General features: G+C 38.0%; 2 protein-coding genes and 1 long non-coding RNA gene across 8 annotated transcripts in view; 2 read left to right on the top strand and 1 right to left on the bottom strand.

Moving 5' to 3' along the window:
- Window positions 1-5226: 5226 nt before the first annotated feature.
- On the bottom strand, window positions 5227-26149 carry KCTD18 (potassium channel tetramerization domain containing 18). Of its 6 annotated transcripts, none has more exons than XM_039222070.1 (8): window positions 26060-26149; window positions 24679-24765; window positions 23444-23679; window positions 21694-21905; window positions 19221-19414; window positions 18013-18107; window positions 11927-12029; window positions 5227-6826 (listed from the first exon to the last, which is right to left on the bottom strand). In XM_039222070.1, the coding sequence occupies exons 3-8, from the start codon at window positions 23610-23612 to the stop codon at window positions 6349-6351; spliced, it is 1251 nt and encodes a 416-aa protein (XP_039078001.1). In that variant the 5' UTR covers window positions 23613-23679; window positions 24679-24765; window positions 26060-26149; the 3' UTR covers window positions 5227-6348. The 6 variants fall into 6 exon arrangements, with proteins under 6 accessions (XP_039078001.1, XP_039078003.1, XP_039078005.1 ...); XM_039222072.1 differs by having other exon boundaries at window positions 23444-23649; XM_039222074.1 differs by lacking the exon at window positions 24679-24765.
- LOC120223842 lies at window positions 20652-23524 on the top strand. Its single transcript, XR_005526383.1, has 3 exons — window positions 20652-21126; window positions 21749-21864; window positions 23463-23524. It is a non-coding gene; the product is annotated as an uncharacterized LOC120223842 (long non-coding RNA).
- Window positions 26150-46913: 20764 nt separating the features above from the next.
- Window positions 46914-65947, top strand: part of SGO2 (shugoshin 2) — a 46088-nt gene continuing 27054 nt past the window's right edge. Inside the window, exons 1-5 of the mRNA XM_039222069.1 lie at window positions 46914-46986; window positions 54067-54198; window positions 56257-56432; window positions 57248-57325; window positions 65172-65257. Of these exons, the coding sequence (XP_039078000.1) occupies window positions 54069-54198; window positions 56257-56432; window positions 57248-57325; window positions 65172-65257 (470 nt within the window). The 5' untranslated portion in view covers window positions 46914-46986; window positions 54067-54068. The remainder of the gene's footprint in view (window positions 46987-54066; window positions 54199-56256; window positions 56433-57247; window positions 57326-65171; window positions 65258-65947) is intronic.

Raw genomic sequence — 65947 nt, 5'->3', positions numbered from 1 at the left:
AGAGGGAAAAGAATTGATAACTGGCATAATCTTAGAAAGCACTAGCCAAGGATTTGATAAATAAATAATAGCTATGCAGCACACAGAAGACTAAATGGCATGCAAAAGTCCTATCCAACACGTCTTCAGAAATGGAGCGGCAAGCCCACCATAGTGCTTAAGGGCCTCTACTCCAGGAAGATAACATTCATATATGAATCCTGCCTTAGCATCCTACTAGCTGCTAGGATGCCTACCAAACCCCTCGGTGCTTCAGTTTTCTCCTCTATAAACTGAGGATGACAATAATAAGATACCTACATTCTAGGGTGGCGCACTAAGTATGTCAATATATAAAGGACTTAGGGGAGTACATCTTCGTTTTTATTAGGTGGTTGCTTGATCAGAACAGCAAATAAAAATGTTTTTAATATTATATGTCAGGGAAAAAGAATTTCCTCTGCCCTTCAAAGTCCTTCTAGCTAGACTAAGAATCCAACTGACATGAGGCAGATTAAAAGGAGAAAATAAATCTTACTTTCATACATACGGAGAATCCACACAGACATGAAATTCCCCAGTCAGGCAAAATGAGGTATATATGTCATCCTGAACTAAGGAGAAGTGGGTAGGGGTCTGGGATTTCAAAGGGAAGGAATGCAATTCACAGAAAGATGAAAAAAGTAAATGGTAAACAAATGTTTGCTGAGCCACTCAGAAATAATGGGACATAGAGGACTTTGATCAAACAGAGGTCTTGCTACATTCCTGCCTGTCTAGGGTGTCTAGTTCATATTATTGTATAGATATCTATGGTGAGTGCTCTCTTCTTGGAGCAAGTCCTCTATCTAAATTCTGGTTAGGCCCTTGATGGGGAAAACAGGAGCTTTTCCTGAATCTGCTGGGTTTTGACTGGTTTCAGCTGAAAATAATCTTCATGCCAAAGTGGTCCATCTTGAGGCAGCCTGCCCTTGGCCCCTACAATACCAAAACCAAAAATGTAAGTGGGGACTAAGGATACATTTTTTAATTGGCAGGCCTGAGACATCCTTTCTTTGGTATCATCCCATCCCTTAATTCTCATGGCTCCATTCCTGCCTGTGGTGGACAGCTGTAATGTTTCCTTGGTATTCCATGGCCCCTGGTTAGGAGAAATGATAATTTTGCTCAGATTAAGCCACTGAACTAAAGCAGTGTTCTCAACTGGGGATAATCAATCTTGGGCCCACTCCCAATCCCTAGGAGACACTTGGAAAAGTCTGGAGACATTTTGATTATAACAACTGGCACAGGGATCCCTGGCCAGGGATGCTGCTTGACATCCTACAGTACACAACAGTCACCCACAAGAAAGGATTATCCACAATGTCACATAGTGTCAATGTTGAAAAACCCTCACCTGGAGGGTAAAAGGGAGTTGGAGGAAGGAAACAGAGACAGAGCTGATGAGTAGGCACATGTTGCCTTGTTCTCCCAGCTACGCTGGGTTCTTGACTGGTTCAGCCTAGCTTATCAAATTCAGACCGTGTGACCCACAGCTAAAGTCAAAATATATAGCTTCTGAAATCCCTGGTCTGTTTCTGTCACCTGCATAGAAGTTGAGTTCCCACATCTTCCAAACCAAGAAGTTAAGGGCTGAGTTCTTGAAAGAGCAGCTATTGAAGCAGAATATCCAAAGTTTTAAGAAATCTTGGCAGACAGAAGCAATAGTTGCCTTTTCCCAACTTTAGCAAATATACTCCCTTTTTCTTTCAGTAACATGCTCTCTGTTTAAAACAAGTTTCTCCTCTAAGCTTCAGGCCCCCAGTTCATTTCCGTAGCTGAGCAAAATTTTACTAAGGTAATGAGGGCTTCAGGGTAAAGGAAGGAAACGAAAAGGAAACGAAAAGGAAACGAAAAGTATGAGAAGCAACAATACAGAATGACAAGTTGTTAAATAAACAAGTAGGGAAGAACACTGACTGGCAGTTGCTGTAAAATTCTATCTGTCTTAGCCAGAGCCTACATCAGGAACCGTCCAGCTATCAAATATAAAAATGTACACAGGATGTCCAAGGAAACACATGTGAACAAAGAAAATTTAGCTCTTCTGTAACAATGTATAAGAATGTGTAAACCATGTGTAGTTCATGAGGCTGACAGGACTGTAAGTGAAAATGGTCCCTTTGAGGCTGCACTACCAACCAAATTCCATGAATAGGAAATTCTGAAAACAGCTGGAAACTGATTTTTTTTTCTGTTAGCTGTTCATGATGTTTCCTTTTTTGGCTTGAAATCCTGCATACTAACTGCAGCCCTCAACAAAGAATCACTCATCCACTCTCCACTGAGGAGTCAGCAACTTGTTGACAGTTTTCAAGGGTGTTTCCACATATGAGAAAATGACAGTATTTTCCATCATTAGAAATTTCCTAGTTAACTTAGGAATACACATATGTAAATAATTTGAAAATACTTTCCATTTGCTACAGACGTTCTTTCCCTTCATTTTATCCAATTCATACTTTCCACTTAGTATCTAACCCACATCCTACCAAATATAGATTAAAGCTATCCAAAGGGGATTGCAGGTATAAGGCAATCCTTTTTTTTTTTTTTGTGGCTTGTTTGTTTTTTTGTAAGTAGGCTTCACACACAGCACAAGGTCAAACACCAGGCTGAACATGGTTCCCAGGGTGGTGCCTCAAACTCAAAACCCTGAGATTAAGACCTGAGCTGAGATCAAGAGTCAAAAGCCTAACCTGTGTGCCCCTACGGGGCAATCTTTTTTAAGGTACCCTTAAATTCATACAAATGTGAGCATTCCCCCTTACAATACAATTTACTACCGCAAGTCTTTGTGCACATTCAAAATGCTATTTAAATAAAAACCTTTGTATGCACAATTTCTCAGGTAAAGTCAAATATACTTGTATGTTAATTCCTTCTTTAAAAATCAAGGAATGGCTGGATAATAATTATACTCTATTTAACCACAGACTGGGAAGTGAGTCAACAATTTTTTCAGCATTAGCACTGGAATAGGACTCAGTCTGTGAATGAAAAAGAAATTGCATCAGCAATTCTAGCAGAAGCAATAAAGCAGGAGGAGAGAGGCCAGACTGCTTTTTTTCTTTTCCAGAAGTCAGATAGTATTGGCACCAACCACTCAGATCTTGTGATCCATTGCTCTGGATTACTTTAAACAACTTGACAAGTTATCTGTTTCCGTCATTACTAATGGTAATTTTGGTCATTAGCAATAATCACCCTACTAAGGAACCTCCACAACCACCTCTTTTGTTCTGACAGTGTCAGCTCTGCAAGGTTGGAAATCAGTTTCCACACCCCCTGAAGATGGCTACCAGACACATTTTTAAAAAATAATTGGGGCAGGGGTAGGGGGAGAGGAAGCTGGGGATTGCCTTAACTGTTTGGAAATTTACTGAACAACTACCACGTACGAGGCATTACACATATAGAGGCAATGGAATCCCCTCTCTAGGAGAAAACAGACATGTTATCCAATAGTTTACTACTTCCCTCCTCAAAAATTTTAAATATTAAACAAATTCAGTTTTAGTCTACTTCCTCTCTCTGGCTTTTCCTTTGGTCAGTGATGTTGTGTCATTCTGCCGATATCAGATTATAGGGCCAATATGGGTGGTTGGTATGGGGGATGTCATTAGTATACAGCTCTTATTTTGTTAAAACTCATTTTCTTGATCTTTAAAGAATTGGGAGAGACTACCTTCATTATACTGTTCTGCTGGAACTAAAAAGCAAAATGAACACAATAAAATAAAGGATATGAAAGTACTTTGTAAATATAAAATATTACAATGTATTGTATAATGCAATATTGAAGGAACAAATTTTATTTAAAAATATAAAATATAAACTGCCAGACTTAGGGCTCTCCATGATATAATAACCAGTTTTAATAAGGACAAAACAGTTTTCAACATAGATTGCATAGTCATGTATCTTTTTGATGTGAGCAGGAACTAAAGATCATACTCACCATAAGAATTTCTCGTGTCCTCTGACCCAACAACTGCACAAACCTACATTTCCAAAGTAATGACACTGAACTATTATTTATAAAGCATACTTTCTCTTTTCTTATTTTTTATCTTCCAGGAAGATCAATGGGTTATGATGAGTTACTCATTTGTGTCTACAGAATCTAGAGAAACATGATTTCATGCAAAAGTACCTAATCCCCAGGGAACCACCCAAACTAAAGTAATCTTCAAATTACTTGAGCATTCTGAATTTAGCTTTGACTTCTGCTACCCATGGTCCAAAGGGAGTATTTGTCTCTTTCCACCTAGGCTGCACCATGGCCTAGTAGTTACTCCAAAATTCTCTTCTTATAAAGACTAGATGTGCTAAATAGACTTCCTTTAAACTGTTAGAAGCAAAGAAAAGCAGGCTATTCACAGAATCACCCATGAGTACAAGCACACCTCTTTTAATTGCACTTTGCTTTATTGTGCTTCATAGATACTGCACTTTTTACAGATTGAAGGTTTGTGGCAACCCTACATCAAGCAAGTCTATTGGTACCATTGGTATAAAATATTCTTATATGAATCAGTAGTTCAAAATATCCTAGATCAAGCAATACTAGTAGTGTCTTAAAAGGAAGTTCTCAAAATTCACTATGATATTTGATTTTCAGAATGCTTAGTCTTTATAATAGTATTTTTCAAGGTGACTAAATATTTTTTTAATTTCTTTTTTAATGTTTTATTTATTTCTGAGAAAGAGAGAGAGAGACAGCGTGAGCAGGGGAGGATCAGAGAGAGAGGGAGACACAGAATCTGAAACAGGCTCCAGGCTCTGAGCTAGCTGTCAGCACATAGCCCGATGTGGGCCTCGAACCCACAAACCGTGAGATCATGACTTGAGCTGAAGTCGTACGCTCAACCGACTGAGCCACCCAGGCGCCCCTCAAGGTGACTAAATAGTTTTTTTATTCTACAGGGAAATGTCATTCATGAACCATCAGTTAAATATTCATTTTTTTTCTAGCCAGATAAAACACCTATTTTAAAAGGCTGCTGGTATTTGGATAGCTGTCCAAAACTGGTTTGATTATTTCATACATTATCTAGGGAAGAAAGCAATTTTGTAACCAGAAATAGATAACCTACAAAAACAAACAAGCTCTTAAGCTACCAATGGGCTCTAAGATTTAAAAATAAGTATAAAAGAAAATGCTACTTTTTATGGAAAAGTTTTACTTTATTTTGTAAAAAGTAATGTTTTGAGTATATTTATTCTTTCAAAGTAATGCAAGTACAATGATAAGCATTGAGTAGAGAGTACCCTGCTTTATGAATTTATTTGTAATACATTGAAGGCATACTGCATACTGAAGGTAGAAATATGGGATCCAATTATAAAACTTAACATGTAAGAGTAAACACATACAACTGAATAGTTGTGGAAAAATAGAGGATTAATCAAAATATTCTGTTTAAAAATATTAAGTTCAAGTTACATGGGAATTTTATGCATAAAAATCATATCATAGTCAGAATGACTCTTCAGTGGTCATTCCTGAGAAACAAATAGTAACTTTAGTTAAGAGTTAATGTTTAACTTCTTTTTCAAAGTACTTTCAAAACTTCACTTATTAAAATTAAAACATTTTAACAATTTATTCTCAAGACATGTTTTATGGTTCTCATTCCAAGACATCTTGTGATGTATAAATAAATCTGCTACCAGAAAAGACTAAGGGAAAAAAAAAACCAATCTAGGAAAGAAAATAGTTCAAGTCAAAGTGTGATCTTTAATTACTCTTTTTTTCCTCCTCATATCTTCAGGCTTCTGAGACTGAAAGTAACCTGTGGGGAGTTCACCTTGGTCCACATTTTCTCTCAAATTTCTCTTGGCTGGGACACAGCACAGGGAAGCACTAACGCCACCCTCTCTCATCCTATTTCACCAGACGAGAATACTAATCCCACTCTCATCCCTGGGCAGCAATGAGTAACATTAAAGAAGTGCCTAAAGTCTGTAATTACTCAGCAACAAAGTAGACTTCTCTAGTGGTGGTTCTGCTGTACTGTTTTACTGTACTGTACTGTTTTGTTGCCTTAATACCAATTAACCATCCAAAACAAAACAAAACCACCCTGAAATTCAAACTGTCAGTAGACAACCATGTCAAAGTTGGGAAAATGAAAAGTCAGGTCTAACAACTTAAAGTCTCCCTCCTCCATTCCTACTTGACTCACTTCATTTTTCCCATAATGATCCTAAAGACCAACATAAGCTTTCACCTCTACTGCCCGAAGAAACAGCGCCACTTACTTGCACCATATGGTCGGGCGCTCGGGGAGGTGAGCTGGCAGTCGGGAACCCACTTTTCTGTCAATCAGCCTGGCCCCGCCCATTTTCAGTCCGCGCATGCGCGTCAGGGACTTCCGGGGGCGGTGCTAGGGATCCCGCGGGCCGCGACGCTGACCCGACAGGTGGGGAAGAACCTGCGGCGCACAGTGGAGTCCGCTTCAGTTTTATCACTCGGGGTGGTGTGGCCTTCTTGTCGGAGAGCAGGACCTTGGCGGGAGGTGGGTGCGCCGCTCCGTTTTCAGCAGCGCTCCCGGCCCCACGGGAAGCCTGGGGCTGGCCTGGCAGCACGGTGCCCGCTGACAACGGGGCCTTTGGCGGCGCAGAGCGCTGCGTTACCTTTCCGCCTGAAGACTGGAGGGCGCTGGCCGGAGACACCCGGACAGACGCGGAGTTCTTGACTTTAATTTGGGTGCTGGTGGAAGGGCCCCTAAATCTCACTGGTTTAGGACCAGTCTTACAGTTCACACCGTCTTCTTCTTCATTGAAAGCTATCTGTCGCCTGTGGATACAGAAGCATGTCAATGTCAGCATTTACAGGCTTGATAACTCATGAAAACGTCCCCAAAGTGTATCTTCAGAGTGAGCAAAATCGTTTTCATCAAGAATTTGAGTCAAGAGGTTTATAGGGATCAGGTATCTCCTCTTCTCGTCCCCCACCGAGGTCAATAAGTAAATTACCAAGTTTACAAAAGATTGTTTCTACTTGAATATAAACTATTAAAATCACCATAATGTTTTCAAAAATGAAATCAAATCACCATGTTAATACCAACGACAAATTAAATTTTGTAATGTTACATTAGAATTATATAGTATATCACTTGGTTCCTAAGAATCCTCACAGTGATCCAGATGATAACCAGGTGGATACCAAGTTGGGTTCCCCCCTCCCCAGTTTTAAGAGATTTACTGAGGAAATTTACTGACAGTTTCACAAACTCTGAGCAATGCTACTGTATATTTTACTCTCCTCTTAAAACTTTACAATCGATATTAATAAAAGTTCTGAGGTCTAAAGACACCTGTTTAATTTTGTTGGATCCACATTTCCCAATATGGAAACCGTTTCTGTGAAATGCATTTTGAGAATTGCTAGAATGGTCAAACCCATGGTATAGTCAGATGCTTTTTCAATTTGAGAAGTATTGAACAAACCTTCAAAGCTTCCTGAATTGAGTTTGCCATTCATTATAAAAAGTCTAAATGGGAGACAATGTTTCATTTTTTTAATTAAAAGTCTAAATGGGAGACAATGTTTCATTTTTTTAATTAAAGAATTTAAACTTAAATTTAAAAAAAAACCTAGTTTACCTATTTCTCACCTACACCCCAACTATGGCAATCACCAATAAGTTCTCTGTATCTACCAGCTTGAATTTTTTTTAGCTTCATTTATTAGGTCACATGGTTATTTGTCTTTCTTTGGCTTATTTCACTTAGCATAATGCCCTCAAGGTCCATCAATGTTGTCACAAATGGCAAGATTTCATGCTCTATAGCTGAATAATACTCCTCTGTATATATATATGTGGTGTATACATATATACATATGTACATATGTATACCATATATATACCACATATATATGTATATATACACACACACAGACACACATCTTCTTTATCCATTCATCCATCAATTGACACTTAGGTTTTTCCATATTGTAAACAATACCACAAAGAACATGGGGTGCATAGATCTTTTCAAGTTATGCTTTGCATTTTCTTTGGATAAATGCCCAGCAATGAAATTGCTGGATCATATGGTAGTTCTACCTTTAAATTTTTGAAGAATCTCCATACTATTTTCCATAGAGGCCACACCAGTTTACATTCCCACCATAAGTGTACAAGGGTTCCCTTTTCTCCACATCCTTGCCAACATTTGTTATTTCCTGTCCTTTTGATAATAGCCATTCTAACAGGCCTAAGGTGATTATCTCATGGTGGCTTTGATTCACATTTCTTTGATGATTACTGATGTTGAGCATCTTTTCATGTACCTGTTGGCCATCTGTATGTCTTCTTTGGAATGATGTCTACTCAGATTTTCTGCCCATTTTCTAAAATTTATTTATTTATTGCTATTGAGTTGTATGAGTTCTTTATATATTTTGGATATTAGTTCCTTATCAGATATATTATTTAGAAATATTTTCTCCCACTTAGTACATAGCCTTTTGGTTTTGATGGTTTCCTGTGCTGTGCAGTCTTTCAGTTTGATGTAGTCCCACTTATTTTTGCCTTTGTTGCTTTTGCTCTTTGTGTCAGATTAAAAAATCATTACCAAGACCTATGTCAAGGAACTTACTGCCTCTGTTTTCATCCATTTTGAGTTAATTTTTGTGATTGGTGCAAGATAGGGATCCATGCAAGTTTCATTCTTTTGCATGTGGATATCCCAACATCAAAAGAGACTGTCCCTTCCCCATTATATATTCTTGGCTCCTTTTATGTACATTAGTTGGCCATATATGTGTGGGTTTATTTCTCGGCTTTTGATTCTGTTCCATTGGTCTATATATCTGTTTTTATGCCAGAACCATACTGTTTTAATTATTATAGTTTTGTAATATACAGTAGTCTCCCCCCTTATTCACAGTTTCACTTTCTGCAGTTTAAGTTACCCACAGTTGACCATCATCTGGAAGTAGATGATCCTTCTTCTATCTTCAGGTCAGTAGTAGCCTAATGCTATGTCATAATGTCTATATCATTTGCATCACTTCATCTCATCACACAGGCATTTTATCATCTCACATCATCACAGGAAGAAGGGTGAGTATAGTACAGTATTTTGAAAGACCACATTCACATAGGTTTATTATGTATATTATTATAATTGTTCTATTTTATTTAGTTACTGTTACTACTCTCTTACTGTGCCTAATTTATAAACTAAATTTTATCACAGGTATGTATGTGTTGGAAAAAACATAGTACATGTAAAGTTAAGTACTATACACAGTTTCAGGCATCCACTGGAAGTCTTGGAATGTATCCCCTGTAGATGTAGATTAGGGGGGACTATGCTATTTTGAAATCATGGACCATGAGGTTTCCAGCTCTGTTCTTTTTCAAGATTGCTTTGGCTATTCAGGATCTTTGGTGGTTCCATCCAGATTTGAGGATTGTTCTATTTCTATAAAAAATGCCATTGGAATTTTGATAGGGATTGCATTGAATCTATAGATTTCTTTGGGTAGTATGGACATTTTTACAGTATTCTCCCAGTCCATGAAGACGAAATATTTTTCCATTTATTTATGTTCTCTTCAATTTCTTTCATTAATGTCTTATAGTTTTCAATATACAGGTCTTTCACCTCTTTGGTTAAATTTATTCCTAGATATTTTATTCTTTTTCTGCAGTTGTAAATGGGATTGTTTTCTTAATTTCTCTTTCTGATAGTTCTTCATCAGTGTATAGAAATTATTTTTGTGTATTAAGTTTGTATCCTACAAACTTACTGAGTTTGTTTATTAGTTCTAGCAGTTTTATTAGTCTAGTTTTAAGGCTTTCTATATATAATATCATGCTACCTGCAAATAGTGACAGTTCTACTTCATTTTTTTTAATGTTTATTTATTTATTTTTGAGAAAGAAAGCATGAGCAAGGGAGGGGCTGAGAAAGAAAGAGAATCCCAAGCAGGCTCCACATAGTCACCTCAGAGCCATTGCGGGACTGAAGCTCACAAAACACGAGATCATGACCCGAGCCAAAATCAAGAGTTGGATGCTTAACCAACCAAGCCACCCAAGCACTCCTCTACTTCTTCCTTTCTAATTTGGATGCCATTTATTTCTTTCTCTTGCCTAAATGCTCTAGCTAGGGCTTCCAATACTATGTTGAATATAAGTGACGAAAGTGGGCATCCTTGCCTTGTTCCTGACCTTAAAGGGAAAGCTATCACCTTTGCACTGCACAGTATGATGCTAGCTGTGGACTTGTCATGTATGGCCTTTATTATGTTGAAGTATAGTCCCTCTAAACCCACTTTGTTGAGAGTTTTTATCATAAATTGTTGAATTTTGCCAAATGCTTTTTCTGCATCTATTGAGATGATCATATAATTTTTGATATATCAAAACTATATGATAGATTTGTTTCTGTTCATGATAGTGATGTAGGAAAATCTTCTATTTACCTCCTCCCACAAATACACTGAGTCTACACCTACATATGAAACAGTTTCCTCTTAAAAAAACAAAAAACTAAAGAATAGCTAAGTGACAATTACATATCATTAGTAAAAGGAAAGAAAGATTAGAGCAGGGGGGCACCTGGGTGACTTGGTTGGTTAAGCATCTGACCAGCTCAGGTCATGATCTCATGATTCGTGAGTTCGAGCCCCGCATCGGGCTCTGTGCTGACAGCTTCGGATTCTGCCTCCCTCTCTCTCTGCTCCTCCTCCACTCATGCTCTGTCTCTCTCTATCTCTCAAAAATAAATAAATGTTAAAAAATAAATAAAAGATTAGAACAGAAGTAAATGGAATACAGACTTCAAAGACAATATAAAAGATCAATGACACTAAGAGCCACTAGCTCTATTGGCATTTATGGTTGGATAGGTCTTTGTTGTAGGGGTTACTCAGTTTACTCAAGGACGGTTAGCAGCATCCCTGGCCTCTACTTACTAGAGGCAAGTAGCATCTCTCACCCCACAATGTCTCTAAACACTGTCAAATATCCTTTGTGGGACAAAACTGCCCTCAGTTGAGAACCACTGCTCTGGATGCAAACAGTATTTGCTAATTGTAAGCTCAAAAAGCAAAATAAATAATGATAATAAAATGAGGGTCTTTAAAAAAAAGATCTGTTTTAACAAGAGATAATTAACTACTAAAAACTGACTGAATAAAATTCTCTGCATTTCTGTGAAAGATCCAAAGCAATCAGAGATTCCATAGGGGCATTGAATCAAATTCTACAACAGATCCTCAAGAAATCAGAACATCTGAAAACCATGAATGATTCCCAGATAAAGAAAAATAAATATGATTTTAAATGTATTTAAAGTATAGTCAAAAGCACATATGTGGAGTGAATTAGCTAATAATTTCAGAAAATACAAGAAAATATCGTTAAATAAAAATGCTATTGGTGGTGGTAATAGGAAGAAGAAATGAATTCAGAATAAATCACAGGAAATTTCAAATATTAAGTCTAATAAATTTTTTGGCTACTACCAATAAAGCCTAGGATTTCACTTCTGTAGGGAAAAATACCACAGCAGTCTCACTATGTCCACTAGTATTCTTATAATCTTACTCTTCCAAAAAGAACATACTATAACTCAGCTTTAGAGAACTATTTCCAGTTTTTACATTGTTGCAGTAACTTTGAATTTATATTTTGTTTATATAAATCTATTTATTTATATATATAATTATATATATAAAATAATATATAATTATTCTTGTTTATATAAATCTATAAACAAGATTTATATTTTGATGGTAAGGCAGAATACTCATCTAGGTGACTAATAAACTTAGTAAGATCAAGAATCATTATTCATTTCCCCAGTAAAGGCAATAAAAATATAGGTCACAGATTAAAAAAACAAAAAACAATTTCAACAAAGTACAGATAACCTCTTTCGAACTGGGGCCATGTGACGGAGGCTTCCAAGTAAAGGCCGCTCTTCCAGAGTCCAACATTCTATCAGCTCATGAGGCACCCGCCAATAGCTAACACCTGGAAGATCAAAAGGCATAATTAAGAGAGCCACTGTCTACTGCAAAATGTTCAGCAACACTTTTGTGTAAGACTAGGCAGAAAGAGTTTGAGATTCATGCCTCCCATTTGAAGAAAGCAGGTGTATGCAGGAAGTGTTCCCATGAAGAGGCAAGGCAATAGTGGAATAACTCAACCTAGGTCTAGGGAATTTGTGGCTACCAGCCCCAGCTCCACCTCTGATCATCAGTAGATCATTATATGGATTCTGAGCAGATGAGTTAAAGGCACAGGCTCTGGAGCCAAGACTGTCCACTTCTATCACTCACTAATCATGCGACCTTAGAAAAAGTTACTTAACTTTCTGTGCCTAAATTATCTCATCTGTAAAATGACAACAACAGCAAATACTTCATAGGTTTGTTGTGATGATTAAATGAGTAAATAAGTGCAAACGCTTAATATAGGGCCTATGACAGACTAAGCACTTAACAGATGTTCGGTGCCTTTATCTTATAAATTCTAATGTTGACAGTAGTGCAAGGATTGGACAGTGTCAAGACATCACTGGATTGCAGCACTCATCAAATCAGGTAAATTTTGTGAACCACTCTAAATTTTCTGTGACCACTGTATGAATATGAATTATCACTACCCTAACGGGTATTAGGCCAAGATTGTAGTCAAACTCACTTTTAATTGTTAAATCTGAGAAGTTTCTAAATGAAAGTTTGACATGTATTTTTATGACCCTCAAAAACATTATGCTGAGTGAAAAAGCCAGACACAAAAGGTCATATATTGTATGGTTCCAATTACGTGAAATACCCAGAACAGGCTAATTCATTGAAACAGAAAGCAGACTGGTGTTTGCCAAGGGCTGAGGAGAGAAGGGAATGAGGAGTAACTGCTTAACAGGTACTGGGTTTCCTTGTGGGGTGATGAAAATGTTTTGGAACTAGATAGAGATGGTGGTTATACAACATTGTTAATGCAGTAAATGCCACTGAAGTGTATACTTTAATTCTTTGTTATGTGAATTTCACCTCAATTTTTAAAGAATCATAAAAAATTATACATGCATTTTTAAAAGGCTTAAAAATGTTGAATAAAACTTGGTTGGCATTTTTTTTAAAGTAACTTTGAAGTCCCAACGATGGATATGGTGGTGTGTGTGTGTGTGTGTGTGTGGTTTTTTGTTTTTGTTTTGTTTTGAGAGAAAGAGAATGACAGCATGAGCAAGGGAGAGCGGCAGAGAGAGAGAATCTTAAGCAGTCTCCATGCTCAACACGGAATCTGATGTGGGGCTCAATCCCGTGACCCTGGGATCATGACCTGAGCCGAAAGCAAGTTGGACGCTCAGCTGACTGAGCCACCCAGGCACCCCTGGTGTCTTGTTTTTTAATCATTAAAGGTTTAGTAATAAACATTAACCAACTTAGCAAACTGGGCATATACATTACTATATGTAACAAATATATCCAATACTCACAGAGCCTATGGACCTCATTTTAAGACAAAAATTTTCTGGAACTGCTTGATCATGCTCCCAAACATACTGATGCTACAAAAGCATTCCCAAATCCCATCAAGGTTTTTGTTTAAGTCTGGTTTATTGAGATAATTTATATAAATTAAAATTCACCTTTTAAAGTACTCAGTTTAATTTGTTTTGACAAATGTATACAGTCATATAATTATAGCCACAATCAAGATATAGAACATTTCTATCACTCCCAAATTTCCCATGTATCCCTTTGCAATCAGTGCCCTCCCCTCTATTCCCTAGTTTTGCCATTTCAGGGGTGTCATATAAATGGAATCATAACAGTATGTACCCTTTTGTGTCTGGTTTCTCTAGCTTGGTATTTTGAAGACTCATCCATGTTGATATATGCATTAATGATCATTTCTTTTTATTGCTGTGTAGTATTCCATTATATAAATAAACCACAGTTTCTTTCTGAAATTTTTATTTTTGCCTTCCTATAAAATAATGCACCTTCATTGTATAAAACTTGGGTAATATGGAAGAGTATATATTAAAAAAAATCAAGATCACTTCTAATCCTAAAACTAGGAATCATGACTCATGACACTTTGATGAGTCTGACTCCAGTCTTTTTCTCATTCATATGATATGCACATAACTGAAAACACTACATTTAATTTTGTTTCCTGCTTTTCATCATTTCTTATTTCATCATGGGCATTCACATTTGTAAAAAATTATTCAAAATAATTTTAATAGCTCTTGTTCATCTGTATCCCATAGATGTGCCAATGTGTAGTAACTCTTTATCATAGACATTTATATTGTTTTTATTTTTTCTCTATTATGAATAATGTTTAATTGAACACTCTGTTCATAAACCTTTTCTGCACTGGGTTATACCTAGAAGTAGAATTATCGGGTCAAAGAATATGAACAGTTCCTTTTTTTTTTTAATAGTTTATTGTCAAGTTGGTTTCTATATAACACCCAGTGCTCATCCCCACAAGTGCCCTCCTCCACGCCCATCACTCCCCTTCCCCTCCCTTCCACCCCATCTGCCCTCAGTTTGTTCTCGGCATTCCAGAGTCTCTCATGGTTTGCCTCCCTCCCTCTCCCCAACTATTTTTCCCCTTCTTCTCACCCATGGTCCTCCGTTAAGTTCCTCCTAATCCTCCCATACGTGCAAACATATGATATCTGTCCTTCTCTGCCTGACTTATTTTGCTCAGCATAACACCCTCAAGTTCCATCCATGTTGCTACACATGGCCAGATTTCATTCTTTCTCATTGCCATGTAGTATGCCATTGTATAGATAAACCACATCTTCTTGATCCATTCGTCCGTTGATGAACACTTAGGCTCTTTCCATGTTTTGACTATTGTTGAGAGTGCTGCTATGAATGTTGGAGTACACGTGCCCCTATGCATCAGCACTCCTGTATCCTCTGGGTAAATTCCTAGCAGTGCTATTGCTAGGTCATAGGAGAGTTGTACTGTTAATTTTTTGAGGAACCTCCACACTGTTTTTCAGAGGGGCTGTACCAGTTTACATTCCCACCAACAGTGTAGGAGGGTGCCCGTTTCTCCACATACTAGCCAGCATCTAGAGTCCTCTGATTTGCTCATTTTAGCCACTCTGACTGGCGTGAGGTGGTATCTCAGTGTGGTTTTGATTTGTATTTCCCTGATGAGGAGGGATGCTGAGCATCGTTTCATGTGTCTGTTGGCCATCTGGATGTCCTCTTTGGAGAAGTGTCTGTTCATATCTCAAAGAATATGAACAGTTCTGATGCTATTGATATGTTATGATAAATTATTTCCCAACAAAGTAGTATTAATTTTACTCCTGCCAAAAATGCATGAGATCGTTACTAATCTGGTATGTAAAAAGTAGTTCTCATTTAATACATATGTCACTGATAAATGAGTTTGAAACTCCTGCCACATGCTTATTTCCCTTCCTGAAAATTTTGTGGTCATGAACCTTATACACTTATTTATAATAAGAGTTGAGTTGATTTTCTAATCAACTTAAATAAATCCTCTCTATTTTAAGGATATTCTTTGTCCAGTTAATATACTATTTTTATACAAGTTTTCATTAGCCTTTTAATTTTATTTATACTCTTTTGTTTTAAAGCTATTAAATACTATATAATCAAATTTATTCATCTTTGTCTTTATGATTTATTTCCCTATTAAGAAATCAGTTATTTGCTTAACTTTCATTATAGTTTACTATAGCTTCATTTTTCATCCATAAATTCACCTGGTATTATTTTGATAAATGATATGAGGTTAAAGTTCTGTTTTCTCCCAAGCATATTTCTCAATTATGTATTAAATCATCTGTCTTTTTTCATTGATATTTAATACTCCTTATCACATAGCACTTTTATTCTTATAATTTCATTGGGGTTTACTCCTGATCTTTGCATCTATTATTATACCAGAACCATATGGTTCTTATTATTACAAATCTATATATAGTATTTTTACTATCATAGTTAGATTTATTCCTCTAATGTCCTCTACTTCCCAAAATGTTATTGGCTATTTCACTGGCTTATTCTTTCAAGGAATTTTAGAATCATTTCCCCCAGATTGCCAAAGAGTTCCACTGACTTGTTGGTGGGGATTCTGTTAAACATATAATTTAATCTGAGAAAAACTGATATCTTTATAATGAATATTATAAAATCTATCTGAATAGATTTCCTGTTGGGGAGCATGGTAGGTCTCACCATAATCTTCATGTCTTCTTTTTTTATAGATGGATGGATGAATTGATGAATGGATAAATATATTTTATCAGTCTTCTTCACAAAAGACTTGAGCATTTCTTGATAGGTCATTCTAGTTATTTTGTTGTTATTGCTATTGTAAATGGGATTTTCCCCTATAATTTCTAACTAATCTATCATAAGTAAGCTGATCTTTGTGTTTACTTTTATTGTATCCAGCTAGTTTGGTCTACTAAATTCATCATTTAAGATACCTTTAGTTGATTCCTTTGGGTTTTCTAAAAAGACATACTATCCACAAATAACTGTCTCCTTCCTTCCAATAATTTTTTCTCTTACTTTTGTTTCCTATCTAATGGCTTTCCATAGGCCTTCCAGAACTGTGTTAAATACCACGATACTTCATTACCTGCTTATTGAAAAGTTAAAATCAGTCTCACACTCTGTAAGTCAGTGATCCCAGCTCTTCACTTCAGCTTTCTGAGTCAGTGGAGAATGAAGCCCAGTCAGGGCTCTCCCGAAGCCTTCTGGGCAGTCTGCCAGTCCGGAGGCACAATAGGAGACACAGAGAACACCAGGGGGTTTGTTCCTCAATTTAAGCCTAAGTATCTCACAAAGTCAATTAAATCTAAGATAAAAAGCTTAAGGAGAATAGCACTTTTTTTTTTTTATCTACCTGAGGGGTGTAATCTTGAGGGGGGGGAGGAGGGAAGAAGAAAAGTGAGAGGTGCAAAGTTGAGGAAAGAAAGAAGGGCAGCACCTTACCTGAAGAGAAGCAGGTGATGAAGAATTTTAAAACCCTCCTCCTGTCCTTTTATTCAGTCTTTTGTGACTTGCAATGTCTGTCTCTATCAGCTTTTAAGACCCATGTGAGGACCAAGATGTGTCTTATTTATCTGTGGGCCCAATTTTAGGACTTCTTACAGTGTTTGCAGCTCATAGACACTCAATAAATACTTGTTAATTAAGAAGAAAATCTGAAGCATAGAACAGTTAACCCTCTGTGATCCTTACGCAAGTGGCATGGCCTGAGACTCAGTTGTCTCATCGATGAAATGGTAAACAACATCCAGAATTGTTTTAAGACTAAGAGTTACTGAATGTAAACTACTTATCACACTGAATATTAAATAGCATTATTATTATCAAATGATATAAAAAGCTTGGTAAAAATGATCAAATTTCAAAGTGGGCATTTAAAGATTATTAATTCTTTCCTAAGGGTTCTTCCAACATCTTCTCTGGCATTATTTTCATTTTCTCTTTCTTTTTTTTTTTTTTTTTTCAAGATTTCAAGCAATCTCTACACCCAACATGGCACTCCATCTCACAACCCCGAGATCAAGAGTCCCAAGCTCCACTGACTGAGCCAGCCAGGCTCCCTTCCTTTTTTCTTCTAATTATACATTGTATGCTTAATTTAAAGGTATACTTCCTAAGGACCATGCTAGGTACATAGTAGGTGCTAAATAACCTCTTGTTGAATTGAACTAAAGAAGCATAACTAACAGATGCTGAAATTATAAACTATTTTTTAGGTTACTGGATTATAAACTATTAGTAATACCTAACAACTCATGAAGTCTAAAGATTTTTAAGTAAATTGCCTCAATCAGTGATACTCATTTGTCAATGAGGTGACCAATATCTTGACCTATACAAAGAAATACTTTCTCAACAAAAGAAGTGCAGCAATTGAACTTACTTTGTTTTATTATGGAAAAGTCTACCTTCTGCCATGAAATAAAAGAATTGTACTATACCTTTTCCTTCCCAGGCATCAAAGGCATCCATCATTTTCTTCAATTCAGCTACTGAATAATAGCTCCAAATGTACTGAACATTATTTCCCGCCTCTCTAGAAATATTGCAAAAGGTGAAGAAAACATACTAAGTATTAATGTGTGTGTATGTATATATATACACATATATACAGCTAATCAATACACTACCAAATACTTGTTAATTAAGAGAAAAAATATATTGTCATTGAACAGTTGTTCTTCTGCAACTCTTAAGGACATATATAGATAAAATACTATAATATACTATGAGTATAATATTCTATACTCATATACTAACCTATATTCAACCTCTTTTTAACGTGGTAAAGTACTTGTTAATTCCACAATATAGACTGTGCAGACAAATCAACAAATCTTTAGACAATAAACTATTTGTAAAAAAAAAAAAAAAAAAAATCAACAAATCCTTAAAAATAGGTTTTCTAAAAAAATTACCTAACTGCAGGAAAATTTTAAAAGATTCAACCTTGACTAAAACCTTCATAGCATTGTTCCAGGCACTCATATATCTTATATAAACATCCTGTAAAGAATTCAGAAAATGATGACATATTGAATCACCTAAAAAGCAAACTCATGTGGTCATTCATTGGTCACTAATATGTGACCCAATCCAACCACCCAGAGAATTTAAAAAACAAAACAGAACAACAAAACTATTATGTGAATTGACTGGTGTTAAATCAGTTTACAGAAAAAATATTAAGAGAATAACCCTTAAGAATTTTACATTCAAGTCATAGAATTTTAAGGCTAATAGGGACCAAGGAAGTCTTTCATTTCTCAGAACAGGACCCCAAGGCACAGGCCAATCCTGTACCACTCAGCAGGCCTGCTGACTACTAGGCAGTGCTTCTGCTCCTGGACTATGGTCTAGGGGAAGACAGCCAGGCGTGGCCTGTCAGGGGACTCTGACGCCTACTCCCAGGTGAGAGGCAATGTAGTAGACCACCATGGATGTCCTATAGCTTACATATATGTGAAATGGTCTTCATTACAATTTCCTCAGAGCAGACTTGTCTCGACAGCTATGAGGGCTCACTGTGCATGTTGCCGGGTGTTGAAGATCTTTTCTAGTCAACCACATCCATATTCCATTCAGTAACACCTCTTACAAGAGACCAAGACTTTATTTTGTTCCCTTTCATATTTAAATATGGACATACCTTTTAAAAATGCTTTTACTGTGAATTCTTCCTCCCAGCTGCTTATCAATAGCATCCGTTCCGTCAGTTTTTGTGGAATACACACCAATAATTCTACTCTCACAGCTTGCACCAGATGTGTTAAGATAGTGGAGAACCCAAACTGTTGGCTTATTGCAAACTAAACCATATGAATCACAAAAGTCTGTTAAAGCCTGGAGCAAAAAAAGTATACAAAATTTGAATTTAGTTCTGGAGTAAAGTAGAAATAAATTTGTTCTATTAGTTTCATGTAAAGCTGCAATTTCAGTTGGTCATAAGGGAAATAAAAAATTATAAATTTCAGCCTAGTCTTTACGCCTTGAGAAACCAAACATGTTTTTGTTGAATTTGGCATGGGGGCGGGGTAAATCACAAAAAGCATTACCCAAAAACCCAACACCTTTTCATCTAGAGAATCCTTTTCCACGTGGAAGTTGTGTTTTCTTTCTTCCTCCTTTAGCCTCATTATCAACATTACTTTTAATTTTAAAATCTTCATATGACTAAAAGTCAGACCTTTTTCTTTTCCTTTTCTTTTCCTCCCTATTTCCCATTTTACTCAATATTCCTTCCACCTTCTACTGACTAGGCTCCACAGTTGATGCTTTTTTTTTTTTTACTCCACATCCAATCATGAATTAACCAGATTAACTTGTTCTTTTCCACTGAAGGATACAAATACACAAACTCAATCAAACTCTAAGAACTCATTTGGCATTTATCTACCTATTCATTCATTCTCTTGAATATTAAAAAGGTACTAACGTAGTTGAGCACTGTCGAAGGTCCTATAGATAAAATCATGCACAACTGACAGGGTCCCAGGCCTCCTAGAGTTTATAGCTAATGGAAAAGACAGTCAGGGCACCTGGGTAGCTCAGTTGGCTGGGCTTCCAACTCTTGACTTCAGCTCAGGTCATGACTCACAGTTTGTGAGATTGAGCCCCATGTCAGGCTTTGCGCTGGTAGTGCAAAGCCTGCTTAGGATTCTCTCTCTCTCCCTCCCTCTGCCCCTCCCCAGCATGTGCTCTCTTGCTCTCTCGCTCTCAAAATAAATAAACTTCTAAGAAATTTTAAAAAATAAAATAAAAGACAGCCAATAAGCCATCAGCATGTAGTATAACGGTGACCTGGTGAGCCTAGGAGGTACTAAGGGGCACAGAGCAGGCGCCCTTCACCCATTCAAGTGCCCAAGGGCCTTCCCTGAAAGAAAGCATTATTCCTGTGAGGGCCCCGAGGACAGGCACTTTTGTCTGTTTTGTGTTGTATCCCAAGTGCCTGAAATAGACAAAAAGGAGATGCTTAATATTTACTCACTTGGTGAATTAAAATAGGATTCTAACACGTCTTACATTTTCATTTAATACTGCTAACTATGTCATATTTCTTTGTGTCCCACACAGTTCCTAGAGCAGTGCTCTATATAACAAAAACATTTGAGATAAATATGTGTTGGCTGACACAGTGAATGTACACATGCTATGTCCTCTCTGCATACAAATCAGAAATCAAAAGACTACAGTTGAGACTTCAGAAGATGAATGTTAACCCACTCCAGCTTTCCAGTCAGGATTTGTTAGCCCCATTCTGCAGACATGGCAAACAGCACCCTAGAACTGTCTGACAACTCAATTTCTAAATAACTCCAGTAGCAGAACCCAAACAACCATGCAAATTCCTGAAGGCAATCTGGAACCAAATCAACGGTCTCTTCATGTTACACTCCTAATAACCACACTGACAGCTTGCTCTCTTAAACTGATATCCAAATCAAACGAATTCATGTCAGTTTTCACTACTATTAATTACCTAGGAAAAAAACTTTTCTTAGATGTCCAAAGGTGCTAAAAGCAAATATAATACTTAATCAATAAGACAAAAATAGGTAAGAAGCTTTCAAGTTCTTTCATGTAAAGATCTTTAAAATGTGATTTAAAGGAGAAATATCTTTTAAAAAGATTTACTGATCTCAAAGTGAATTAATCAAACCAATGTTCTAATTAATAACAAACTGCTACACTCGCTAAATCAGGTAGATTTTCTACAATCTTTTATTTATTGTGACCATTCTTTAAAAAGTCATTTCAGTAAACAAAATACCACTACACTCTTACATACTACAATATTGCTCTGTATTCACAAAGAACCTAAAGAGCAGAATATTTCTATTAAAAAAGCCATCAAAAAGTATTAAATCGCCAACGAGAACTAAAAACTCCATAAACCTTTGAGTGGCAATGTAATACACTTTCCTAGAACATAGAATTTGGGCCTTCAGAAAATTAGTAGTAATAAAGAAATGTGTCTTTAAAAATTAGAAAAAGTAACTTTCTTATGTTTGGTTTTCATGGCAACACAGGCTATGCAAAATAACACACATTGCTTTGTATATAAAAACATACATATATATGTATACGTATGTATTTTTTTAAACTTACGAAAATGCCAAGACCTTTTTAAGTTCTATATTTGACCTTAAAGAATATGTCTCCATTTCATTGGCCAAGTGGTCAGACAGGCTGTATGGATACGGGATGCCAAAATAATCAGCCTCTTCCTGCAGAGCAACACGGGTTTGCTCATCCGTGGGAATGTGAACTTCTCCGTGAAGATAATCCAAGAGGTACTTAAATAGATGTCCATCTCGGTCAATAACACAAGCCCCTAGAAAACATCCAGTTCAAACATGACTGCAGAGATATATACGACCACAGATAAAGTTTCAACATGTTAAACTAAAATCAGACTGCAGACTTCTATAATTAGAAATGTTTCTTTCTCACAAGAAAGTTAATAACTAGTGTTCAAATGGGTTTAGCCAAATTTGGTGATCTTCTGTATTCTCACCTACCATACAGGAAAATGTATTCTGAGCTCCATGGGGGATTTTAGATGCATATACCCGCTGTTCCCTCAAAGGCCATGCTGTTCCCTCAAAGGCCATGACTGCTTCTGAAATGTAAGCTTACCCCTAACCTCAGCCTTTCCCTGGCCAGGAAGGATGTATGGAGTTCCTCCCTAAGGAGGACATGCTCATTTATGTCATGTTTGTATACTAGTCAACTTGTAGGGTCACTGACATGTAAACCCAGGGTTCTCAGCTCCAGGCACACTGTATGTTTAGACATAATAGGTTAGTCCCTTTGTACTGTGAGAACTTAAACTTTAAAAAAGAAATGTTATGCTGGTACTACTTTATGACAAAGGCTTTCTTAAACAATTTAGCAGAATTTTTAAAAAACACTTCTGTGTGAGGCTATTCAATAATTCCTTTCTCCCTTAGAAAAGAAGGGGTTAGGAGGTGAAACTTGGGGGCAGAGGAAAAACTCAATCCCTGCTTGCCATCTTTTCACCAACAATCTTTCCTGCCCACATGGGCACCAGCCATTGGTGTTTTCCATTCTTTCAACTGCCATCCAGGCAGCAAAGCAGTCTCTCAAGACCCAGGGTTACTAACAGCCTCTCATGCTCAAGACTCCTCAATCCCTCTCTTCTGACACAGAAGCAAGAGTGGGTTCTCTGAGCCTCAGAACACCAAAGATGTGTATAAAAGCCTTACTTGCGCTGCTGAGGTTTCTTTACAACCGGTAGTAGGTTCAGCAAACACCAGAGCACTCTAAGTAAGAAGAGCAGCAGCCCCAGATCCCTACCCTTGTGTTTTACAGTTTCTTCTGGAAAACCAATTTTCAGTCCTCTACCACTAGGTGACTGCTGTTTACACTGCACTGACATTTTCACAGGTGTCCATGTCAGCCCACACAAGGTTACACAGCTAGACTGGGTGGCAAGTTTAACACTAATTGTACATTATAGTGACTGCCCTGTGAACTGTGAGGGCAGCTGCCTTCTCCAGAGAATAAATGTTTTAACTGAAGAACACAGAGAGAAGCCTCAATACCTTTACCTATGGGAGCTGCATGAATGTAACAACTTTCAAAGTATAATCAGTCCCCATATTTAGGTCATAGTATACCTTAACACACATCGATTTTTTTGTCAACTTTTAGTGACAGCATCACAGATTCTGGAAACTAGCATTTAACTTCTTCGTGTATTTAATAAAACTCCATACAGCCCTAATGATCTCAATAATTAGCATACTAGTCTAATACATTCATTGTAATTATTAAAACCAAAGGGAATTTAAACTAGATTATTTTAATGAATATCCGTGATCATGCTTACAGACTTTAGTTATTTACCTGATTCATCTGTTTTTAGAGGAAAACGCCCACTAAACATGGATGCCAGCATCGAGTCTTTAAAACGGCACAAGGACTCACGTCTGGCTGTGTAAATACAGCCACCCACATTCAGTCGAAGAATGTCTACCACTTTTTCTTCTGCCTTGTGACCTTCCATTGCTCCCATCAACACCTGAATTTTTGCTCTGAAATAGTTTCAGAAACTGCAAAATAATGGTGGCCCTGGTCAACCTCTGTAAAAACAAAGGACAATCACACTTCCAACAATATACTAAATAGATGATAAAATAAATACATCTCAATGTGATTTAAAATTAGCTCCTCAGCACTGACAATACTGGATGACTTTATATAATATGAAAGAAGTTTGAGATATGCCAAGAAGCTGGAAAACTTTGGCTCAGGGTACTTTTAAATGATAAACTATTACCAACCAAATCATAACTGTTGAAATGACTATTTAAAGAATTAAACAAGGTAATGCATTGTCTGTCACATATAAAGCAAAGGTGAGGTTTGCTTATGTTCTTCAATATTGACATAGCTTTTTAAACTATAGTAAGTCTGAGGGAGCTATCTAGACTGCAGAGAGGGTCAGCACATAGCATGGAATTAGGCTACTAGGCTCTACCACTTATTAGGGACCTTGGGCAAATACTTATCTTCTTCTGCCTATTTCGTCATCTATAAAATGGAGCCAAGGATGGTGCCTATGTCAAAGGACTATCAGAGGAGTAACTCACAGGACATATAAAAAGCACATAGAACAGTCTCTGGCACAGAGTAAGTACTCAATAAATGATATATATTATCTATAATGATATAAATTTTACTATAAGGTATATACTGAGGGATTGACATTGGCTCTGTAGATTTAAGGAAACATAAGAACAGAAATTAATAGTAATTCCTAGTTAGGTAACTAAGAAATATATAATTTATCAACAGATCAGAATTCTGTATATCCCAGTAGCCAGAATGGCCCAAAAGAGCAACAAATAACACCTCTAAATCATTTGGCATCTTAATTCCAAAATGAATGAAGCTTTAGGGAAGTTTTAAGGATTTGATTTCTTAATCTATTCTGGAGATGGATGAACCACAGGTGACTGTTGTTTCTCTGGAACCTAAAACAATACTGTGATGAAAAAGGTACTCCTGATGTAACTGTGCATTTCATTGCAAATGCAAAACGGCTGCCAAAAGACTCAACTATATCCATGGCAACTCACTTTTACTAAGCAATCAACTAGGATCCTTTTGTAGATGATCTAATTTAGCCAGCCTCCAATGAGATGGGAAAAGGAGTCCGTTGGTGCCTGATGAAAACAATATGTGTCAAATATGGTCAGTAAACAAACTTATGGATCAACAGTCCAGCCTTCAAAAACCACTTATCAGCATGACTTCTTTTGCTGCCTCAAAGTCCTAGGAGCAGCCCCGCAATGATCCATGTGAGAGAACCACCTCCGAAGCACGGGATGGAACTTGCTCATGCTGCCCCAGTTACCAGCTCCCTGGAATCCACCTATTCTTCAAAGCCACAAGCAAATCTCACAAGTTGCATGACCTTCCCAAGCACCCCTCACCCCCACCAAATATACTTTGTAACTCTCTTCACGTTTTTCTCATCTATTTAATCCCTAGTTTGGGAGACTATAGCCCTGGGAAGACAGAATCTGGATCACTCTTAATTCCCATTTGCTCAATGCTTACCATGTGACAGTTACTGCAGAAACACTTACTAGACATTACCTAATTCACACAAAAGCTCTATTGGATAGTAATTAACTGTCCCTATTGACAGATGAGGACACTGGAGAAAGAAATAGGGATGTGAGCAGGATCCACACTAGGGCTACCCTGCTGGTAAGTGGCAGAGTCCGCCCCAATCCAGGTCAGCAGGACCAGCTCCAAGTTTTCTGCTGCACCCCACACTGTCTACTTCAGCACTGTTTCATCCCTAAGGCTGCTGACCCAGGGAATTCACTCACTAAGCATCTGTCCACGTGAAGACTCCAGCTATGGCAACAGGAACACAATAGCACCCTGAGTGCAAAGATCTAAGAGACATCCCCGGTCTCAGTCAGTTTCTCCTAAGGCAGAGGACCATCCAACACCATTTCCAGGCCAGTCCATGGCCCCATCCTCAATGCACCCACTTAGACTCCCTGCTGTGTCGGAAATGCGCTGCCCTCTGAGGAAGTGCCCCCAAAGTGCGGTTCTGTGACCACCTGCATCAAAATCATCAGAGTCGCTCGCTGTAAATTCCGATTCCCGGGCCAACACACAGTCCGGTTCAGAAAGTCTGAGATGGGGTCGGGGGTCCGCCCACGGACCCCACTTTAATAAACGCTGCTCAAAGGACTCGCTCTCTTCCCACGACGCGGGACGAAAGGGGAGGGGTTGGGACACCAGAAAGCCCGCGGGTGCCCCCGCGGCCCGGGATCCCCGAATCGGCCCGAAGCCCGAGCCTGCAGCCCGGGGCGCCCATGATATCGGCGCGATCGGGCCCTTCCTCGGGGCGCCCCGCCGCCACCCGGGCCCGCGGCCCACCCGGCGCCCCAGTCCTCTTGCACGGGAGGGGCCAGGTTGGCTGTCTCCCCGACTGACCTGCGGCCAGCCGGGCCCTCTGCACCGCCGCCGGACGCCGCGGGGCCCGACGCGGAAGTGAGGGCCTCTTCGGCTGCTCGGCAACTCTTGGAGCAGCACGGCTCCAGCGGCGCCCCCGTGCGGCCCGGCCCGGCGGCTGCTGCAGCCGGAACGAGGGAGGCCCCGCCCCGGACACACCCGGCCCCGCCCCCAGCCTGGTCCCGCCCCTCCGACCGCCTTAGCCTGTGGCCGCTCAGAGCAGAAGTGAAAGGGTTTTGGTACCTGAAGGGAAAGGCAAGACCTGGAAGCGAGATGCCACCTGGGCTCTTGAGGAACATGGTGTCCGTTCCGAGGCTGCTTTTACACATGAAGAAAAGAAACGACATTGAAGTTGCGATTGTTCAGGGTCAGTCAAGTGGTAAGAGGTGGTAAGAGTTAGGAAGAGTTATGTTTGCTCACTCTCAGGTGGGGGCCCTTCGCTCCAAACTGGGCTGCTCAGTGCAAAGATTTAGTAAAATATTGCTTGCACTTGGATAAGCCCATTCGGGTTGTGTTTGTAGTTTACAAAGCTGTTTCACACTGAGCATTCTTGTTTGAGTCTGTGTATTACCCCATACTTCTATTCCCATCACCGCGAAGAAAATTGAGGCAGGAGCAAACCTTTAGTGAACACTTATGTACACAAGACATTATGCTGAGCCCTTTAGTTGGCAATTTAATTTTATCTTAACCACAACCTCAGAAGAGTCCTTCCAGATTCCAGCAGCACCCTATCTTGTGCAAAAGACTTTATTGGGTATTTCAAGATGAATAAAACACAGTCCTGTTTTCAAGGTACTTTTCTAGAGTCAATCATAATTGGTTCCCAGTTCATCTGGGTCTTAGAAGTGAATAAACCAGTAAGAGGTAAGCCTACCTACCCCCTCAGATAATAATAGTCCCTTGACAGTGGTAAGGTTGATTCATCCTATAAATTGAGCATTAGCCTGGACCACATACTAGGAGTGAAGGACTAAACAAGACCATCAATGCCCCATGGCACTTACATTCTAGTGCAGGGGTCAGAAAATTGCTTCTGGGAGCACCTGGCTAGCTCCCTCCTAAAGCATGTGACTCATGATCTCAGGGTTGGAAGTTCCAGCCCCATGTTAGGGGTAGAGATTACTTAAATAAAGAAAACTTTTTCTATAAATTAGGCTCTGTGGGCCATACACAGCTACTCAACTTTGCTGTTGTGGTGTTAAAAGCATAGTATATAAATGAGAGTGGCTGTATTCCAACTTTAGTTGTGGACACGGGAATTTGAATTTCAGGAATTTTCATGTATTCTGAAATATTCTTTAAAAAAATTTTTTCCGGGGTGCCTGAGTGGCTCAGTCGTTTAATCATCTGATTCTTGATTTCACCTCAGGCCATGATCTCACGATTTGTGTGTTAGAGTTTGAGCCTCACGTCAGGCTCTGTGCTGTTGGTACGGAACCTATTTGGGATTCTCTTTCTCTCCCTCTCTGCCCCTCCTCAGCTCATGTGCAGGCACTTCCCCTCACACAAAAAAAATTTTTTTTAACTTTTTCAAACACTTAAATATGTAAAAACCATTCTTAGATCATGGGCCATACAGAAACAATTGGCTGTCTATGGGCCATAATTTGCCTACTTCTGTTCAAGTGGGAGAAATAGATACTAAACTAAATAGTTACAGATAGTGGTAACTACTTGAGAGTAGATAGGATAATGTTCGGTGGAGATGATGGCTGGGGTGGAGAAAGCCCTGGATGCTGATGAAGGGACATTTAAGTTGAGCCCACCCTCTGAAGAGATGGAGGGGAAAGTAATTTATGAAGAAGGGAAAGCAAGCAAAAAGGCACCAAGGCAGGAAAGGATTTGACAATTTGTAAGAAGAGAAAGAACACTATTGTGGCTGGAGCGTGGTGAGCATGAAGACAAGGAGGAAGGTGATATGAGATGAAGCTAAAAAGATAGGCAGGAGCCATGTTTTAATGTACTTGTGGTGGTTGTGTGAGTTTAAGTTTTACCCTAAGCATCATGGAAAGCCATTGAAAGGTTTAAGGAAGGGAAGTGGCATGATTGGTTTACTATTTAAAAAAAAATCACTCTGGCTACTGTGATGAGAAAGGATTGGAGAGGCATAGATGACAGTAGGCAGCTCGTTGCAATAATCCAGGGGAGAAATGGCATAGCTTCTACTTAGTGATGATGGCAATAGAGAGAAGTAGATGGCTGCAAGATATATATTTAGGAAACAGAATGTAAAATTGCTGACAGTTCAACTATGGTGTGTTAGTTCAGTTTCTTTGAGAAACTGACTGTAAGATCAGATTAAACATGCAGAAGACTTATTGGGGAAGACACCTGTGAGGAGAAAACAGGGAGAGCTCTGAAGGCGCCTGGGAAAACCTTTAGACTGAATGCTGATTCAACTCTCTTGGAAGACAGGGAAAAATGAGTAGGAAAAGTTGTAGATATGATGTAATTCTAAGAATCTTTCAAGAAAGCCAGTGGGGAGTGCTCAAGCCAAGGTCCCCCATCAGAGGAGTCCTGTGTCTCCTGGGAACGGACCTGCATTAGTGACTCTCTCTCACTCAGTAACTGGCTGGGAGCAATCAACAGGATGTGCAACCTGGATCATGGTGATAGATTTCAGAGCTCAGCAACTGGAGCCATCAGCCAGTAATGCTCCCTGTAATCAGAGATCTGAGAGATGTATTTTCATGGCTGCCATATATGGGAAAGGGAAAATAGAGGGTCACTTATAAATTGTTGGCTTGATCAACTAGCTGATGGTGCCATTTAGTGAAACGGTGATTTATGGGAGCGATTGGAAACTGGACTTAAGACTTTAATGACTGGGACATTTACTAGACCAGGTAAATAGATTGCATAGCAATTGAATAAATCTGGAGGTAAGGAGTGAAGTTCTGTGCTAAATGTGTGAATTTGGAAGTCATCACCTTTAAAGCCATGGGACTGGATAAAATCACCTTCTCAAAAAACAGGTAAATAAGAAATTTGAAGGAGCACTGTCTCCAATACTTAGAGTTCAGACTTAGAAGGAAAAGTCAGAGGGGAGAAGAGTATGGAGCAGCAGGGAGGAAAATGTCACTTCTGTTAAATGCTGCTAAGAGGTCAAGAGTCCCTTAGATTTGGTAGTATACACATTCTTGGTGGCCTTGACAAACGCAGTTTCAATACTGTGATGAAGAGGGGCACCTGGGTGGCTCAGTCAGTTAAGCGTTCGACGTCAGCTCAGGTCATGATCTCACAGTTCGTGGGTTCAAGCCCCGCATCGGGCTCTGTGCTGACAGCTAGCTCGAAGCCTGGAGTCTGTTTTGGATCCTGTGTCTCCCTCTCTCTCTGACCCTCCCCTGTTCATGCTGTCTCTCTCTCTCAGAATTAAATAAAAGACTTTAAAAAAAATACTGTGATGAAGATGCAAGGCCAGATAAAAGTGGATTGATGCTGGAGTCAGGCTCCAGCAGGTCCAGGGGTCCCTGAAGGATGGACGGTGTTGGCAAGAGAGGGATGAGAGAGCCACAAGATTCTTTCTGGTCACCATGCAGGCATCTCCACACTGTCTGAGACTTAGCTTTATTTTATGATTAAGTATTTGGGAGACAGCACAGAAGTGGCATTCTGATGATAAATTTTTTGATCGGTAAAAACTCTCCAGATTATTGATATGCATAATTGTATTATTATGATTTAGATAAGGGTTCTCATGCTCATCATATGAGGAAGTAAGGTATCTTTAGCATTCAAATACAAACAGGATAATGTTTTTAGCATAGTAAAGGCAAAAGTTAGTTCTTTGTGAGCAGGGGTTTATGGCCTGTTTATCACTTACTAGGAAGTATTAAGAAAAACAGGTTTTGGGGCACCTGGGTGGCTTAGTCGGTTAAGCGTCCGACTTTCGCTTAGGTCATGATCTCGCGGTTCGTGGGTTCGAGCCCCGCGTCGGGCTCTGTGCTGACTGCCAGCTCAGAGCCTGGAGCCTGTTTCTGTTTTTGTTTCTCTCTCTCTCTCTGACCCTCCCCTGCTCACGCTGTCTCTCTCTCTCTCTCTCTCTCTCCTAGAAATAAATAAAACATTAAAAAAAAAAAAAAAGAAAAACAGGTTTTTCAGGAAACACAATGTTTGCTTCCATAACCACAAAAGAAAACATCTAAACATTAGCCACAGGGCTTATAGTTCCTATAATGTCATCCATGCCCAGGAATAGTACATCAGTCTGTACCAAAGTTATTATTTTATTAATGTAAACCCGAAGGCAATAGCTGGCCTTTTTTGTGTCATCCATTACTCAGTCCTGATCACTATTTCCAGACCACTAAGCACCAACATTTTTCCAAGCTACAACAATTCCCCTCACAAGGTGCAATCATCATACCAAGGCCAGAATAAGTCACTCCCAGATGCCAATCAGCAAGGTGCTTTGGGGGTCAGTGCTCAAGCAGACAGAATTGAGTGGGGGTGGGTATCAATCGTCATCTGACAACAAGAGCCTTGCAAATTTGCCCTAACCCTCACAAGGAGTTTTCTCAACTAGTGAGTTCAGAGTGGCTCCCAACAGGTTGAAGGGTGAATGTGCGATGGGAAACTGACTATAGAGAAGACTTGTGGTAAAGAGAATGAGAGAGAAGTGGGGCTGTCTGTAGTTAAAGTGGGATATGAGGTCAGAGAAAGAAGCTAGGATGAGTTACTATAGCAGGTTATGCTGGTGGGAGTGATTCAATGGACAGGTAGAGATTGGTGATGCAGGAGAACAAAGGGACCACTGAAGGAATAGGATACTTGAGAAGACAAAAGGATACTTGGAGCAGCACAGGTAGAGGAATTTCCTTTTTTTAAAAGTTTTTATTTTAATTCTGGTTAGTTAACATACAGTGTTATATTAGTTTCAGGTTTACAATATAGTGATTCTGCAATTCCATACAACACCTGTGCTCATCACAATAGGTGCACTCCTTAATTCCCACCCACCTCCCCTCTGGTAACCATCAGTTCTTCGCAGGTAAGAGTCTGTTTCTTGCTCTCTCTCTCTCTCTTTCCCCTTTCCTCATTTGTTTTGTTTCTTAAATTCCACACATGAGTGAAATCCCATGGTTATTTGTCTTTCTCTGACTGACTTATTTCACTTAGCATAATATTCTCTAACTCCATCCATGTCATTGCAAATGATAAGATTTCCTTCTTTTTTATGACTGAATAACATTCCACAAGTGGAGGACTTTCTATTAGACAAGAGCAGAGAGAGGAGATAAAACAGAGAAGATAGTTCCTATAAACTGGTAAATCTCACTGTGGGTAAATGAGGAGATTCTGATTGAATGGCTTCTACTTTCTCTCTTAATTCTAAAGCAAGGTCAGAAGCTGAGAATAAAGATGAGGTGTGGATGAGGCTTGAGGAAGGAGGATAAAGTATGAACTATTTATGTTGAGAAATTGAAAAATCAGACTTTCTATAGAAATATGATGGGATTTCCAAGAAGGAATGAGAGCCTATTTGAAGATTATAATCATTCTAACATAGATGATTATCCCAGCTATGTGACTTTTATCCAGCAACATTCAACAGCTTCATTTTAGAGAATGATAATGAGGCTCAGCTAGGGTTGAAATATAATACAAGGAGAGAGGGGCAAAAGAGTTGAGGATGTTTTTAAGTGATTGATCCTCCTGATGGACAATAGACTCTAAACTGCGTAAGGAGAGAAGTAACTATATAGAGGTGATGATGGATAGTGGAAAAAGTAGTGAGGTTAATGGATTGGAGAGCTCTGTGAAGTTAAGGAATTATTTAAATAGGAGTACTAGAATAAGTGAGTTGGAAAAATTGGGGGTAGTGGTCAGAGGATATCATACTTATTTTACTAAAGTTTACATACTAAACTTTATTTTATTGAAGTATAATTGACATACAGTGTTACATTTCAGGTGTACAACATATTGATTAGATAATTCTATATATTGTTGATGCTCACCAAGATAAGTATAGTCACCATCTGTCATCATACAATGTTACCACAATATTATTTACTGTATTCCCTATGCTTTACCTTCATTTCTTCAACTTTTTTGTTTTATAGTGGAAGTTTGTACTTCTTAGTGCCCTTTCTCTGATTTGCCCATCCCTCCACTCACCTTCCCCCTTGCAGCCACCAGTTTGTTCTCTGTATTTAAAAATCTGTTTGTTCATTTGTTGTTGTTTTTGTTTTTAGATTCCATCACATATAAGTGAAATCATATGGTATTTTTCCTCCTCTGACTTATTTCACCTAGCATAATACCCTCTAGATTCATCCATGTTGTCACAACTGGCAAGATTTCATTCATTTTTATGGCTGAGTAATGTTCCATTGTATGTGTATACGTGTGTGTGTGTATATACATATAAATATGTATATATGTATGTGTATATATATATATTTGTGTGTATACACATATACATACAAATATGTTAAGCATCTTTTCATTTATCTGTTGGCCATTTGTATGTCTTCTTTGGAAATATGTCTATTCAATCCTTTGCCCATTTTTTAATTGGATTGGTTTTTTTGGTGTTGAGTAGTGTCAGTTCTTTATATATTTTGGCTATCAACCCCGAATCAGACATTTCACTTGCAAATATCTTCTCCCATTAACTAGAATGCCTTTTTACTTTGTTAATGGTTTCCTTTGCAGCACAAAAGCTTTGATTTTGGGATAGTCCCAATAGTTTACTTTTACCTTTGTTTCCCTTCCCTGTGGAAACATATACATAAATATATTTTTAAGGTGGATGTCTAAGAGATTACTACCTATGTTCTTTTAGGAGTTTTATGGTTTAATGTCTCCCATTTAGCTTTTTAATCCATTTTGAGTTTATTTTTGTGTATGGTGTAAGAAGGTGGTTCAGTTTCATTCCTTTGCACGTAGCTGTACAGTTTTCCCATTTTACCATTTACTGAAGAGACTGTCTTTTCCCCCCATTGTATATTTTTGTCACCTTTGCTGAAGATTATTTGCTCATATGGGCATGGGTTTATATTTAGGTTCTCTATTCTTTCTCTTGATCTATATGTCTATTTTCGTGCCATTACCATACTGTTTGTGTTACTATAGCTTTGTAATATACCTTGAAATCTGGGATTATGATACTTCCATCTTTGTTCTTTCTCAAGAAGCCTGAGAAATAGCGTTGACTTTTCACGGCCTTTTATGGTTCCATACAAATTTTAGAATTATTCTAGTTCTGTGAAAAATGCTATTGGTATCTTGATAGGAATTGTATTGAATGTATAGATTGCTTTGGGTAGTATGGATACTATAATGATATTCTTTAAATCCATGAACATGGCATATATTTCCATTTATTTGTGTTGTCTTCAATTTCTTTTATCAATGTCTTAATAGTTTTCAGAGTATAGGTTTTTACTTCCTTGGTTAAATATATTCCTAAGTATTTTGTTCTTGTTCATGCAAGTATAAGTGGCATTGCTTTCTTAATTTCTCTTTCTGCTGCTTCATTGTTTGTGTATAGAAACACAACAGGTTTCTGTTTATTAACTTTGTATCTTACAACTTTTCTGACTTCATTTATCAATTCCAATAATTTTTTGGTGAAGTCTTTAGGGTTTTCTGTATATATGGTATCATGTCACCTGTGAATAGTGACAGTTTTGCTTCTTCCTCACCAATTTGGATGCCTTTTGGATGTCTGATTGCTGTATCTAGTACTTCCAGTACTGTGTTGAATGAAAATAGTGAGTGGACACCTCTCTCTTGCCAGAAAGTATCATACTTGATTTCAATATTTAAGATATATTATCATTACAATGACTGTAATGCCAAGGTTCCAGGCTGAGATGAGGTAGAAGAAAGGCTAATAGAAGCAAGGAGTTTAAAGAATGATTATTATTAGATGAGTTATCCCCATAAGTAGTAAAGTCAACAAGAGTGGCAAGAAAGAAGATTAAACAGAAGCTAATATCATCAATAATGAATGATTAGAAGAACCTTAGAAGACTACATTGAGGAGACAAAGACAGATAGTATATCCAGGTAGCACACAGTTCAGATTAGCTAGAACTTAGAGAAAGGATGGAAGAAAAAATGTTTTTTAACAGTAATGGGAGAAAGGAAGACCCCAATCCCACCTCCTGGCCCTGATGTATGTAGGGAGTGGAAGGAAAAGCAGTCACTACTTGAGAGGCTGCAGAGGAAGCAGTCTCTAGGAACATACAAGTTTCAGTTAAAAAAAAGAAAGAAAGAAAGAAAAACAAAGCAGGATGAGAGAAATGAAGGGAGCATTTAAAATGGGAACTCTAAGAGGCTAAGTGGAAATGTTTAAGAGGAATGAGAAGAGTCAGGTATTGGTTCAGACTAGTGGACACACTAGCAATATGGGAATGGAACTCAATTGGCTGAGACTGCTGGAGTGATTAAGGTAAACAGGGATCTGAGGCAGGATGAGAACAGTCCTAATGGTTTATTAGTGCAAGGTTCAAGCCAAAGCCCAGACATTTAGCTCAACAGCATTGGGGTGACCGCACCCCCTGGCTGTTCCCCCCTGTACGGTAGAATGAATGGAGGGGAATATCTTATAAGGAGGCCAAGCATCAGGAAAGCCCTTAGCTGACTATTCTCTTTACGACCTCTCCAAGAAGTAAGGATAATCCCAGCTCCGATGCAATGAAGCTTGAAGGGAAGGAAAAGAGAAGCACCATATAAATCAAAGCCTGAGTCACAGACCTGATCAGTCTCAACACTACCCTTCTCTTCCGCTCTCCCTGGTATGGGAAAGATAGGGACTTGTCATGGCTGAGGAGGAGCAATGACTTGATGTACATTCTTTGGAAAAAGATTCCCAAACCATAAACAATTTCCTCCCTCCAACCTAGGACGAGGTTAGAGGAAGGAGAATCAGAGGGTCTCGTTGCTCCTTTGTTTACTTAACTTCAATGAATTATAGTGTTTTTTCTTTTTATGTTACTTATTTTTTATTTTGTTAATGTTTATTTATTTTTGTGAGAGAGAGAAACAGAGATACAGAGTCTGAAGCAGGCTCCAGGCTCTGATCTATCAGCACAGAACCCAATGTGGGGCTCAAACTCACAAACTGACCTGAACCAAAGTCGAACACTTAACCAGCTGAGTCACCCAGGTGCCCCTGCAGTTCTTTCTTTTTAAAATGCCTGGTTCAGGAGTACACTTCCACCAAAATAATACTAGTGTAGAATTTTTGAGTAGCCAAGATAATAGCAGCCATAGCTGCATAAATCTGAATTTCCCAATCCCTTCTCCAAAAACATTAAATAGAACAATGAAAGAATAAATAAAACTACATGAAACTCATGCTATCTGTGAAACTAAAAGAGAACACCCAAACTTAAAATTATCCATAAATAGAAAAATAAACACTAAACTTTAGCAAACTGTGTCCCTTGGTCCTACTGCAAACTTGCACAAGAACTAAGGGCTTTAGAAAAGTTATGAATAGAAAGATAACCACTAGAATAATACTACAAACTTTCCTAAATACAGAAAGAAATTTTAAAAATTAAAAGCAAAGAAAATGTGTCATATACCAAAAGAAACCTAACAACGTTAATATCATTACTTTATATAAAATAATTTTAACATAAAATGACAGTAGGAGTAGGCAGATGTCATATCAATCAATATGAATAGGTTTAATTTATCTATTAGAAGACAAAGATTTTCAATTTGATTCACAAAGAAAGCAGCTGAAAATAAGAAACATGTCTAAATCAAAATGATTCAGGAAGTCTAAAACTAAAAGAATAGGCAGAGGTTTACTAGGTAAGTGGAAACAATGAGAAAGTGGAAGTTGTGATCTTGATATCAAAGAGTTGATATCAAAGTAGAATGTAAGTCAAAATGCATTAAGTAAGACGAAGAAGGACATGTTTTAATGTCATAATTCACAATGAATATTTAACAGTTATGAATTCTATTGACCAAACAACTCAGCAATACGTTTTTAAAGCAAAAATCATAGAACATGCAAAGAAACATTGACAGAAACACACTAATTATAGGAAACTTAAATACACCACTCCCAGTACTTATGAAGTAAACAAAAAAATAAGTAAGGAAAATAAATAGATATGTAAAAAGCATAATGAATAAGGTAGATCTTATGGATATATTTATCCTATACCCTGAAAATAGAGAATACAATAGTAACAAAGAAGATAAAATATTTCAGAATAAAGTTATCAAGAAATGTGCAAATCTTAAACAAAAAACACTTTAAAACACCCCTGAAAGATACAAAAATGGACTTGAAAAAATGGAAAGACATTCCATAATGTCATAAAGATAAGTAGTTTTCTCTAAGTTAATTTATAAATTTAACAAATACCAGCAAAATTACCAACAGGATTTTTATGGAGCTAGACAAGTTGATATTAAAATTTGCTTGGAAAAATAAATATGCAAAAACAGGCAGGAAAACACTGAAAAAGAAAAGTTTATAAGAGGAGACCGGTGCTGCCAATCATTAAAATATACTAGAAGTCTGTTTTTTTTATCTATTAATGACCCTATTGCATGAATTGACAAATAGATCAGTAAAATAAAATAGAAATTTACAGAAATAGATCCAAATACATATGGAAATTTAGTATGTGATAAACATGTTATCTCAAATCACTTGGAAAAAGGTGGACATTTTAACAAGTATTGGTGGGGCAACTGGTTTGCTATTTGGAGAAAGATAAAATTAAAAGCCAGTCTCACACTATAAGAATAAACTCCAAAAGGACCAGGGATATAAATGTCAAAGATGAAATCATATAAGTACTAGAAGAAACCATGTATGGTTTTCTCAATAACCTGCATGTAAGAAAAGAATTTCTAATTACAACTCAAAATTCAGATACAATAAATAGTAAAATTGATATATTTGACTATGTTTAAACATGTTTTGAACAAAAAATAGAGGAATTCCTAACTGTGAGACGATTTACATGCACATACCATTTTTCATATATTTCTCAAAAATATGAAAAGATACTCAAACTCATTCACATGTGAAATGAAAATTAAATCTATCCTGATGGTATACCACCAACAGTGTGAATATTCTAAGCACAAAGTTAGTGATTGGAGTATTGTACTTGCAAAATATCAGAAAAAAAATTAAATTTCTATGCATAGGAAAGTGTGTGGATGGATCTATAGAATGGAGTACTATGAAGTTATAGAAAAGAATGAGGTCATTTTCTATAAACTAATGTAGAGTGATTTCTAGGATATTTTGTTAAGCAAAAAAAGATGAAATGTAGGAATTTTCACAGTATGTCACATTTTGTGTAAAAATGGGAAATGAGAAAACCTACATGTATCTAATCATTTGTACAAATAAGAGTGTAGGAATCATAAAAAAAAAAAAACAAGCAAAAGACTATTAAGATTAGTTATGTACAGCTGGTTTAATAATAGCCACCAAAATTATCCAGGTGCTAATCCCTGGAACCTGTGAATGTTACCTTATGTGGAAAAACTGTCTTTGTAGATGTTATTAAATTAAATACCTGCAGATGGAGAGATTATCTGGGATTTTCAGGGTGGGTCCTACACGTAATCACAAGTATCCTTTTAAGAGGCAGGCAGAGGGAGATTGGACTACAGGTAGAAGAGAAGACTGTATGATGGAAACAGAGGAAAGCAGAGTCACAAGATATGATGCTACTGGTTTTGAACAAAGGAGAAAGGTCCCCTGAGTGGAGGAATGTAAGGAATGCAGCTCTGGAGGATGGAAAAGGCAAGGAAACAAATTCTTCCCAGGAGCTTCCAGAGGAAGCACGTCCTGCTGACATACTCACCTTAGCCCCATGAGGCTTGACTTCTGGCCTCCGGAACTATCAGAAAATCAATTTCTGTTGTTTTAAACTACTAAATTTGTGGTAATTTGTTATAGCTGTAGTCAGAAACTAATGCAGGCCACAAGGAAGTAGGAGTGATAAAGGGATAGAAGAAAGGAAGAGTGATTCTTTCGAATACATGTTTTCATAAAGTTCTGACTTTTGAAACTAGTTAATGTTTAACCTGCTAAAATGCATATATGAGTATAAACATGTATGCATCTAAAGATGGGGGGAAAAAACTAAAACTATATACAAATAGACATAAGTAAACCTAACCATAATTCAAATGAAAAACATAGTCACCCTGAATAGAGGGAGAAAATTAATGAATCCAAGTAACTTTAGATCACATTATTTGACCACATGGCCTTAATCAAGAGATTAAAAAAAAAAACAAACAGTAAACAAATAGTCAACTCTAGTTAGTCAAATTTTCACAGAGTTATGGGTTAGCAATTCTGAAGTTACTTTCTGTGTAGTCTAGGACTGACCAAAAAGTAACTATATTATAGATAATAGGAACCAGATTTCTCACTATTGCAGTATTTACATATATTGAAAAAGAAAATGGTGAACAAACGCTATTTTTTTTTATAATTGGAAGTATCAGTGTGAATGTGTGGTTTTTAAGACAGATAAGATGATGGATACAAACAGATAATAAAGACAGAAATACGGATGTTTATAGGCATGCATGTATGTATATATAAGGTACATAGATTTTCAAGCACTGTCCTCTGAGAGAGCCTAGAATGACACCCTAGTAGCAATGGGCCCACCATGTGCCCAAGTTTTGGTTTCTAATCCCATTCTGCCTATTCTCTACTAAAAGGAACCAAAACTTCTTGGTGAAGCTGCTGACTGAGTGATTCCCAGGGCTGGGGCTGAGAAAGTACAAAATAAGCCAGAAATATCCTGGTGTTCCAAAAAGTTGTTCAAGGAGTGATGGAGACTATCAAAGAGACATAGGAATCATCCTTAAGGGGCTATTACTTGCCAAATGTGGGACAATTGGCTCATCAAAATTTATTATGATAATAGTAGATTATAAATTATTGAATAAAATAAGAATTTATGAGTCCATACTGATAGATAGGGGTCGAGAGGAAAGCTCTCGCCAACCAATAAATGTAAAATAAAATGACAAAATTAGAAAAAAATCACCATTTGACAACTATCATAGAAATAATTGATTTAGGAAAGATACATCAATAGATGTTAAAAACTAATGACTAGAAATTTTGATTAGAGGAATATTTACATACACATATCTCCTCACAAGATTCTTATTAATTATAAAAGAAATTATAATCATTAGTTATAATTCTTATTAATTATAAAGGAAGTTTACAGTGGAGAAACCTGGCAGACATCACCTTAATCAAGTGATCAAAGTTGGTATCACCAGTTAACAGTCCAAACCCAAATTATGTGCTCCTGATGAGGAGATACTGAGTAGACCTCAACACTACTTCAACCCAAAATGAAAACCTGAATTGAATCCTGAGGAAACCTCAGACAGTCCAAACAGAGGGACATTGTAATTTAGTGTAACTATAGTATTTGAAAAAAATCTCAAGATCATGAAAAACCAAAAAAAGACTTTGTAACTTTTCTAGATTAAAGGAGTCTATAGACCCCGAAACTGTCAAAATAAAAAGTATTATAATTAATATATAAATAAATTTATTTCAAAATAAAAAGTAAAACATATAAATACAATTCCATGTTGGGGGCTAAGTGGAGTTTGTATGAGCTGTCTATAAATTACTCTAGCAAGTCCAGAAGTCTTTCTACAAACTGATCTCTCTCTATATATAGATAGATGATAGATATATAGATAGATATAGATGTAGATATAGATATATAAATATGGCTATATAGATATATTCTGCATAGCCTTAATTGTGTCCCTTTTCTACTCAAAAACTTACCTGTGTTCTCATTGCCAAGTAACTAATCCATCCCTCCTGTTCTACCTAGCCCTTTATTTACATTTTACTTGAACCGAACTATTTATCAGATAATTTACTCGCTTTAACATTTTATTGCCTTTATCCTGCCCTTCTCTCAATATAAAATGCCCCTTTCCAAACACATGAAGTTCTCATCTGGTGAAACTCTATACATCCTTCACAGCCCCTTATATATATATATATATGAACTATATATATATTGGTTTCCTGAGACTACTGCAATAGATTCCCACAAACTGGGTGGCTTAGAACAGAAATTTATTCTCTGACAATTCTGGTGGCCAGAACCCCACAATCCAAGTGTTAGCATGCCTGCACTCCCTCTGAAGTCTCTAGGGGGAGTTTGATCTTTGCCTTTTCCAGCTTCTGGTGACTGTTGATGTTCCTGAGTGTGTGACTGCATCCCTCTCTGCTCCATCCTTCTCTCTATTTTTATTTTTTATTTTTTTAATGTTTATTTATTTTTGAGAGACAGAGAGAGACAGAGCGTGAGCAGGGAGGGGCAGAGAGAGGGTTCCAGGCTCTCAGATCAGCAGAGTCAGATGCAGGCACAAACCCGCAAACAGTGAGATCATGAGCTGAGCTGAAGTCGGGCACCCAAATGACTGAGCCACCCAGGAGCCCCTCTATCCTTCTCTTGTGAGTCTATATGTCAAATTTCTCTCTGCCTTTCTCTCATGAGAACACTCGTGATGACATAGAGCCCACCTGGATAACCTGGGATAATTTCTTCATCTCAAAATCTTTAGTATTATTGAAACTTCAAAGACACTTTTCTCAAAATAAGGTAATATCCATGGTTTTGCCATATAAAGTAATTTTTACAAGTTCCAGAGATTAGGAAGTCAAATCTCTTTTCAGCCAACCACAATGCCTAGGTCACATGAACTGTCCTCTATGCTGGCCTCCTGGATCTACAGCCAGTCAGGAATCACTCTCTCTGCTACTGTTGTGGCAATCCGTGTGGACCACCTTGTATTGCTGCAATGTTGTGTCAGATATACTGGTCTCTAAAATTCTCTGACAGCACGAACCTTCTGTCAGTGTAATCCCATAGAACCCATTAGTGTTTTTCCTTTTTCTAAGTAATTTCTGCCAAACTCTGTATAATTCATTACTTACAAAAAATGGCAAATATGATCTTAAGAAAACCATTTACATCATCTATCTTAATAAAATTAAGATGATGGAGAAGCCACATGATATTTTGTGAGTTAAAAAAAATATTAGTAATTGTCCTTTTACTGAGAAAAGTACCTCATATTTGCATTTAGGGTGAACATAGCAAAGTTCTACAGCCAACTATTATGATAAATATTTAGCTACTGCCTTGGCTGAATAAAATTTGATTTGGTGAGCATATTCGTTTGGGCTTATTTATATTAATTGTCTAAATTTCCACTTTGGAAAGAACCTACAATTGTGTTTATCATTTCCGTCTTAAATTCTGTAATGCTTGTCAGTTTGAAGCCAGTGCTTTTTATTTTTCTTTTTATGACTAACTGTATCTTAACAGGCATTACCTTTGTGTAGGGGTTGATATAACAGTGGAGAGTTTTAGGCACAAACTAATTATTTTCTTTCATTCTGTTAGAGAAACTATTTATAGGAGAAAAAAATTTTAAATGTTGAGAAGTCTTTTCTAAAGGGAGCAAATGTGTTTTTTTTCAATGTTTATTTATTTTGAGAGAGCGAAAGAGCAAGAGAGAGCTGGAGAGGGGCAGAGAGAGTGAGAGAGAGAATCCCAAGCAGGTTCTGCCCTGTCAGCGTGGAGCCCATGGTGGGGCTCAGTCCCACCACCATGAGATCATAACCTGGGCTGAAATCAAGAGTTGGATCCTTAATTGAATAAGCCACCCAGGCACTCTAAGGAAGCAAATGTTTTAAATAAAACGATACCTCATAGTCCTACATTTGTATGAATTTGAAAGCTTACAAAGCACTTTTGTTTTCAAACTCATTTATGTCTACAACATCTGGTATTTAACCTCTTCTTCCTGCCTCAGAGGAAGAAGTAACCCTTCAGCCTGTGACTTAGCTCTTGTTCCAACCTCTGGATCCACAGAAGTCTGTTCCACCCCTAGCTACCTCTTTCCTGAGTCATTCACTCTCCCTCTCTACCAGCTCTTCCCCCCAACCTATAAAAAGAACACAGACCCTCCCTCCACCCTGGCTGCTTTTGTCACTTCTCTTTTTATCCACAAAGAATTGTCTGCCCTCATCTCTACTGGGAAATGAATGATTTCTTGACTGTTAACGCCCAGGGCTGTTCTTGCTCACGTCTTCCTGTGGTATCAGGCAAGGTTGCCTGTCCCCTTTTTGAAATGAGCTCTTCCCTTGGCCTGCATGAAGCTTTTGTCTCCTCCTGCCCCCCACTGCCTCTAGGGCTTTCCTTTCATCTTTCCTCCATGTTGATGATTACCAGGGTTCTGCCATCTACCCACCTTATGCTTCTACATACACTCCCCCATAACTTAATCATCTCCAGTGATTTCTATTACTGTCTATTGCTGACTCCCAAATCCAGATACCTCTTTTGAGTTCCATATTTTATATCTGTGTGCCTGCTGGACATTTCTACCTAGATATCCTGAGGGGACTTCAAACAGCTGAATTCATTATTTTCCACAACTGCGATACTTTTGCATTTGCAGTGAGGTGTAGAAGAAAGAATGGGTATGTTGAGGAAGGGTACAGGTAGAGGTCTCTTGGGTCCATCTCCAGCAGCCAAGGGAATGTCCATGTGGAAAGAACTCTGGAGATTTGGGCTTCAGGGCGCTGCACTGTTGGATGATGTGTGCTAATGTAAATCTGTTAGTAAAGCTAGTGAGCATGACAGCTGACTTTTCAAGCCCTTCTCAAATCTTCAGTGTATATGGTTTGGATTTTATCACAGGAAATCTTGAGTAAAGAAATGCTTGAACCTCTTTGGAAAATCCTGTGGAGGCACTGAATAGACATTGGGATGTAGACCCAACCCTAGTCTCAATATAGTCCAGCATGTGGACTAGGGTAGAGGTGGTGAAAGAGCCTTCTGGCTGGAGGTCATCCAGCCAGACGGCCAGTTGGACCAAGACCCCTGATTATTTTATCCCTCTCTCAGGGAAGCCTCCCCGCCACATGTACATAACTTAGGTCAGAGATAAGATTGCTTAAGTGCCCCTGTTACATATTCCCTGCCCTTGCCTAAACCAGAGGAACCATGCTGAATCATCTTAAGTCTCCACTTACAATGTATGGGAATAGATAGTTTGCTTGTCTGCCTTATCCCTTAAGGAAAGAGGATTTGCCTCATCCATTTCGCCTGTAGCCTAATGCCAGTTGCAAAAAGGACTAAAAAATAATAATAGATTGAGGCACTTGGGTGGCTCAGTCAGTTAAGCATTCAACTTTAGCTCAGATCATGATCTCACAGTTCATGGGTTCAAGCCCCACATCAGACTCCATGCTGACAGCTCAGAGCCTGGAACCTGCTTCAGATTCTGTGTTTCCCTCTCTCTCTCTGCTCCTCCCCTGCTTGTGCTCTCTCTCTGTCTCAAAAATAAACATTTAAAAAATTCAAAAAATAATAATAATAAATTGAAGAAAAAGAGGAGGCTGGCAAGTAGGTAACCTAAGTAAGTTTACATGATGAATGCCATGCCTTGAAACTGAAATGACAGATGACCAGCCATTTCTTCCACTATGTCAAAATGGCACAGGCCAGACTGCTTGGGTTCAAATTCCAGCTGTACTACATACTAAATTTTGCCGAAGTTACTTAAATTTTTTGTACCTCAGTCTCCTCAACTATAAAAAGGAAATAATAGTACCTACCACATAAGATCACTGTGAGAATTGAAAAGGCATATAAAGGGCTTGACGCAATGCCTAGGACATGGAAAACACTTGATAAATGCTATCTGCTGCTGTTATGATTATTACCTATCCCTAATGAGGCAAGCAGGAAGTCTTTTCATTGAAGAAAATAGGAATAATTATTGTAATACAGTGGCATAAAATGCTGAAAAGAACCTTTGCCATTCTTTTTGCTGCCCAGCTCAAAAGCCCTTCCTGAGACTAAATGAGAGGTAGAGAGGTGGCCTCTTACTTAGAAGCTAGAAAAGCCAGATCCAGACTGAATGTTCAGGACTCCCTTCCAGCTAGACCTTGTAACTTATGATCCAGGCTTGATGAATCAGACACACCCAACTCAGGCCTACCAACAGGAGCCTGTGGCGCCAGGCCCCAGGGATGGGGGACCTATAGCATGGTCATGCCCACTTTTTCTAAAGGTGGCAGGGGTGGAGGTCCCAGGGGTAGCATGCAGGGGCACTGCTGGCTATGTAAGATCAACGGTGTCCTCACAAGCTGTGCTGGTACCATGACCGTGCTGGCTGGGTCTTTGTTGCCAAGGCCGCCTTGTTCCTCTTTTCAAATCTACATCTCTATCCTCTCCAGGAGTGATTTAAACCACCCAATGCCCTTTCTGCTTCTGTCAGCCTGGGTTAGTTTTTCTTGGTGTAGTTCAACCTGCCCAACTGATATACATTATCAATTCAGATGGTTTAATAAAATGTAAGTACACCATTTCTATTTTGTTTTATTGGTTTATTGATTTGCAATGTGTCTTCCATTCAGCTCCTAGGCAGGGACTGTTTTTCTTAGATGATTTTGTGGTGAGGGGGTGTGGGTCGGGACAATCAAATTTTAATTGACTGGAATCTACCCTTAGGTAGAGAAAATCAGGAAATTAATGGGTGTAGGAATAAAGGGAAATGGAGGGAGAGGAGCAAAATGCATACCTTATGCAGGAGAGTATCATAATAGAACCAAGACCTCATTTAATTTAACTGGTTTATTTTACAGATAAGGAGCCCACAACAAGAACACATAGCTAATGTATGTTCAAGATAAAACTAACTGTATCTTCAGAAATGCTGATGCATAGGAGCACATGTACCCCAATGTTCATAGCAGCACTCTCCACAATAGCTAAAACATGGAAAGAGCCTAAGTGTCCATCAATGGACGAATAGATCAAGAAGATGTGGCTTATCTATACCATGGAATACTACATGGCAATGAGAAACAATGAAATCTGGCCATGTGTAGCAACATGGATGGACCTTGAGGGTGTTATGCTGAGCGAAATAAGTCAGGCAGAGAAGGACAAATATCATATGTTTGCACGTATAGGAGGATTAGGAGGAACTTAACTGAGGAACAAGGGGGAGATGAAGGAGGGAAATGGTGGGGGAAAGGGAGAGAGGCAAACCATGAGAGACTGTTAAATGCTGACAAAATCTGAGGACTGATGGATGGGGGGGAAGGGGGGATGGGCATGGAGGAGGGCACTTGTGGGGATGAGCACTGGGTGTTATGTGGAAACCAGTTTGACAATAAACTATTTGTAAAAAAAAAAAAATTAAAAAAAAAAAAAACAACTAACTGTATCTTCACACCCCTAGCTCAGGGCTCCTGCCTCTATCCATTCTACCAAGAGGCAAATAACCTAAAAGCAAGCCGAGATCAAGGTAAATTCAATTAATTATACCTATTAAGTTTATGATTGTGAATGAAAAGAATTTACATTTTCAAGAGCTTTTTGCAATTTACAAAGCATTGGTTCATTAAATTCTTTCAACTGCCCAAAAATAAGGTAATCATCACTTTTTAAAAAATAGGTTTTGGTATTCATGTCTTGAAAATGTTTTGAACATCTCTTTTACCTCTGACTACTCTCCCTTTTCTATTTGTTTTGGTTTTGAAGTAGTAGCTACAAAATAAGTCAAGAAGAAAGCAATGTAAGTGTATTTTTTTAAATATTAATGTATTTGAACACAATGATCTGCCGATTGGAACCATCATAAAAATAAATTGGATGTTGTTATTAACCTCCATATTACAAATGAAGAAACAGAAGCTCAGAGAGATTATGTGACTTGGCCAAGATTAAATAGGCACTAAATGACAGAGTCATTACATGGTTCATTTAAAAAACATGTAACATATATTGAGCATTTAATATGTCAGGCTGGGTAAACAAGATATAGTGCTAGTTAATCCCTAGGTAAACCAGAAATTTCTATAACCAGTATATTACAGTCTAAACCACTTTTATTGAAGTTTTCACTGAACTATAAACTGTAATTTTAGCAGTTGGACAATCAATAAATACTCTTCTACTTATACAAGATTCATGTAGCCAGATCTCTTCGGACACCAATCTTGAAATATATTAAACTAAAAGATCTAATTCAGAATCATGTTTAACATAATTCTTCTGGATTCTCTAAGGAATGGAACTCTGATTCTCAAATGTCCCCAGATGAACGAAAAAAAATGACAGAAATATGAAGTTGACTGCATCACTTGTATAACCAATTAGTAAAATCTAAATTTAGTGATATATTTTGTTTCAGTCTAATGACAAACAAAGAGGAAATTTTATGCTCAGTATAGTTTTCCCAAGTTTTTCTGTAGATTATGAAAAGTCACTTGTGAAAACTAAGCTGATTGATTTGGAATATAAAGTGAATAATATAGGTTTTAATATAGTGTGTGTAATGAAAATTGCCATTCTTGTATATTTAGCTAAACCAAACCCTTTGTGTAAGACCTAAATATTGAGAAACAGGATTTTCAAAGAAATTTCATTGCTACTTTTCCTTCAGCAAGTTGAAAGAAAAATACGGAGTGCTTTCAAGTGAAAACTAAACAAAGTTCCTGGCATCAAAATGCAAAGATGACTGTCAAGACTTTTAGACCTCTAATAAAGGTTTTTTTGTTAAAGGAACGTTTCCTTTTCGGTCACCGCATCAGAAGACGGTTAGCAACTCGCCCAAGAACCAAGCTGCCGCTTTCACCTTCTCCGAATAGCCCCCGGCTCGCCGGGAAACGCCCCCTTGTCCTCAGCTCGATGTCCCGCCCCTTCTACCTCCCACTTCCTGGTAACCGCGCTCCTTTGCGCAGCCTCCTAGGGACCTGATTGGCTGATGTGGCAACCGCTAACGGCTACAGCGTTTAAACCAGAGCCATAGCCGCTGGCGCCGAGCTGCTGAGGCTGGGTGGTGGTCACCCCCATGCTGGAAGGGCGGTAAGTAAGGGATCTCGGCGTGTTGCTGCCGCTCTGCCTGGGGAGATCCGTGCCTTTCCCCGCCGAACCTCTGAGCGCTGCTCTCCTGAGTCTTCTGTCCAGCCAGCCCTGCGCGGCTCGTGGTCCCGCCCACCCTCCGCCCTCGCGTAGTCCGAACTGAGGCCGCGCTGAGAGCCGCTCGCTGGGGGACTCCTGGGTTTGGATCGGAGTGGCTGCCTCTTGTCTCTTTGATTTTGCGCTCGGCTGGGTGAGGAGTGCGAGCGGCCAGTTAGGTCAGCTCCTTGAAGGAAGGGGTTTCTGTCTTTGTGACTGCACTTCTCCCTGCTTTTTTAGAGCATTATCTTGGACATTGTGAGCCCTCAATAAATACCTGCTGGATGAACGTTAGAAACACCTTACCAGGTTCTCGAAGGATCCCTCTCCTTTGGAGTGATCGTTTGGAAGGGAGGCTGGCTGAAGGCGAAGGGGTAATGGAAGACTGGGAAAACTTAGAACTTGGGCTGAGGTCTTGATATCAGGCAAGATTTCGGTAGAGAATAGGGACTATGATTTTTCTAGATGACAGTCCAGTTCAGGATAACTGGATGTGGAATTTAGTATTTCTGATTTAGAGTTAGCCGAGATGATGGCCAGACAGGAGCTACAGAATAATAATAAATAGATCATATAGTGACTGCTGACTATGTGCCAAGTCCTGTACTAGTCCCAGTACTACACTGGCTCACTTAGTTCCTACAATGAGATGCCCTTATTTTCTATGACTAGATAAGCCTAGAGATGTTAAGATAACATAGCTATGAAATGTTAGAACTGAGACTCCCAACACAGTCCCAACTGCTATTTAAAAATACCTCAATCTCTGTATCACTAGTCATCTTTGAATGGTACTCCAATGGCCTGGGCTAAGTTCCTAAAGTGTTATTACTTTGTGAAGCTGTTAATGTGGAGGGTGACAGGGCAGTGTTAAAAGGAAGACTGTGATTTCTGGCATGAGCGTTTGGATGGGTGTTTGATAATGTCAATTATTAAATTAGGAAACTAGAGACCAAGTTATTGGGAAGGAGAATTCAGCGGTGGTTTCCTAATTAGTAAAATAAGATTTGGTCTTCCTGAGTGGGTTTTTTTGGAGATCGACTAGATTCCTATGCTAGTATCTCTTCAGAAGTGTGAGATGCAACAATTTGTCTAGAGTTTCCGTATGTGCCTGTGTTCTATCAATCTAATAGATGGTATTCTTTGATTTTACTTTTTTCTCTTTTTTGACAAAACTTTTAGAAGAACTTTAAACTTCTTCCTCGTTGCAGAAAATTTTTCTAAAACCTTATTCCCATTATTTACTTGACATTACCTAACATCTGCCCGACACTTTCAAAGGAGACTCATTCTAGTGTTGGTCAGTTTTAGTATTTGACACTTCTTCCATTTTTCCATAGTTATTTCTTCAACAAATGTTTATCCAGTAGCTGCTATGTGCCAGGCACTCTTTTGGCTTCAAGGGTACAGTGGCAAACAAACTTGACAAAAATCCATGCCCTCATGAAACACGTTTTAGTAGAAGACAGACAGTAAATTAAATAAGGAAATTATGTGATCTTATATTAAACATTGATAAGTCAATGGAGGAAAACATAATAGGAAGTGAAATGGGGTCAGGTGTCTAATCTTAAATAGTTTGCTCTGGAAAGGCCAAGAAAGTGACATATGAGTAAAGACTTGAAGAAAGTGAGTGAACCCTGTGATTATTTGGAGGAAGAGTTGATACAAAGGGAAAAAGAGGATTATAAAGATTCTGCAGTGGCAGTATGCCAAGGTGGCCAGTGGCTGGAGCTTTGTGAGCAAAGGAAGAGTGATGAAGAGGTCAGAGAGGTACTCAATGTGGAATTGGGGAAGGGGAGAAGTGTCAGATTGTGTAGTACTTTAGACGCCATTGCAAGGATTTTGACTCTACTCCAGTGACATGGGAAGTCACTGGAAGGTTTTTAATGGAGGAGTCACATGAATTTACTTAAGTTTTAAAGGGATCATTTTGGTTACTAGGTTGAGAATAGATAGTAGGGAAGAAGGTGGAAACAAGGACACCGTTTAGGTAGTTGTAGCAATAATGTACATGAGAAAGAATGGCAACCTGGATCAGAGTGCTAGTGGTAGGTGGCCCATGTGGACTTGTGAAGGTTAGGCCAGCATGACTGATGACAGAGTGGATGTGGGATGTAAGAGAAAGATGTTTCTGAGCTGAGCAGGTGGAAGGATGGAGTTGCTGTTAAATGAGATGGAGGAGACCCAGTGGAGCAGGTTTAGGTGTGGTAAGTTCAAGACATGTTAAATTTGAGATATGGTGCCTGGGTGGCTCAGTCGATTAAGCATCTGACTTAGTTTCTGCCTAGGTTATGATCCCACAGTTTGTGAGTTTGAGCCCTCTATCACTCTCTGCACGAATGGTGCAGAGCCTGCTTGAGATTCTCTTTCTGCCCCTCCCATAGCTCTCTCTCTCTCTCTCAGAATAAATAAATAAACGTAAAAAAATTTTTTTGAGATACATATTAGACATCCAAGTTGGGAATGAAGAGTAGGCAGTTGGATAAAGAAGTCTGGAGTTGATTGGGAAACAAATATGTAAGCCATTGGCATTTTACATTTAAAAACTAGAACATTAAATGATACCCTCACATTAGTTTATGTACATAGAAAATAGATGTGACCTAAGGATTGAGATCTGGGGGCACTCCAATGGTTAGAAGTTAGGGAGATGAAGAATAACCAGCAGAAGAGACTTAGAAGAAGGGGTCAGTGAGGCAGGAAAAACCCAGGAGAATGTGTTTTAGAAGACTGCTAAAGAAGGTATTTCAGAGAGAATGACCTGATATGAAATATCATAGATCAACTGAGAACTAGATCTTGACTACTATATCTGATTTAGCAACATTGCACTTTAGTGACTTTAATAATCAATTTCCATATGATAGTGATGAGAACAACAACTGAGTGGAGTAGATTAAGAGGGAATTGCAGGGGATGATTTGGAGACTGCAAGTATGGACAACTCTTTTAAAGTAACTTGCCATAAAGAGAAACAGAAATAGGGTAGTAACATTCCAGCATCAAGAGATCACTTGTATCTTCTTAAGTGTTCTATTTTTATGCATTTATACTTGCCATTCCTTCTTCTGGAATACCCTTTCTAATCTTGATACCTGGCAAATTCTTTGTTTTCAAGAATGTTCTTTGTTTTTGCTCTTCATTCAACAAATATTTGTTGTGTTCATGTTATTTTCCAGGCATTGGTATGTGGGCTGGGGAATATATCATTAGTGAATAAAACAGACAAAAATCTATGACCTTCTGGAACTTAAATTCTAGTTGGGGAACACAGGCAATAAGTAAATTCTGTAGAATATTAGATAGTGATTTAAATGCTTTGGGAAAAAAGTAGAAAAAGGTAAGAGTGATCAGACATGCCAACAGAAGGAGCTACAGTTTTGAATGGCCTCAGTGAGAAGGTGATATTTGAGCAAAGAGTTGGAGGAGAGTGAATGAGCCATTTATATATCTGGAGGAAGAGCTTTCTCAGTAGAGAGAATGACCAGTACAATGGACCTGAGGCTGAAGGACGCCTACCATCTGCCAGGAGGAGTTGGAGCTTGCTAGCCAGTGTGGCCTGGAAGGAATGGACTAGGGACAGAAAGAAGAGTTCACATTGGAGAAATGGGAAGAAGAGCAGATGGTGGAGGGACTTCCTGACTATTGAAGGACTTCAGCATTTATTCTGAGAGAAATGGGACCGCTGCAGAGCTTTTAGATTGTATCGACTAAAAACTGCACTGTAGTGAGGGCAGCAGTGAGAGTGGGAGGGTAAGAGGCTCTCGCAGTAATTCGAGTGAGCTGTGTTCGTGCCTTGGTCTGGGCTGATCTAGGGGAGGTGCTGAGAAGTGGTCAGGGTCCTTGTGTACTGTGTAGGCTGATTGGGATAGAAGAGAGATTTTTTGGCCAGAGCAATTAGAAGGATGGAGTTGCCATGAACTGAAATAGAGAAGGCTCTGACTAAAGCAGGTTTGAGCAGGTTAAGTTTGATATGCCCTGTTTTAGTTATTTAAGTAGAATTGTAAATCCAGGGAAGTTCAGGAAAGAGATCCAAACTGCGAGCGTAGATTTTAGAGTTCTTGTCATTTTCTAGGTAGTAGTTTAGCCATGACTATCAATCACCAAAGGAGTGAGTATAGGGATACAGAGGAGATCCAAGGACAAAATCTGTTCGAAGTTTGGAACATGTGTAAAAGAGAAAAGAAACAGCTAGTTAGGTAGAGGGAAAGACCCAGAAGTTTGGTGTGCTGGCAGCCAAGGAAAGATAGTTTTTGAGGAGGAAAGAGAAATTAACCATATCAAATGCTGCTGCTGGATAAAGTTAGATGAGAACTGAAAATTGACCATTAGATTTAGCAGTGTGATGGTACTTCAAGACTACCAATTTTGGTGTAGTCATAGTGAAAGACTGAGTGACATAGGTTTAGGAGAGAATTGGAAACTGAGTACAAAAGGTTCTTTCAAAGAGTTTTGCTATAAAGACCTTCAGAGAAATGGAGTGGTAGTCTGAGGATAAAGTGCGAACAAGGAAAGACTTTTTTAAGATGAAGGAAATAGCAGTATGTTTGTATGTTGATGAGAATGATCCAGTGGGAAAAAATGACAGTGAAAAGGAGAGAATTAATGAAGTTATGTCTTTTTTTTTTTTTTTAATATTTTTATTTATTTCTAGGAGAGAGACAGCGTGAGCAGGGGAGGGTCAGAGAGAGAGGGAGATACAGACTCTGAAAATAGGCTCCAGGCTCTGAGCTGGCAGTCAGCACAGAGCCCGACGCGGGGCTCGAACCCACGAACCGCGAGATCATAACCTAAGCGAAAGTCGGATGCTTAACCGACTAAGCCACCCAGGCGCCCCTGAAGTTATGTCTTTGAGTAGGCAGGACAGCATGAAATCAGTGCATGGATCCTTACCTAAGCAAAGCAAGACTGGCCTTAGAAGGATAGATGATTCATCCATAATAGTGGGGAGGAGACAAAGGCACAGATAGATGATAACGGGTAGGTAATTATAATAAGAGTTTTGAGAGACTTCTCTATGGATTGCTTCAGTGTTCTCAGAGAGAGTAACAGTGAGCCAGGATATGAAAGTAGCAGCCAATAAAGAAGAGTGACCCAGAGATTGGTGATACCATCAGGATGTAAGGGGTTATAGAGTCTGATGACATTATATTCAAGGCTGGGCATCTTTAGGGAGGAGAGAGAACAAATAGTCTGCAAGCATGTATGTGGTGTTTCCTTTAGGAGGCCTGAGGGAGAAAACGGCCACCTCCTGAGGGACTACAGGGAAATCTGCATCTTCCTGGGAGAGGCAGGTTCAAGAAGATGATGGGAACATTTAGAGGAGAGATTGAAGTCAGAGGTTTTGATGGTGATGGTTTGTGAGTTACAGAGGCCTTCACCAAGTAGGGCAGGAGTGAGATAATGAAGACTCTTCATTTTCTGTGGCTGCTGTAACAAATGACCACAAACCAGGTGGCTTGAAACAGCAGAAATTTGTTTTCTCACAGTTCTGGAGGCAAAAATCCAAACTCCATATCATTATGCTGAAATTCTGGTGCTTGCAGAGCTGTAGTCCCTCTGGAGGCTCTAGAGGAGAATCTGTTCCTTACCTGTTTCAGCTTCTGGTGGCTGCCAGCAATCTCTGCCTTCTGGCCACATCCCTCAATCTCTTCCTCTCTCCTATATGGACACTAATGAGGGCATTTGGGGTCCTAACTAGGTATAATCCAGGGTAATCTCCCCATCACAAGATTCTCAACTTAATCACATTTATAAAAAGGCTTTTTCCACATATGATTTAGAATGCAAGGATTAAGAACTGATATCTTTGGGAGACCATTTTTTAGCCTACCACAGACCTAGAGGGGGATTAGAATGAGGGAGATGAGGGTGAGCTGGGAGTCCAGAGATTCTGTGATTGACATAAAGAGGATAGTGAGATTAGTTCTATGGACTTAAGTCAGGTAGTGGTGGAGAGGTTGAGTATTGGAAGTTAGGCAGGTGCATGCAGGCAACAGGGTTTCTTCTAGATCTCTGAAGAAGAGGCAAAGAAGCTTGGGGAGGGAATGGGAGCTTTGAGAGGTTGGTCTTGTCTAAGTACATAGCTCAACATCAACTGTCCCTTCTCAGTAAAACATTTTCTGAAACTTTTCCTCTGCCTAGGCAGAGTTACTTTTATGCATTGTATATTATATCAGTTTTTTTTTTTTTTAGTATAATGTGATTTTCTTCTTCTTTCCACTTTTAAACTTTAAAGTCTAATAAACCATAACTGTAATAGACAAACAAACACATTCAAGATTTCCTGCCTAGGGGTGTCTGGGTGGCTCAGTCAGTTAAGCGTCCGACTTCAGCTCAGGTCATGATCTCACAGTTCATGGGTTCGAGCCCCAGGTCGGGCTCTGTGCTGACAGCTAGCTCAGAACCCGGAGCCTGTTTCACATTCTGTATCTCCCTCTCTCTCTGCCCCTCCCCTGTTCATGCTGTCTCTCTCTCTCTCAGAAATAAAGAAAACATAAAAAAAAAAAAAAAAAAAAAAAAGATTTCCTGCCTAGTCCTCCAAACTAGCTAGCATGCCTCCTCCCCCATAAGATTAGGTATATCTGTTCCGTGCATTCTCTCAGGTTATACTTCTTACATTGTATCAAAATAGGATCTGTACCCATAGTGGATTCACCTTCCATGACTGTACATTCTTATGCAACCATATCCTGTTTTCTGTCCTCTCTGCCTCCGTGCCTAACCTAGCTCCTAGTGTGTAGACATAATAATACAGATTTGAATGAAAAAATAGTCATTTATCTTTTTTGAATACCACTTTAAACCACTCCTGGCTACATGCATACTCTCAGATTTTATATAAAGGGTTTTGCAAATACTTATATACAAATAAATTATATCATTTAAGTCATGATTATTACCTTTTAGAATGTATCACATACTCTTTTTTCTTTTATTAATCAACACTCTGATTTCTTTCTTTCTTTTTTGTTTTTACTTCAGTGATGGAGAACCCAGCAATGGAAACCAGTTCACTTTTTACTTCAGGAATTAAGAGACATGTGAAAGACAGAATTTCAAGGACTGGGAAGTTGAATGTTTCTCTTGCTTCAAAAATCAAAACAAAAATACTAAGTAAGTGCTATTAGTTTTATTTATTTATTTATTTAAAAATTTTTTAATGTTTTATTTATTTTTGAGAGAGAGACAGAGACAGCATGAGCAGGGGACAGTCAGGGAGAGAGGGAGACACAGAATCTGAAACAGGCTCCAAGCTCTGAGCTGTCAGCACAGAGCCTGATGCAGGGCACGAACCGTGAGATTATGACCTGAGCTGAAGTCAGATGCTTACCCAACTGAGCCACCCAGGCGCCCCATTGTGCTATTAGTTTTAAAGTATGCTCACATTTTTACTTTTCCCTGAAGAATTGATACAGTATTTGGCGCTTTAATTATCAAGTATAGAAAATGACTAAAATGACTATTTCTGTTAAGTGATGCGTTTTGTCCATTCAATCCTTCCTGTCTCCTTCAACTCTTATTAATTGAGTGGTTATGATGATTTACCCTCAGTGATGACAGCAGAATTTTCAGCAGTGAGGCCAGAGTAGCCTAAGGCAGCTAGCTATCTCCTACACTGCAAAGAAAATACCAATGTGACATTTCTAGAAAAGAGGTATAAAAATAAGTGACAGATTGTTCTAGGATGCTATAGAAATTGGATGATGGGTAATCTAGAGATGATTGGCCCAGAAAGAGTGTTGTGGTGGGTGATTTTATATAGCTAATGCTCATGATGGTTTTGAACATTTTGGAGATAGGTTTCATGGATTATGGAACTAAGAGTCAGAAGGGCAAAAAAAAAAAAAAAATTGGCAAAAACTGCCAATATAAATTTCTATTTCTTCTGAAAATTATCTCGGTGGTTCCTATCCATCTTAGCAGGTGTAGAAGAGGTTTCCTGCGGATATAACATGGTTGAAGGATAATTGTGTGTGCCCTCTGAAATAGCTGAACCTCCTGAGTATCTTTATATCTTAATGTTACTCCTACCCCGGTCTCTAGAATCATGTATATTAGACTACCGTGTATAGTGGCTGTTTGCTGTTCTTTTTGGCAGAACCATTGCACACTCACTAATATGAAGGAACATATGGAGTTTGAGGAGTGCAACAGGAAAATATTATTATCCTTTAACTCTGGAAGTCTTAAACTGGTCCTAGTCTGTTTTCATTTGCTGTGTCAAAGGTGGCTGTGTGAAACTACTTTATGGAAAAGATAAAGTACTTTTTTTACACCCGGTTTTTAGATGCCCGAACAATGCTTGAATATTTAAAAAATATTATTAATCTTATAAACGTATATTATAGATACTAAACTTCCATTCAGTGGTATATGTTGTTGAGTAGTGACATTTAAGTCTAAATTATAAAAATGTAAGTATGCTTTATGTGTACTAAAGGAACACATTATGTTTAAGGTGAACTTTACCAAGGAATTCACAATTAAATTTCTCTGCTAACAACACAGAAGCATTTCTGATTTAAATTCTGTTTACATAGTGCTTGTAAAGAGGAGGAGTTAAGTTTAGATAGCAGGAAATGCCTAGAAATAAGAATTGGGTATTTAGGGTAGAGAGAGAAGATTCCACAGGATTTAGATGGTCTGTCCAACCTTATATTAATTGTGGCCCCTTGCACTCAAGATTTTGAAAAATTGACTTTGGAAGCATTAATGGATTTGTTCACTTCTGGAGCCACAGCAACTGGTTTTAAGATTTTTATGACTACCATAATACCTACTGGACATCTCCAGTTAAAGCTTTGGAATCAGCTTCTCCATTCTACTTCCTAGTCAAGGTAGGAAGGAAGCTAGGGCAACAAGTATCGAGATTCAGTTTTTATGACTGGTCTAATTATCTAGGATACTGCGCCTGTCCTAGACACCTTTTATCCCTAACTCTGTTTATAACATTCTGCATTCCTTACAGTTCTTTTGTTCTTCATCTTCTGTCTGGCTTTTATTTCTGCCGATCCAAACTCTGTATCATTTTTTTAATATGTCATTCTGTTGTTTTCCAGCCTTTAGTTAAGACTTATAAAATGAAAAATATGTTGTCTAAAATAGTTTCATAAGAATATGAAAACTTATGAGGATGTAAGTTCAATATTAACTTTAAAATTTTTTTTACAGATAATTCTTCTATTTTCAAAATTTCTTTAAAGCACAACAACAGGGCATTAGCTCAAGCTCTTAGTAGAGAAAAAGAAAATTCTCGAAGGGTTACAACTGAAAAAGTGCTATTGCAAAAAGAAGTGGAGAAACTGAATTTTGAGAACGCATTTCTTCGCCTAAAACTAAATAATTTGGTATGAAAACTATACTGTGTTTGAATTCTAAATTATAACTAAAATCTTAAGTGTATTATTAAAGAAATTCTAAAAATGTTTTTCAAATCCCCAATTATTGTAAAAAATTATTGAAAGAGTATGCCATGTTAGGGGACAAACTGTTAATGGGTAATAAAGTAGGTGTCTTAACTCTGCATTCTAAATTTCACTTACAGCCTTGCAATCCAGTGTAATACCTTGATCAGTATTTGTTTGTTTATCATTAGCAAAGCTTGCTGCATTAATACATTTTACGAAGATGGGCATACTTCCTCCAGTGAGAGGAGGGGAGTTCCCAGAGTGTTTGTATTCTTTTTTAATTCCAGCATTTCACTGGCTACACATCAAATAGCATGAAGATTGTAGTCATTGCTTTCCCTTCCAATTTCCAGCTTTGTCCACAGACAGGTCAGTAAGAGCCAATGGTTAGCTAGGCTGCAACTTAGAGATCTAACTCCAGAATGAGCAGAAATTAATTTAAAATGGAAAAATTGATCTACTGTTCATGAGTGTTCAATTCTCTGATAAACTATGTTCACTTGCCATGGGATATATTATTATTATGGGAAGGTAGAGAAATGTTTGTAGGAAAATTTATAGTTGAGACCTCAGAAGCATTCAAGGTGAGTGTGTGGTGGGGGTGGCTATTGAACTATAGCATGTAGCACCTTTTTATCTTAATGTGATCTCAGTTATTTTCTAAGTCTTCTTAACTGGTAATATCCATAAATGTATGGTATAGTAAACCCCAAATCTTAATTGATTAAAAGCAATCTTTATTTTAACACATACAGAATAAGAAACTTATAGAAATAGAAGCACTCATGAACAATAACTTGATAACTGCAATTGAAATGAGCACTCTTTCTGAGGTAAGTAGAGTTTATGTGTAAGTAGTGTAATTTTTTAAGCATTACTAAGGATAATTAGATTAAGTAGCATTAAACTATCTTAAATTTTTTGCAAAGAAATGATAACATCAATTTTAACTAACAGCACATTATCATATGGTATAATTGGTTTATTAAAAATTTTATATGAAAATTAGGTTTTGATTAGAAGTAACACAGGATTAGACAGTTCAGTGGAACATAATGGCCTCTGAACAGCTAAAAAACTTAGAAGGCATTCATAGAAAAGTAGTATTTCAAATTAGGAAAGAATTTGTATTATTAAAAAAAAGGATGGACACAATTGAAAAACTCTTTGGGGGGGAAAATAGAGGCAGATCCTGCTTTATACCATTCTCTAAAATAAATTCTAATGGATTTAAATGTAAAAAAGGAAATCATATAAAATAAATTATAAATTTAGATAGGAGAGGCCTTTCTATACCTAGAAACAAAGGAAGGTAGAAAGCATAAAGGAAACTATTGATGGATTTTCTCAAAAAACATTTTTAGAAGGCTAAAATCATAAAAATAAAAGGTCACTGGCTGACTGGGAAAATTAAACATATAGCAGATAAAGCATTAATAGTAATCATTACATAGTTCTTATAATATATCATGAAAATAAAATCAGTAGAAAAATCAGGAAGTGGGGAGAACCAAATATTAGTGAAGTTAACTCAGTTATCTAAATAGGAAAAATAATTGTTGTGAAGTAATAACTAATGAGAAGGCAAAATGTACATAATAAATAAAATGAAAAAAGTTTAGTGAAATCCAATTGTATATAAATTTCTTGATAGTACTGGAGTTTAAGTGCTTTATAGGGCAGCTTTTAAATGGAATTGCCTTTATTTAGCTCCCAGCTCTGTTACTTCCTGGTCCTGTGACTTTGACATTTAGCTCTTTGAATCTTAGTGTCCTCTTCTGCCCAGTGTGGTTAATGGTAATATATCTATGAAGAATTAGTATAATGTTAGCTAGCATTATTTTTTTATTATTGTGTGTGCATCTTCCTGTGTTTTCTAAATTTTCTGCAAATCTCTCCTTTTAAAAACTTATTATAAGTCATTTATAAGGCTCTTAATTACAGTAGTCTCTCTGGTAGGAAGATAGGAACTCTTTCAACCTTTGTGATCGGTGCTTAGCTCCTTTGTCAAAGGTTTTATAAAAGCTAGCCAAAGAATATGTACTTTATCATCTAACTTCATCCACATTTGGATAAAGAAAGGATTTGTGTACATGTCCCAGTGAAATAATATTCACAGGAGGTGTAGCTATTAGCATTATAAATTTGATACCTAGTACAACCAGTGAGCAGGGGTATACCTTATACATTTAGTATTCTCTAAGGAGAAGAGATACTTGCTTTTCACTGGGTAGGTAGGTAGGCAGAGTCAGGGAGGGGGCTTTGTTTTGCTTATCAGCTTGCAGGGCTTAATCATATTGCCTTGAATAAATTACTAAGACCAGAATCAGATATAGCAGTGGGGAGTCATACAGGAACTGACTTGGAGAGTAAGGGAAAGAAGCTAATTAGCAAGACCTGGAAGAACTTTGGAGAACAGATAGCCCTAAAAGCATTGCTCAACTGCTTGTTTGAGTTATGTGATACAAAGCTCCTTCCTTCCACTGATTCTTTAAAAAATCTTTAGTAAAGTCAACTTTGTTCCCAGATGCTTTTTGTGTGGCCCTCTTTGGAGAACTCAAGGCTGTGATCAGCATCTGGATTTAGAAGAAGGTAAAAACAGTAAATGCAGAAGCTGGAGGACGAAGGGACAGCATAAACTTTGGAGTCTACTTTCTTGGACTTACCATTTAACAGACTAACTTTTGCGTATCAGGTTTTGAGTTTTGAAGTTCCTTTTTAGTTGGAGAGAATGATAGGGGCTGTAGATGTTTTAATATCAGAACAATACAATGAAGTATATAGAATGAAGGCTTATACATGCTTCTGTTCTGCTTTCAGCTACTTTCTTTCTCCTTTCATCTCCCCACACCTCATACAGGTAACTGCTTTGTTTCTTTATATTAAAATAAAACATGTAAATATTTTCTTAATTTTCTTTCTTACACAAAAGATTATATACTATCCCTAATTGTTCTATGCCTTACTTTTTTTTTTTTTTTTTTTAACATGACATATCTGGAAGATCTTGCCATATGATGACAAGAAATGCTTCCTTATTCTTTCCCAGTGCTGCTTAGGATAGATCCAGAGTGGACTTCTAATCTATTTAACTAGGTTCCTGTTGTTGGATACTTGGGTTGTCTTTTGCTGTTGTCTTGACATTAGTGTATAATGCCTTTTTCTCTTGCATTATCGTTTTTTCCCCTCCCTTCTGGATTATTCCCATCAGGAAGCAAAATCTTCCATCTTTAAAAAAAAAAACAGCAAAACAAAAATGAAACTTCCTACTCCAAATAAACCCCCCACCTCCAGCTACTTTCTCATTTTTCTCCTTTATAGCAAAAGTCTTTGAGAGAATTGTTCACACTGTCTCCAGTTTCTCTTGAACCCACACCAGTTGGAGTTTCATCACTACTCCACTAAAAGTGCTTTTCTGGAAATTTATCTCCATGTTACCAAAACCTCTTGATAGTTCTTGGTCCTTATGTTGACCTTCATGTGACTTTTACAACACTATACTCTCCTAAGTTTCATCCTACCTTTCTGATTTTTTTTTCAGTCTGTTTGCTGGTTCCTCTTTATTTTCCTGACTGCCAGATTTTGGGTACCCCAGAACTCAGTTCTTGGACTTCTTTCTTCTCTCTACACTTGTTCCCTAAATGATTCATCCATTCTCATGGATTTAAGTATTATTGTTAAATGCTCATGACTCCCATCTGTAGCCTGGCCATCGCCTCTGAACTCCAGACAATACCTAGCCAACTACCTATTTGGCATTTCTATTTGGATGTCTAAGAGGCATCTTAAATTTTGCATTTGCCACCGGACTAGTTCCTTTTGGGGTCTTCTTAGGTAATTGCAATTCTGTTTTCCCATTTTTTTCTTCACATCCCCTATCTGATCCCTTAGCAAACTGTTTTAGTGCTGCTTAAGTTTCAGTCCAGAGTCTTAACCATTTCTCACAACCTTCACTTTCACCACCCATCCAAGCCACCACTTTCTCTTACCCAGGTTCTTGGAGTGGCATTCCAACATGGGCTTCTTGCTTTTACCCTTGCCTCTCTATATTCTTTTCCCAGCATAGCAGCCAGAGTGAGACTGTTAAAACAGAAGTCTCTGCTGAAAATTCTCCAGTGGCTTCCCATGTGATCTATTCCCCTTTATTGTCTGAATACTGAAACTCGTGTTCTTCTTCTCCCCTCCTTGACTATTCTCCTCCTTCCACTCTTTAACATCTTCAATCTGCAGGCCTCCTCCCACTCTTCAAACACAGGTGAGCTGCCACCTCTGGGCCCGTGGACTTACTGTTTCTTCATATGGCCTACTTACTCCCTTACTTCCTTCAGATCTTGACTTCAGTCAAGCCTTCTCTGGTAATCTTCATAAAACTGAATCCTTCCCCATCCCTGCCCCAACATTTCATATTCTGTCTCTCTGCTTTAATTTTTCTCTTTAGCACTTAAAACTATTATGACATAATTTTAGTCTTAATTTTATTATTCATCTCACTCAAGGTTCTTGAGTACAGAATTTCTGTCTAAATAACAAAATGTCTAGAACACACTAGAAAGTAGTAAATTTTAATAAAATGTTGGATAGTGTTTCCTCATTAAGAATGATCCAGTTTGGGGGGCTCAAGTGGCTCAGTTGTTTAAGCTGCTGGCTCTTGAGTTCGGCTTCGGTCATGATCTCATCGTTCATGGGATCAAGCCCCATGATGGGCTCTGTGCTGACAGCGCAGAGACTGCTTTGGATCCTCTCTCTCCTTCTCTCTTTGCCCTTCCCCCAATCATGCTGTCTCTCTTTTTCAAAATAAATAAATAAACATTAAAAAAATTAAAAAGTAAAATATTTTTTAAAAAGAGTGATCCCTTTTTTAAAGGGTAATGCACATATTTATCTTATATGTTATTTAGCTTTTTATTTTAAGTATTTTGAGAGAGAGAGTGCATGCATGCAAGTGGGGAAGAGGCAGAGAGAGAGAGAGAGAGAGAGAGGGAGGGAGAGGATACCAAGCAGGCTCTATGCTGTCCTCGTGGAGCCTGAGATGGTTCTTGATTTCACAAACTGTGAGATCATGACCTGAGCCGAAATCGAGTTGGTTGCTTAATCGAGTGAACCATCTAGGTGTCTCTATTTAGCTTTTTAAATAAAAATAATAATGTGAAATATTTTTTAGCATCTATGGTAATAATCATATGGTCTTTCTTTTTAGGTGTATTAATATGATCATTTATTTTAGTAACTTTCCTAATTTTGCAATTCTAAAATAAATTTCAGTAGTGATTTATTATTATAATGTGCTGCTAAATTCTTTTTGCCATTGTTTTGTTCAGGAATTTTTTTGTTGTTACTCATAAGTGAGGTTTTCTTTTTTACAGTCTTTAGGCATTGATAAAAATATATACTGAACTGGAATTTGGATGTTTTCCTTTTCCTATGATCTGGAAAGATGATACAGTATTAGAATTATTTTTTCTTTAAATGCTTCATAGAATTCTGTGGAACCATCTGGACCTGGGTCTTTCTTGGTAGGAATGGTTGCTCTTTGTTAACTTTATTTCTTCTACTGACATTAGTTTGCTTAGGAAAACTTCTTTCTTTTATGGTTGCTTTTATTCAGTTATATTTCCTTAGAAAATTATTACCTCATACGTATTTTCAAATTGATTTGCACAGAGTTGACCAAAGTAGTCTGTTATTTTTTGTCTGTGTTATAGTTTCCTAGTTGATTAATTTTATGTATTTGGGCTTTTTGGTTTTTTTTCCCCTACTAGTTCAGGTGCTTGTGATTTTTTCATTTCTTTATTTTTTTTTCTTTTTAAAAATAGCCACCTTTGGGGTTTAATTTTCAATTTTTAATTCTATTTTGGTGTTTTGAACTTAGTAATTTTTGCTTTTATCTTTAGTAATAAGTTCTTTTTTCCCTTTTCCTGTGATTTATTTAAAAAAAATTTTTTTAATATTTTATTTATTTCTGAGAGAGAGAGAGTGTGTGTGTGTGAGCAGGGGAGTGTCAGAGAGAGAGGGAGATACAAAATCTGAAGCAGGCTCTAGGCTCTGAGCTAGCTGTCAGCACAGAGCCCGACGTGGGGCTTGCACCCACGAACTGTGAGATCATGACCTGATCAGAAGTCGGACGCTTAACTGACTGAGCCACCTCAGGCGCCCTTCCTGTGTGTGGTTTATTTTATTGTTACTTCTTTACCTGAGTTAGATGGGGTTGTTTTTTTTTTAATTCTTTGATAACTCTAGGAAGGTACCATTTTTTCACAGTACTCTGAAGATTTTTGTCTTTAGTTTTGAAAAATATGACTATGATGTATTCTTGCATGGATCTCTTAAAGTTGTATCCTTTTGGGGGTTCATTCAACTTGAATATGTGGGTTGATTTCTTTTGCAAAATTTAGGACGTTTTCATCCATTTATCTCTCTCAAACTTTTTCAGGTCTGCCTTATTTATCTCCTTCTGGGACTTCAGTGACATGAGTGTTGAATCTTTTTTATAGGCCCATAGATCCCTGAACCTCTTAATTATTTTTCAGTCTCTTCTCTCTTGCTCAGATTGGGTGCTTTCTGTTCAAGTTCACAGACTTTTCCCCCCTATGTTTTTGAGTCCATTGAGTTTTTAACTTATTTTATTTTAGTTACATTTTTGGTTCTTTTTTTATATCTTCTTTTTATTTGCTGAGATTTTCTGTTTCTTTGCTGAGATTTTCTATTTTTTAATTTGTTTTAAGCATGCTTGTGATTATTAAAACATTTTTATGACAGTTGCTTTAAAATCCTTGTTAGAAAAGTCCAGCATCTTAGTGTTAGTGCAGTACCATCTTGGTGTTGCTGTCTGTTGATTGTCTTTTCATGTTCAAATTTAGAATTCTCAAATTTAGCCCTTTTCCTAATTCTTGGTATGATGAGTTATTTTATATTAAAAGGTCTTGGAGGGTGCCTGGGTGGCTGGGTTGGTTAAGCATCTGACTCTTGGTTTCAGCTCTGGTCCTGATCTCACAGGTTTGAGGGTTCGGCATCAGGCTCTACGCTGACAGTGCAGGGCCTGCTTAGGATTCTCTCTCTCTCCCTCTCTACCCCTCCTCTGCCCATGCTCTCTCAAAAAAAAAAAAAAAAAAAAGTTTTGGACATTTGGGCATTCTATTAAGAAACTCCAGATCTTATTTAAATATTCTGTTTTAGCAGGTACCATCTGACATCATGCCAGTGATAGAGGGAAGTGCCACCTACTGCCAAATTGAAGGAGGTCAAAGTTTAGGTTCTCCATTCAGCTTCCCTCATCCTGGTGGGGAGGGTATCTCCTAACTAATGGATGAAGCTAGGAGTTCAGGCTGATACCACCTTGACTGGGACAGAGTGGGGTACCTCATGACTCTGTGGTCTCCCCTGACAGCAGAATTGGGGGAATTACGAAGGGGGTGGTTGTCACCATTGAAGAGTGGTGAAAATCTTGACTTTCTTTTTTTTAATTTTTATTTATTTCTAGGAGAGAGAGAGACAGCGTGAGCAGGGGAGGGTCAGAGAGAGAGGGAGTCACGGACTCTGAAACAGGCTCCGGGCTCTGAGCTGGCAGTCAGCACAGAGCCCGACGCGGGGCTCGTACCCACGAACCGCGAGATAATGACCTAAGCGAAAGTCGGACGCTTAACCGACTAAGCCACCCAGGTGCCCCGAAAATCTTGACTTTCTACTAGACCTCTTCTGTACCCCCCAGAGGAAAGGAAAATGGGCTCCTTGTTCTTAGCAAGTAAGATTGGAAGTCCAGAGTCCCCATGTGTTCTCCACTGACATTGTTGGTGCAGGGGTACCCTCATTACCACTGGGATGTCCTACCCCTCTTCTTGGCCTTTTCTGACAGTATAGCTTGGAGAAGAGTTGCCTTGTGATAGCCTGGTGAATATGGAAGTCTAGGCTTCTCATTTGGCTTTTGTACCTTTTTCAAAAATTAATTGACCAAATATGTGTGGGTCTGGTCTGTTTGTGGACTCTGTTGTATTTCACTGATCTTTATGCTAATACTATACTATCTCAATTATAGCCCTCCAACTGCTTCTTTTTTAAAGTTGTTTTTTAGCAATTTGGGTCCTTTGCATTTCCATGTGAATATTAAAATTAGCTTGTTGATTTGACTATACCCCTGCTTCTCTTACAGGTTAGCTAGCACTATAATAAAACAGGGTTGTGTGTTGCCTAATTTTAGATCTTTATTAAATAAATAAAACACGTCCAAAAAATGTCTGAGAAAGTTTAGAAAATACTATAGGTAAGCAAAAACTTAAAAGATATATTAAAATCACCTAGATTTTTTAAATGTAAAAGACCATTAAAAATATGGGTTATAAAGTGCAATCATATATAATACACACATGGCATGAGCATATTGCATATCTATGTCAAGATATTATATATGTGTAGGTATACACAGGTGTATTTATTCATATGAAGCGAAGACAATTTGGGAGCCTCTATACCAAATTTATTAGTAATGATTATCTTTGGATGGCATGATAAAGGATGAACTATGTTTAACCTTATCACATTATTCTCATTCAACTATCGAAGGCTAATGCAAGAATTGTTCTATTACTGTTGGTATACTTGTATAATTTGGTGCTTCAATAACAAACATTTAATGAGATTAGAAATTTTTTTCCTTTTCCTTTTCTTTATTCTTTGTTTCAAAAATAGTTTCATCAGAGTCCTTTTCTACTGCCAAGTAGCAAGAAGAAACGGGCTAGTAAAGAGTGCAAGTTGATGCGACTTCCATTTGCAAGGTAATTGCTTCAGACTTGGTTTAATTCTTGCATACTTCTACCTAGATAAAACTTTGAAGAGTTTTTATTTGGGTCTTCTTCCTTGAAAAATAGAAAAACATTTAAAAATAAATAATGAAATACTTGTTATAATTCTACAGGAAAAGAAATGAAAGGCATAATCTAATAGAGTTCACTTTTAAACTTTGAAATAATATTCAGCTTTCCCATAGACTCTAGAGAAGAAAGAGGCATAGGTAAACCCTTAGTTTCATGAGTTTGAATTATATTGGTTCAGAGTGTTTAGATTTTTATGTAGCACGTCCTGCTTGTGTATGTTATACAATATTTGGGTTTCATCAACCGCAGTTGGCTAGTAAGGTAGGAATGAGATGATCTGTAGTTTCTTGCTACAGGTTGTATCTCCAGGGCTCCAAGGAAGCTTACCCATAAATTTAGTAACTACGTGCATCTGTAGTATCTGCCACTCTTTAGTTCTTTCTTTCTTTTCCCATAGGTCCCCACTGGCCTCATGTTTTCTGCTGGGTAAATCTGATAACTATTTCTATCTTTATTATCTTGCATACTGCTCTAAGCTTTAAAATTAACTTTCATCATTGCTATTTCCTGACCAGAATGACCATTTCTTGATTAATTTGATTATAAATCATAGTAAACACCTTATTTCAAACCTGTCATTTTAAAGACAAT

Source organism: Hyaena hyaena, unplaced genomic scaffold (genome assembly GCF_003009895.1).
Source record: "Hyaena hyaena isolate Hyena2069 unplaced genomic scaffold, ASM300989v1 scaffold_1050, whole genome shotgun sequence".
Classification (NCBI taxonomy): Eukaryota; Metazoa; Chordata; class Mammalia; order Carnivora; family Hyaenidae; genus Hyaena; species Hyaena hyaena.
The sequence above is the reverse complement of the archived record's forward strand: the minus strand, read 5'-3'. Positions and strand labels throughout refer to the sequence as shown.

Coding starts and splice junctions, on each gene's coding strand:
- KCTD18 (XM_039222070.1), bottom strand. CDS start 23,612: ATGGGAGCAATGGAAGGTCACAAGGCAGAAGAAAAAGTGGTAGACATT. Junction 18,108..19,220: donor AGTAAAAGCATTTTTAAAAG/GTATGTCCATAT, acceptor CAATATTTCTAG/AGAGGCGGGAAATAATGTTC. Junction 6,827..11,926: donor ATGGCCCCAGTTCGAAAGAG/GTTATCTGTACT, acceptor CTGTATCCACAG/GCGACAGATAGCTTTCAATG.